General features: G+C 40.1%; 1 protein-coding gene across 1 annotated transcript; it reads left to right on the forward strand.

Moving 5' to 3' along the window:
- Window positions 1-309: 309 nt before the first annotated feature.
- PSKH2 (protein serine kinase H2) lies at window positions 310-25781 on the forward strand (the record flags this gene model as incomplete). Its single annotated transcript, XM_082601205.1, is given in 9 exon segments — window positions 310-440; window positions 5038-5374; window positions 5376-5534; window positions 5538-5597; window positions 5600-5707; window positions 25486-25519; window positions 25522-25622; window positions 25626-25700; window positions 25704-25781. Coding segments are annotated over 9 exon segments (1083 nt in total).
- Between the last annotated feature and the right edge of the window lie 46308 nt (window positions 25782-72089).

Below are 72089 nucleotides of genomic sequence, written 5' to 3' on the forward strand. Positions count from 1 at the left end.
GTCCTTTAGAAGGAAGATGTCCTTTATAAACTATATAACTTTATATGTTCACGTCCTCATTTCACAGATGAGAAACCTGAGCCCTTGAGAATTAAGCCCAGGCTCCTGACTTCTCGCCCACTTTGCTTTTACCACGTCAAGCTCTACTATGGATAAGTGGTCAGTGCGGATCAAGGCGGCTGGACTGTAGGCCGGACCTTCTTCCTAACGAGGGCCCCTTAGCGGGGGGCTCAGTTCTGCCGCCTCTGCTAGCCGGGGATAAGTGGGCTCCCGCACCGGGAGCCTCGGGCCCCGCTCCCCGCCGTGGCCATGGGTTGTGGCGCCAGCCGCCCGCGCCGGCCCGGGTCGAGCGGGAGAGTCATGACCAAGGCCACCCCGGAGTCTCAAAGGATGCAGGTGGCCCGCCTCCGCGCCAAGTTCGACCCCCGGGTCCTCCCCAGGTAAAGCTCGCCGTGAACCGCAGGCGGAGGGGCTGGGCTGAGCAAGGTGAACCGCGGACCGAGGCGCCCTTAAAGTTCCCCTCGACTTGACTGGACTTTACGCTTCTTTCTGATCAAAGGCCCCAGACCTCCCTAAGTCGTCTCTAACCTCTGAGATGTAAATCTTTTACAACCCAGGAATGTCTTTCTCAAGGACCTGGGCTTACCAGTCTCTGTGGGAGGGTAGGAATCTCACGTCCATGACACTCCTTCCTCCCCTAATGCCCTTTAGTAATTTCCTACAAGCTCACTCCAGCCTTACAACTCTCTTGCCTTGTGTTTCAACAGTTGAGTTCAGTGTCTCCCATCGCAGTAGTTTTGACCCCTCTTGCAATAGTCTGGAATAAAATCTTCCTTGATGTTTTTAGCAAGTGTCCAGTGCAATTTCTCTTTGAAAGAGGGGGGAAGGGCAGAAGATAGGGAAAGTTCAAGACTGAAGAAGTAGGGACTTCCCTGGTGACTCAGTGGTTAAGAATCGGCCTGCCAATGCCGGGGACATGGGTTCGAGCCCTCGTCCGGGAAGATCCCACATGCCGCGGAGCAACTAAGTCCATTCGCCACAACTACTGAGCCTGCGTTCTAGAACTCGTGAGCCACAACTGCTGAAGCCCCCGCCCCCAGAGCCCATGCTCTGCAACAAGAGAAGCCACTGCAATGAGAAGCCCGCGCACCGCAACAAAGAGTAGACCCCACTTGCTGAAACTAGAGAAAGCCCGCACACAGCAATGAAGACCCAATGCAGCCAAAAATAAAAATGCAGCCAAAAATAAATAAATTAATTTTTTAAAAAAGACTGAAGATGTAGAAGGAGCCGTAGGGAGGAGAGGGAGAGAATCCCTGACCTCAGAGCCCGGTGGGGGGGCGTCTTGCCATAGATACACTGGGGCTGGGGTGTGTGAAGGATCTTCTGTTACATTCTAGAAAAGGAGATCATAATTAGTGGAATAGAAACAGGGCTTTGAATCAACCAGACTTGAGATCCACTCCTGTCTTTTCTATTGTGTGTCATTGGGAATGTTCCTTAGCCTTTTTCCTTCCTCAATTTCCGCCTCTGTAAAATGGGAATAATAATAATAGCTGCCTCGTAAGAATGCTGTGAGGATGATTCAGTAATATATGTAAATGATGCTGCACAGTGCATGGTGCAGGTCCTCATGTAGATACTGTTATTGTCTTCATAAGATGACCATGTAAAAAATGAGCAAGGAAGGCTGGCCAGTTGGTTGGCCTGAGAAAGAATTTCCTCAGAGTGCCCCACGTTGGCCAGGTGGAGGAAGGACATCATGGAATCCCCTCCACTCTGCAGCGTTTGGTTGGACACAGTGGTAGGTGGCTTGACTGGATTCTCAGGGACACTTCTAGTCCTAGGATTATACGCTCACCTCATCACAGTGTTCTGACCAGAGTCTATGCAGAGCCATTTCCTGGCATCCTTGGGAAATTCTGGTACGAGGATAACTTGAGGATTAGTCTAGTATCTGCTAAGCTTAGAGAAGAACAAAGTTGGCTGATTCAACTGAACTTGAATCAGAGGGGATATGGGGTCTTGTCAAGATTGAATTGATTGGGTGGCATCTCTGGTCATCTGTGGCCAGGGTGTCTGGTCTAGTCTTTATCCACCCTCATAACTCCACCTCCGGGTTAGTCCCAGACCCTTAGATTATGACAAAGTCATAGAAGTAGAGGATGTCAATATTGGAAAGCTTTAGAGACTAATTAAAGGCTCTTCCTTAACCAATGAGGAATTGAGCCCCAAAAGATTAAGTGACTTATCCAAGTTGGTGACAGAAATGGGTCTAGAACACAGTTGGCTTTCCTCTCCATTGTGAACCCCAATGATAGATGATAGAATTTAAGTTTGACTATATTCACTTTCTTCTTGGGAGTTCATTACAATTGCTTCTGTCAAACCAGTTGCAATATGATTATTGTTTCCATGTTTCATTTTTTTTTATCATGTTCAGTTTGTGGCAGCTGAGGTCAAAGTAATAATTTTGTTTCTTATAATCTCTGGGATGATGTAAAATTGCATGACCTACAAACCTGACTTTGAGGCTGCTTTGTGAGAGGGTGGGAGTGGAGGGTGGAAATGGAGGAGGTGGATTGGCCTTGTAGATGCATCTTCCCATGCCTGATTCCATTCTTAATGTTTTAAAAATAAGGGGATAATTTGGAAATAATATCCATTCAGTGAGTGATTCTCTCATTCAACATTTATTGCTGTCCCCTCTGTGCCAGACACTACACAAGATATAGCCACCCAAGTCATAAAAATAGTCACCATTGTCATAAAAATTGTCACCATCCTCATAAAAATAGTCACCATCCATGGCCATCAAGGGCTCACAAGCAAGGCCACAGCTTCAGGCTTTTGTTGTGGGCCATTTGTTATCTGAAAGCATTTATTTGCACTATAAATTTTGGCTTAAACCTTACTGTTTCTTCCAATGCCAAATTACTGGCATTTTTTTAAACATTTGGTTTTTGAAGGCCTGTAACAGTGTTGAATAACACTCCTTTTATTTGAGTGAGAGTGTAGTTCCTCAGAAATGGTAATTCGTCTGATAGCTGATGATTAATCCCATGAGCAAATGAATTTTCCTGCAGTTTTGAGGGCATAGTGATAAATTAGTATTTGCAAAGTGCTTTCATCCACATTAGAGGTAATGGGTTGGTCTGCAAAGCAACAGAATTTGAAATGCCTGTGATTATCTTCAAAATCACACTGGGAGTGCATGTGAATAAAAAAAGCAGAGTTGGAAAGAGAAGAGGGGACAGAATCCATTTAAGTTTACTAAATTGCTATCTGTTTTGATAAGCTAATTGGCCAGAAAATTAAATGCACCGTATAGAACAAAGCTATTTTCTCTAAGCTGGTATAGCCAAATGCCATTTTTATTCAGTAAGCACGGGAATATAAAGAATAAGTAAGTAGACAAATGAAAAAAAAACTACAGGAAGAATAAACTCAGCAAAAAGAAGTAAGGCTGTTTAAAGTACAGATTGATATTTGCATTTGAATCTTTGGTATTCAGTATGTGACTTAAAGAATTACCTTCTCGGGCTTCCCTGGTGGCGCAGTGGTTGAGAGTCCACCTGCCGATGCAAGGGACACGGGTTCGTGCCCTGGTCTGGGAAGATCCCACATGCCGCGGAGCGGCTGGGCCCGTGAGCCATGGCCACTGAGCTTGCACGTCCGGAGCCTGTGCTCCGCAGTGGGAGAGGCCACAACAGTGAGAGGCCCGCGTACCGCAAAAAAACAAAAACAAAAAACCCAAAAAAACAGAATTACCTTCTCCCTGTGTCCTCCTTGAGTACATGCCATTCGCTGGCATTCTTACCTGGGAGAAGTTTTAGTAAATTGGGAAAAGCACCAAATTATGATGCAAGTAAGGAGACCTGGGTTCTAATCCTCACTCCACAAATTAAACAGCCAATCAGCTAACCTGATCTTCAAATGTCTTCATTTGTAAAATGAGGGGTTGGATTAAATCATTCTCTAATATTCTTTCCAGCTTAAAATCATGATTCTAAGTCAAGCACTTTCTCAACATTTCTTAAATAAAAATAGAAGGTTAAATGTTGATAGGATTCTTAAATTTACATAGACATTAACACAGGTAACTAAAGTTTAAGATCCCTAGCCTTTGAAATCCTAGCTGACTTTCTGGTCTTTCTGAGAGATGATTACTTTACACATTACTGACATACATCCCAGGTTAAAATTTTGTTGGCTGTGTAAAATTGCAAGTGCAGTGGCGTCAGGTAGGGGGAACTATGAGAGCTGCTGGCTGCAAGGGGGTCCTGACACCACTGCCACCCGTCTTCTGAAAGCTGCACTTATAATAGCGCAACCATGCTGACTTTCGCAATGGTACATCTACTGAGGAGCGATTTGGGGCGATACCTTGGGTGAGATACGAGTTATGCCTGGGACTGAGAGCTCACAGTCTAGTAACATGAGGAAGCCTACTCTTTGTAGCCTGTCTCCTGATATGGTTTCCTCCATCTTTGGAGAAGTTATAAATAGGACTAAGCTTCTTTTTTATTCTCTCCACCTGGTTTGGTGGTTGCTGTTGCCGAATGATAAAAACAAGAGTTGGATGGAGGGAGGAAAAGAAATTGGTAGATGGAGGTCCCAAAATTCTTCAAGGAAATTTTGGAGAAAGGCATTTGAAGGAATTGGATTTAAATCGCATCTATTGCAACTATCAATACAATCTGTGTGGCCTTGGGAAACCACTTAACTTTTTAATATCACCCAGCAGGAATTTTATAGGGTAGGATTTTAAAAAAATAAAATTCCTGGCACATAATAAATGGTAGCTATTGTTATTAAGATTATTTGTCTTTCTACCAACTAATTACTTTTATATCACTTGCCTCCATTTCAAAAGAGGATTTGGGGTAACTTTCAAATATAATGAACACAGTTATGCAAGGAAATTGGATGGGGGGAATATAAAGCTAGAAAGGATGATATAAAGCATCTAATTAAATAATTTTGAAAATCATCACTTCAGAGGGTAACAGATTTATTTGGTTTTTCTTCCAACAGATATGATATCAAGGCTCTTATCAGGACAGGCAGTTTCAACAAGTTTGTCAGAGTGGAGCAGAAGACCACCAAGAAACCTTTTGCAATAAAAGTGATGAAAACCAGAATGGGAGAAGGCAGAGAGGCGTGTGAGTCTGAGTTCTCCATCCTGTGGTGGGTTAGCTATCATTACATCGTCCAGCTCCTGGAGATCTTTGAGACCCAAGATCAAGTTTACATGGTGATGGAGTTGGCTACAGGAGGGGAATTCTTTGATGGACTCATCTCTCAGGGATACTTTACAGAGCAGGACGCTGTCAGAATCCTCCACGTGGTTGCTGATGGCATGAGGTATTTGCAACGCATTGAAAATAACTCACAGGGACCTAAAGCCCCCAAATCTCTTATGTTATCACCCAGATGCAGAGTCAAAATTTTTTATCACAGATTTTGGTTTGGTACACCCTGGGAACAAAAGTGGTGGCTGGACAGTGAGGATGCTCCGTGGGACCCCAGAGTAAATAGCTTCTGAGATTTTGCTAAGGAAACCCTACACCAGTGTAGTCGACATGTGGGCTTTTAAGGCCTAATCACGTATGTTTTACTTCATAGATTCCTGCCTTTTGATGGTGAAAGCCATATGAGACTTTACAGGAAGATTCTGAAAGGCAAATATAATTATAGAGAAGATGTAAGCCCTCACTTTCTTTCTATTGACTTGGTCTTGAATAGTTTCTCAACCTTAGCGCTATTGCCATTTAGGGTGGGATGATTCTTTATTGGGGGTGGGGTGGGAAGAGGTGACGGGATGGGACTGTCCTGTGCATTGTAAGATGTTTAGCAGTATCCCTGGCCTCTACCAACCAGGTATCAGTAGGTACAATACTAGCAGATACCAGTGGATACTGATTTCTAGTAGCTACACTAGATACACACCTTCCCCCAGTTGTGACAATCAAAATTGTCTCCAGACACTGTTTTTTTTTAAAGAACTATTTTTATTTTAATTGTATTTTTTGACTGCATTGGGTGTTTGTTGCTGCGCGTGGGCTTTTCTCTGGTTGCAGCAAGCGGGGGCTACTCTTTGTTGTGGTGCATGGGTTTCTCATCGCGGTGGCTTCTCTTGTTGCCGAGCATGGGCTCTAGGCACGCGGGCTTCAGTAATTGTGGCTCATGGGCTCTGGAGCACAGGGTCAGTAGTTGTGACGCACAGGCTTATTTGCTGGGATCTTCCTGGACAGGGCTCGAACCCGTGTCACCTGCATTGGCAGGTGGATTCTTCACCACTGCGCCACCAGGGAAGCCCTGTCTCCAGACATTGTTAAATGTCCCCAAGGGGGCAAAATCACTCCTGGCTGAGAGCCACTGGTCTCAAGGTGGCAAGAGCCTCGATTACTGAGTTGTCTGTGGTTAGCACATGACATTGACAATCAAGTAGATGAGTGAGTTTGCTGTTGTTTCTCCAATCATCATGCAGAGCCTGAGCCAGCTGAGTAGATTAATGTGTACTCAGAGGCTCAGCATGCTGCTTGGGTGTTTGATGAGAGATTTTCTGCCTTGATTCTAGATGGTCCACACCCTTTTTGAGATGTAGTGTTTCCTCATTGAAATGTTTAACTTCACAGTTTGTGTAAAATATTTATCCATTGTTTAAACTTGGAACTCCCAGTGTTTATGAATGTGTTAACTTTTTTGCTTTGTTTAAGGAAGGAAAGTTACCAATACTTCTCTGTGGGAAGACTGACAAAATAGGAAATTCACTTCATGTTAAGCAAATTTATTTTATGTTTAAGTATAAAAGGGCTTTTTTTCCCTCGTAAAGAAAAGTATGGATAGTTTGATTTTACCTACTTAAGGTGTAACATCTATATGTATAACATCTTAAGCAAAATTGAAAGCTAAATAACAAATTGAAAAATAATATTGTCTATATTCTGACATATTTAATATCTTACAGTACATGTACATGTTTTTTAAAAAAACTGATACAAATTGACAATTGAGAACTGAGACTTACCTAGGGAGATAGGAAAGGATGGGAAGAATTCACAGACAATGTAAACCACTGATTGTTAAAAGCTTGAAAAAAATGTCTAGCTTCACTAATGATCAAAGAAATGTAAATGAAGACAACAATATATTTTCTTTGTCTTTCAAACTGATAAAGATTAAAAAAAAAACAAAAGAAAACACTTAACTTAATTCTACTCATTGCTGCTAAGAGTACTAAGAGATTAGTCCTGTCATTCACTACTGGTAGAGGATGAATTGTTGTAGATTTCTTGGAAAGTAGTTTGAAAAGATACATCTAGAACTTTTTAAAGTTTACGTATTTTGATCTACTAATTCCACTTTTAAGAATCTAAGGAAATAATCTCAGATGCAGCAAAGATTTCAGTGTCAAGAGGCTCATCTGGGCTATACTACAAAAGTGGACAATTGAAAAGGCTAAGGGAATGTTTGAATAAATTATTGAACATTCATACAGTAGTCCCTAAATTATTCAAGTTTAAAAATTATAAGGGTATTGGAAAATATTCTGATATACTGCCAAGTTAAAAAGAAACAGAATACAAATTGTGTATACGGTATTAACACAAATCATGTGGGAAAATGTACGCTTAGGAAAAAGTCTTTGAGGAAATACAGTGTAATGCACTATAATGTTAAGAGAGCTTATCTCCCGGTTTACAGATTATGTACCATTTTGGTTTTCCTCTTTATAGTTTGAGTATATCTGTATTTCTGTTTTGGTTTTGTTTACAAAGAACATATACTTCTGTTTTGGTTATCTATTGCTGAATAACAAACCTTCCCTAAACCTAATGCCTTAAAATAATAACCATTTTATCATGACTCATGATTCTGTGGGTTGACAGGACTCAGCTTCGTGACACTTCTGCTCCACATGATGTTGCCGTCATCTGGTTCTTGGCTGGGATGGAATAGCCTTGATGAAGCCTCAAATGGCTGACCTCTTGGTGGGAAAGCTGGATTAACTAGGTCACTGGGACCACTCGGCCTTTTTCTCTCTCCTCTCTCTGTGCATCTCACAGCCCTTTTCTCTTCATGGGGCTTCTCCACATGGTCTCTTCAGCAGGGCAGTCAGATGTTTTACATGGTGGTTTAGGCTTTCCAAAAGGCAGTATTCCAAGAGGGAGACAAGAAGTCGCCAGTCCTCTTCAAGTCTGGGCTTGGAAATGGCACAACATCCCTTTTGCCTCATTCTATTGGCTACTGTGAGTGCTAGGCCAACCCAGATTCCACGTGCAAGGAGACCACATAAAGTGTGGCTCCAGGGGGCCTGGTCCATTGGGGCCACATTTGGACTAGATATCACAGTGCCTTTTTTAATGTGCAAAAATAATAAACAATTATTCTATTAAGAGGTCCTTTTGTCAGGTTTAAGTCAGAGGGTTTCTAACGTCAGTTTCCTCAGAAGGCAGCCCTGAGAAGAGGGTTCATGTACAAGAAATTTATTAAAGATAGACTCCCATGGACACAGGTGAGGGAGTGAGGGAACCAGGATGGGTAGGGGAGGAGGCCAAGGCCATGGAGGTGAGCCTCATCCCACAGCGTTGTTCCAGCCTGAGGCAGGTGAGCTGGGTCTTCACTCCCAACCCTCTCTGCTGACCCATGGGGTGGTGGTGATAAGAATGCTGTGGCAAATACTCACTGCTCTCTGGGATCAAGGCAGAATGACCGCTGAAGCCCAAGGGTGATGATGAAAAAGACCGAGGTGCTGCGTTTCAGATGCAAAACACTCCAAAAGAGAAGAGTATATGTACATACTGAAAAGAGGGGCTCAGTTGCAGGATGGAGCACTGATATCTCAATGATGTCATGCTCTGTTTCTTGAGGACATGCCTGTCTGTACCCCAGAGTACTGAAAGCACATACCACAGAGCAGAAGTGCAACTGCTTTTAATAACTTATTGGATTTATATCCCCTTGGCCTCCTTCCCCATGCTGGTCAGCCACACATGTCTACATATTAACATTTTCTTTTAATATTACCAAGTGTCTTAGTCATCTTGAGCTGCCATAACAAAATACTACAGACTGGGTGGCTTAAACAACAGAAATTTGTTTCTCACAGGTCTAGAGTCCAGGAAGTCCATGATCGAGATGCCAGCAAGGTAGGTTTCATTCTGAGGCCTCTTCTCTTGGCTCACAGGCAGCTGCCATCTCACTGTGTGCTCATTTGACCTCTTCTTTGTGTGCATGCAGAGGAAGAGAAAATTAACTCTCTGGTGTTTTTTTCTTATGAGGACACTAATCCTATCAGATCAGGGCCCCACCATAATGACCTCATTTAACCATAATTACTTCCTTAGAAATTTCATCTCCAAATACAGCCACACTAGTGGTTAGGACTTCTATATATGAATTTTGGAGGGACACAAACATCATTCATTCCATGACATTAAGGAAACATATGTTGATAGGCTCAGATAAGGGTATCATCATGTTTTCTCTGTCATAATATTATTGTCTATACCTATCAAGAAGTTTAGTAATTTCTAAATGCACCAATTTTATTTAAAAACCAGGGTGACCAACAAGTCTGGAAGCATAGGTGTGATAGACAGAAAATGCCGCCACCCACCCCCCCGCAAAGATGTCCACATATTAATGCCCAGAATCTGTGGCTATATTACTTTACAGGTCAAAAGGAAAATTGAAGACATGATTAAATTAAGGGTTTTGAGATGAGATTATCTTGAATTATCTGGGTGGGCCCAATGTGATCACAAACGTTTTTATACGTAACAGGGAGGAAGAAGGGTCAAAGTTAGAGGACATGTGAAGACAGAAAGATAGGTTGGATTAATGTGTTTTGAGGATGGAGGAAGGGGTCACAGCGAGCCAGGAAATGTGGGTGGTCTCTAGAAGCAGAAAAAGGCAGGAAACAGATTCTTCCCTAGAATCTCTGAAAGGAACACAGCTTTGCTGACACCTTGCTTTTAGTCCATCTCTAAGAGGAACACGGCTCTGCTGACACCTTGATTTTAGTCCCTAAGATCCATTTCAGACTTTTGACTTGCAAAACTGTAAGATGCTAGATTTGCGTTGTCTTTTTTTTTTTTTTTCCGGTCCACGGGCCTCTCACTGTTGTGGCCTCTGCCATTGTGGAGCACAGGCTCCAGACGCACAGGCTCAGCAGCCATGGCTCACGGGCCCAGCCGCTCTGCGGCGTGTGGGATCTTCCTGGACAGGAGCACGAACCCGTGTCCCCTGCATCGGCAGGCAGACTCTCAACTACTGTGCCACCAGGGAAGCCCTGCATTGTCTTTTTAAAATGTCCTGTTGTCTGTAACTGAAATTCCAGGTGTGACACATTGTGTGAATCACTTCTTTTCTCTAGAAGTCAGATGGAAGAGTGAAATAAATAGCATCAGAACATCCAGAGATCTCTTATGGTGAAGAAGAGAGACATGTTTAATATAAATAGCTGATATTTTACTAGACACCTGGCAGATCTGTACTCTAGTCTCAACCATGTCTAGACAAAAAATTAGCTATAATGTTAATGTTTAATTTTTCTTGATTTTGGTGTGAAATACGTTCTTTTTCATGAAGCTTTTATGACCATTCCACTGTTGTTCTTTCCTTTTCTGAATACTGTTTAGGATTACCATGAATTTCTTTTGTTTTGACATTTAATCTATGTGTCATGTTTCTAAGATATTGTAGGCTCCTTGAAGGCTGGGATTCTGTCATATTTTTCTACCCGTCTCCAATATGATATCACAAAGAGGTAAGCATAGACAGCGCATTTCTTAAAACTAAATTGCTTTTAAAAATTGAGATTCTGATTTATACCTACATGAGTAAATGGATCTCAACCATCACTGCATTGAGTATAGAATACAAATTTTAATTTACGGTATGATAGACTATTAGATAACTCATATTTTTAGTTGCTGAATTTATTAGATTCATTCTGGAATACTCGGGTGGTTTAAAGGCTACATTTATTTTACGGGGTTTTGCAGGATAGAGGTGGGGGTTCCCCATTCCAGGTGCTCCCGGCAATGCCTGAGGAGCAACCAGGGTAACAAGACACAGCACATAGTGGAAAAGAGGTGGAAGAGAGCAAAGAGTTCCTCCTCACTGTGTGAGGGAGACCTTTGCTTATCTACTTGGTCACCAATGCCATCACAATGGCTTTCAACATGCTGGCAGGGCTCCTGATGGAGTCTCATCCATAATTCTCCTGGAGACCATTTGATGCATGCTTGTGTGTCTCCACCCCTTCCTTCTTCCTGGTTAGGCTTTCTTCATGTCAGGAATCAAGCTCAGCTTGGGGGAATACCCACATGAAAAATGCTCAGTGTCCCTGCTCTTAGGGATCTAGTGCTTTTGTCTGACAGTCCACATATTACTATGTATCTCTTCAAATATGAAGGCTGTAATACACATAGGAAAAAAGGCTCAAAGTCCATGGAGCAAGGGAAGAGAGCCTCTCACTCTGTAGGAAAGCTGGGTCAGATTTCCTGGAGAAGGGGAGATTTGTGCTGTGACTTGGTGGAAGAGTGGAGTTTCTGAATGGGAGATGAGCACATTCTAAGTATACAGAACAACATATGCAAAAGCACAGGAAATGGAATAAGTTGACTAGTAAAAAGTAAGACTTTTAGAGCATTTGTGTGCATGGGAATGCATATTCATATGAGTCTCTTGTAAAGTAGTGTAGTGTAAATGTTAAGAGCACAGTCTGGAGCGATACTGGCTGCTCTTCACTCCCAGCTGTGCCATTTACTAACTGTGTAACTCTGGCCTTGCTTCTTAATTTCTCTGTATCTCAGTGTCTTCATTGGTAAAACAGAAATAATGATAGTGTCTGCCTAACAGCGTTGTTGTGAAGATCAAATGAGCTAATAGATGTAAAGTGCTTAGAATAGATTTACATGTTAGTACATATGTAGTCAGTGCTATATATGTGTTGGCTATTTCTGTTATTATTACTATTAATATGGGAAATATTGGGAATGAAAGTTTGAATTTTGCTTAAGCAGTATATATATATAGAGGGAGAGAGAGAGAATATATAGTTATCAAGTGTACCTGTCTCACCTTTTAAATGGAATAGTGAGAAACGTGTGGTGTTAGCTTTTTAATATTAATGATAAATCAATTACACATTCTTGCCAATGAGTTGAGCATCACATATTTTACCTCATTATCTCCACTATATCGCAGTAATCTTTTTTTGGTGTGAAGTAAATTGATAATAAAGTGAGTCATAACCATATTAGCTAACTGACAAGGATAAACACTGGTATTAAAAAGATATATATATATATATATATATATATATATATATAATTATTTTATTTATTTATTTGGTTTTGGCTGCGTTGGATCGTCGTTGCTGTGTGCGGGCTTTCTCTAGTTGTGGCGAATGGGGTCTACTATTCATTGTGGTGTGTGGGCTTCTCATTGCCGTGACTTCTTCTGTTGCGGAGTATGGGCTTCAGGCACATGGGCTTCAGTAGTTGTGGCTCGCGGGCTCTAGAGCACAGGCTCAGTAGTTGTGGTGCATGGGCTTAGCTACTCCGCGGCATGTGGGATCTTCCCGGACCAGGGCTCGAACCTGTGTTCTGTGAAATGGCAGGCAGATTCTTAACCACTGCACCACCAGGGAGGCCCTAAAAAGATATTTTAAAAATAACCCACATGGGCATTAATAGAAAGTGGTGCCCATCTGCTTAGATTCACCTATGATTGCTGTACTGTTAGGAAACAAAATTACTGATATGTTCCCTTGGAAGGAACAGATCTGATGGATTATGCTCACCAGCCATTACCCCAGTTTCTTTCTATTTCCTTATCTCCACTAGTTTCTCACATTTTTTCTTTACTATATTTCTCCTCTACTCAGGTTATTAAGTAGGAAACAAAGGAGAGGAGAGCAGAAGATTTGGTCCTTTAACTCCCATTCATTCCCTTTCCATCCTGACTAGAATGCCAATAATGAACGTTACACTGTATCTCAGGCCATAATTCTTGTAATTTGGTTCCTATTCCTGTGTTTTAGTTCCTAAGTACTTCTGCTCACAAAAAAGTGGTGCTTAATATTTCTTTAATGATATTTTTACTTAAAAAGTTGTTTTACAGAAAATAATTTAAAGATTATAAATCTTTCAAATTGGACTTCATTTTCTGCTTGTCACTTTCTTCATCTCTTCTCTGACTTACCTTAAATTGAATGTATGTATATCTTCTTTTAAACTCAATCACCAATAGTGAGTGTTTGTAAGAATTGAAACAGAGAAGCTTCAAGATGGCAGAAGAGTAAGCTGTGGAGATCAGCTTCCTCCCCACAAATACATCAGAAATAAATCTACATGTGGAACAACTCCTACAGAACACCTACTGAACGCTGGCAGAAGACTTAGACCTCCCCAAAGGCAAGAAACTCCCCACGTACCTGGGTAGGGCAAAAGGAAAAACAGAGACAAAAGAATAGGGACGGGACCTGCACCAGTGGGAGGGAGCCGTGAAGGAGGAAAGGTTTCCACACACAAGGAGCCCCTTCGTGTGCGGAGACTACGGGTGGCGGAGGGGGGAAGCTTCGGAGACACGAAGGAGAGCGTAGCAACAGGGGTGCGGAGGGCAAAGCGGAGAGATTCCCGCACAGAGGATCGGTGCCGACCGGCACTCACCAGCCCGAGAGGCTTGTCTGCTCACCTGCCGGGGTGGGCGGGGCTGGGAGCTGAGGCTCGGGCTTCGGTCGGAGCGCAGGGAGAGGACTGGGGCTGGTGGCGTGAACACAGCCTGAAGGGGTTGGTGCACCACGGCTAGCCGGGAGGGAGTCCGGGAAAAGGTCTGGACCTGCCGAAGAGACAAGAGACTTTTTCTTCCCTCTTTTGTTTCCTGGTGCATGAGGAGAGGGGATTAAGAGCGCCGTTTAAAGGAGCTCCAGAGATGCGTGCGAGCCACGGCTAACAGCGCGGACCCCAGAGACAGGCATGAGACGCTAAGGCTGCTGCTGCCGCCACCAAGAAGCCTGTGTGTGAGTGCAGGTCACTATCCACACCTCCCCTCCCGAGAGCCTGTGCAGCCCGCCACTGCCAGGGTCCCGTGATCCAGGGACAACTTCCCCGGGAGAATGCACAGCGCTCCTCAGGCTGGTGCAACGTCACGCTGGCCTCTGCTGCTGCAGGCTCACCCCGCATCCGTACCCCTCCCTCCCCCTGGCCTGAGTGAGCCGGAGCCCCCGAATCAGCGGCTCCCTAACTCCGTCCTGTCTGAGCGAAGAACAGACGCCCTCAGGCGATCTACATGAAGAGGCGGGTCCAAATCCAGAGCTGAAACCCGGGAGATAGGCGAACAAAGAAGAGAAAGGGAAATCTTTCCCAGCAGCCTCAGGAGCAGCGGATGAAATCTCCACAATCAACTTGATGTACGCTGCATCTGTGGAACACCTGAATAGTCAACGAATCATCCCAAATTTCGGAGGTGGACTTTGGGAACAACGATATATATACATTTTTTTCCATTTTTCTCTTTTTGTGAGTGTGTATGTGTATGCTTCTGTGTGTGATTTTGTCTGTATAGCTTTGCTTTTACCATTTCTCCTAGGGTTGTTTCTGTCCATTTTTTTTATTACTTAAAAAAATCTTTTTTTTCTTAATAATTATTTTTTATTTTAATAACTTTATTTTATTTTACCTTCTTGTTTCTTTCTTTCTTTTTTTTTTCCTCACTTCTATTCTGAGCCATGGGGAGGACAGGTCTTGGTGCTCTAGCCAGGCGTCAGGGCTGTGCCACTGAGGTGGAAAAGGCAAGTTCAGGACACTGGTCCACAAGAGACCTCCCAGCTCCATGAAAAACCTCCCAGAGTTCTCCATCTCAATGCCAAGACCCAGCTCCACTCAATGACCAGCAAGCTACAGTGCATGACACCCTATGCCAAAAACCTAGCAAGACAGGAACACCACCCCATCCATTAGCACAGAGGCTGCCTAAAATCATAATAAGGCCACAGACAACCCAAAACACACCACCAGACGTAGACCTGCCCACCAGAAAGACAAGATTCAGCTTCATCCACCAGAACACAGACACTAGTCCCCTCCACCAGGAAGCCTTCACAAACCACTGAACCAACTTAGCCACTGGGGACAGACACCAAAAACAACGGAAACTACAAACCTGCAGCCTGCAAAATGGAGACCCCAAACACAGTAAGTTAAGCAAAATGAGAAGACAGAGAAACACACAGCAGATGGAGGAGCAAGGCAAAGACCCACCAGACCTAACAAATGAAGAGGAAATAGCAGTCTACCTGATAAAGAATTCAGAATAATGATAGTAAAGATGATCTAAAATCTTGGAAATAGAATGGAGAAAATACAAGAAACTTTTAACACGGAGCTAGAAGAACTAAAGAGCACACAAACAATGATGAACAACACAATAAATAAAATTAAAAATTCTCTAGAAGGGATCAATAGCAGAATGACTGAGGCAGAAGAACGGATAAGTGACCTGGAAGATAAAAAAGTGGAAATAACTACTGCAGAGCAGAATAAAGAAAAAAGAATGAAAAGAATTGAGGACAGTCTCAGAGACTTCTGGGACCACAATAAATGCAGCAACATTCGAATTATAGGGTTCCCAGAAGAAGAAGAGAAAAAGAAAGGGGCTGAGAAAATATTTGAAGAGATTATAGTTGAAAACTTCCCTAATATGGGAAAGGAAATAGTTAATCAAGTCCAGGAAGCACAGAGAGTCCTATACAGGGTAAATCCAAGGAGAAACACCAAGACACATATTAATCAAACTATCAAAAATTAAATACAAAGAACAAATATTAAAAGCAGCAAGGGAAAAACAACAAGTAACACATAAGGGAATCCCCATAAGGTTAACAGCTGAACTTTCAGCAGAAATGCTGCAAGCCAGAAGGGAGTGGCAGGACATATTTAAAGTGATGACCTACAACCAAGATTACACTACACAGCAAGGATCTCATTCAGATTTGACAGAGAAATTAAAAGCTTTAGAGACAAGCAAAAGCTAAAAGAATTCAGCACCACCAAACCAGCTTTACAACAAATGCTAAATGACCTTCTCTAGGCAGGAAACACAAGACATGAAAAAGACCTACAATAATAAACCCAAAACAACTAAGAAAATGGTAATAGGAACATACATACTGATAATTACATTAAAAGTAAATGGATTAAATGCTCCAACCAAAGGGCATAGACTGGCTGAATGGATACAAAAACAAGACCTGTATATATGCTGTCTACAAGAGACCCACTTCAGACCTAGGGACACATACAGACTGAAAGTGAGGGGATGGAAAAAGATATTTCATGCAAATGGAAATCAAAAGAAATCTGGAGTAGTAATTCTCATATAAGACAAAATAGACTTTAAAACAGAGTATTACAAAGCACAAAGAAGGACACTACATAATGATCAAGGGATCAATCTAAGAAGAAGATATAACAATTGTAAATATTTAGGCACCCAACATAGGAGTACCTCAATACATAAGGCAAATTCTAACAGCCATAAATGGGGAAATCGACAGTAACACAATCATAGTAGGGGACTTTAACACCCCACGTTCACCAATGGACAGATCATCCAAAATGAAAAAGAGGAAACACAAGCTTTAAATGTTACTTTAAAAAAGATGGACTTAATTGATATTTATAGGACAGTCCATCCTAAAACAACAGAATACACATTCTTCTCAAGTGCTCATGGAACATTCTCCAGGATAGATCATATCTTGGGTCACAAATCAACCCTTGGTAAATTTAACAAAACTGAAATCTTATCAAGTATCTTTTCCGACCACAACACTATGAGACTAGGTGTCAATTACAGGAAAAAATCTGTAAGAAATACAAACACATGGAGCCTAAACAGCACACTACTTAATAACCAAGAGATCACTGATGAAATCAAAGAGGAAATCAAAAAATACCTAGAAACAAATGACAATGAAAGCACAATGACACAAAACCTATGGGATGCAGCAAAAGCAGTACTAAGAGGGAAGTTTACAGCTATACAAGGCTACCTTAAGAAACAAGAAACATCTCAAATAAACAACCTAACCATACACTAAAGCAATTAGAGAAAGAAGAACAAAAAACCCCCAAGTTTAGAAGGAAAGAAATCATAAAGATCATATCAGAAGTAAATGAAAAAATATGAAGGAAACAATAGCAAAGATCAATAAAACTAAAAGCTGGTTCTTTGAGAAGATAAATAAAATTGATAAACCATTAGTTAGACTTATCAAGAAAAAAAGGGAGAAGACTCAAATCAATAGAATTAGAAATCAAAAAGGTGAAGTAACAACTGACACTGCAGAAATACAAATGATCATGAGAGATTACTACAAGCAACTCTACGCCAATAAAATGGAAAACCTGGAAGAAATGGAAAAATTCTTAGAATGGCACAACCTTCCAAGACTGAAAGAGGAAATAGAAAATATGAACAGACTAATCACAAACACTGAAATTGAAACTGTGATTAAAAATCTTCCAACAAACAAAAGCCCAGGACCAGATGGCTTCACAGGTGAATTCTATCAAACATTTAGAGAAGAGCTAACACCTAGCATTCTCAAACTCTTCCAAAATATAGCAGAGGGAGGAACACTCCTAAACTCATTCTACGAGGCCACCATCACCCTGATACCAAAACCAGACACAGATGTCACAAAAAAAGAAAACTACAGGCCAATATCACTGATGAATATAGATGCAAAATCCTCAACAAAATACGAGCAAAAAGAATCCAACAGCACATTAAAAACATCATACACCATGATCAAGTGGGGTATATCACAGGAATATAAGGATTCTTCAATATACACAAATCAATCAATGTGATACACCATATTAACAAATTGAAGGAGAAAAACCATATGATCATCTCAGTAGATGCAGACAAAGCTTTTGACAAAATTCAACAGCCATTTGATAAAAACCCTCTAGAAAGTAGGCATAGAGGGAACTTTCCTCAACATAATAAAGGCCATATATGACAAACCCACAGCCAACATTGTCCTCAATTGTGACAAACTGAAACCATTTCCACTAGGATCAGGAATAAGACATATTTGACCTCTCACCACTATTGTTCAACATAGTTTTGGAAGTTTTAGCCACAGCAATCAGAGAAGAAAAAGAAAGAAAAGGAATTCAAATCAGAAAAGAAGAAGTAAAGCTGTCACTACTTGCAGATGACAGGATACTATACATAGAGAATCCTAAAGATGCTACCAGAAAACTACTAGAGCTAATCAATTAATTTGTTAAAGTAGCAGGATACATAATTAATGCAAAGAAATCTCTTGCATTCCTATACACTAATGATGAAATATCTGAAAGTGAAATTAAGAAAACCCTCCCATTTACCATTGCAACAAAAAGAATAAAATATCTAGGAATAAACCTACCTACGGAGACAAAAGACCTGTATGCAGAAAATTATAACACACTAATGAAAGAAATTAAAAATGATACAAATAGATGGAGAGACATACCATGTTCTTGGATTGGAAGAATCAACATTGTGAAAATGACTCTTCTACCCAAAGCAATCTACAGATTCAGTGCAATCCCTATCAAACTACCACTGGTATTTTTCACAGAACTAGAACAAAAAATTTCACAATTTGTATGGAAACACAAAAGACCCTGAATAGCCAAAGCAATCTTGAGAACGAAAAACGGAGCTGGAGGACTCAGGCTCCCTGACTTCAGACTATACTACAAAGCTACAGTAATAAAGACAGTATAGTACTGGCATGATAATAGAAATATAGGTCAATGGAACAGGATAGAAAGCCCAGAGATAAACCCACACATATATGGTCACCTTATCTTTGATACAGGAGGCAAGAATACAAAGTGGAGAAAAGAGAGCCACTTCAAGAAGTGGTGCTGGGAAAACTGGACAGCTACATGTAGAAGAATGAAATTAGAGCACTCCCTAATACCATACACAAAAATAAACTCAAAATGGATTAAAGACCTAAATGTAAGGCCAGACACCATCAAACTCTTAGAGGGAAACATAGGCAGATCTCTCTATGACATAAATCAGAGCAAGATCCTTTTTGACCCACCTCTTAGAGAAATGGAAATAAAAACAAAAATAAACAAATGGGACCTAATGAAACTTCAAAGCTTTTGCACAGCAAAGGAAACCATAAACAAGACGAAAAGACAACCCTCAGAATGGGAGAAAAATATTTGCAAATGAAGCAACTGACAAAGGATTAATCTCCAAAATTTACAAGCAGCTCAATAACAAAAAACGAAACAACCCAATCCAAAAATGGATTGGGATAAGACCTAAATAGACATTTCTCTGAAGAACATATACAGATTGCCAACAAATACATGAAAGGATGCTCAACATCATTAATCATTAGAAAATGGAAATCAAAACTACAATGAGGTATCATCTCACACCGGTCAGAATGGCCATCATCAAAAAATGTACAAACAATAAATGCTGGAGAGGGTGTGGAGAAAACGGCACCCTCTTGCAGTGTTGGTGGGAATGTAAATTGATACAGCCACTATGGAGAACAGTATGGAAGTTCTTTAAAGAACTAAAAGTAGAACTACCATACAACCCAGCAATCCCACTACTGGGCATATAACCTGAGAAAACCATAATTCAAAAAGGGTCATGTACCAAAATGTTCACTGCAGCTCTATTTACAATAGCCAGGACATGGAAGCAACCGAAGTGTCCATCAACAGATGAATGGATAAAGAAGATGTGGCACATATATACAATGGAATGTTACTCAGCCATATAAAGTAACAAAACTGAGTTATTTGTAGTGAGGTGGATGGACCTAGAGACTGTCATACAGAGTGAAGTAAGTCAGAAAGAGAAAAACAAATACTGTATGCTAACACTTATCTATGGAATATAAAAGAAAGAAAGAAAGAAAGAAAGAAAAATGGTCATAAGAACCTAGGGGAAAGATGGGAATAAAGATGCAGACCTACTGGAGAATGGACTTGAGGATATGGGGAGTGGGAAGGGTAAACTGGGACAAGGTGAGAGAGTGACATGGGCGTTTATACACTTCCAAACATAAAATAGCTAGCTAGTGGGAATCAGCCGCATAGCACAGGGAGATCAGCTCGGTGCTTTGTGACCACCTTGAGGGGTGGGATAGGGAGGGTGAGAGGGAGATGCAAGAGGGGAGAGATGTGGGGACATATGTATATGTATAACTGATTCACTTTGTTATAAAGCAGAAACTAACACACCATTGTAAAGCAATTATACTCCAACAAAGATGTTAAAAAAAAAAGAATTGAACCAGTGGTTCATCTCACTTTGACTGTGTGGATGTTAGCCTTGGCATAAGGGATAGTGATTAGAGTGGAAAATAGCTACTGGCTTCCTTGATTATGTTGCACTTCTTGACATTGATTTTATCAATGGAATTTATGGAGTCGAGAGGAAAAGAACTATTTGCATAAAGTTTTCATAAACTTAGATATATCTAGATTTAATATTATATTTATATTATTTATATTATGGTTTATGAGGCTTATAATATAGGAACTAGTTCTAAATGTATTTTATGTATGGAAGAATGGGGCAACCAATGATTTAGCATTCAAAGGTCAATTCAATTTTTTGTTATTTTTATTATCATCCTTTTTTGAGGATAATCTCTGCCGAATCCTTTTAAAGTTTCAGCACTTTCTTTATCAGTGAAGAGCTAAAACTATCCCTCACCCCATGTCAAGAGCCTCAAAATTATCCTCTTAACTTACAAAAATATCTTCCTTATGAGTCTCATGTAGGATTAATTGGCTCTTTCTCCATTTTTTATTAGATGTCACCTATAATAACTTGTGAATGTCTATTCACTTTTTCCAGGGTTTACAAATGTCCCAACAGATAGAGCATTGTGACATAATTAGTCAAATCTTGACTTTGAGCAGTTTCAGCTTTGGCAAATATAACACATAATTTGAAGTCTTGGGAGTCTGAATATTGGGAAGAGAAAAACCTTAAATATCTACGACATAAAGATGATGTACAGAATCTCTTGCTTTTTGAAATGAGGAACAATGATTTTGCCCAGTCTAGTGCTAACAAAGTTATGGAGAGTTGTCAGTACTTTGGGGGCACATTTACATAAAATTTAATCGCAAAGCTTAAGTGAAATCCTACCAAGGACATAAGGTTAAAGTTTAAAGAAGGAAGGGAAATGCTTGTCGGAGGGTTATCACCAGGAGAAATTTTAATAAAAACTACCATTTTTGAGGGGATTAATGTTACTTTGAATGCTCCTAGTCCGAGGCTTTGAATGATAGTTTAACCATCTACCTAGAAAAATAGATGTTTGTAGTTTTATGAAAACTTATGATTAAATCCACCAGTAATTACACTTTACATCTATAAGCTCTATATTTATCGTTTCAACATCAATTATAATTTTTAAATTTTTTTCTTCCAGTTTTATTGAGATATCATTGACATACCACACTGTATAAGTTTAAGGTGTACAGCATAATGGTCTGACTTATATACATCATGAAATGATTTTCACAATAAATTTAGTGAACATCCATCATCTAATAGAGATACAAAATAAAAGAAAAAGAAAAAAGTATTTTTCCTTGTGATGAGAACTCTTAGTATTTACTCTCTTAACAGCTTTCATGTATAACATACAGCAGTGCTAATTATTAAATCTTGTTGTATATTACAACCCTAATACTTATTTATCTTGTAACTGGAAGTTTCTACCTTTTAACTACCTTCATTCAATTCCTCTTTCCCCTTCCCTCCTGCCTCTGGTAGCCAAAAATCTGATCTCTTTTTCTATGAGTTTTGTTTGTTTTTGAAGTACAATTGTCCTACAACACTGTGTTAATTCCTAGTGCACAACATAGTGATTCAATATTTCTGTGCATTAAAAAATGATCACCATTACAATGTTTAAAATTTAAGACATTGCATCCAGAATTTTAGGGACTACATCTATAATGCATGTGCATGTGCTTGTGGTGTCTAGCTTTTAATAATGATTTTTAATAATGATTCTCTGTGGGAATGCCTCAGAGGAACCAAGAAATATGAAAGCTTTGACTGGTCATATGTGTATTATTCATTTTTTAAACTAGTTACATAGTCAGTTTTTGTATATTTGGTAACCTTCTGCACAAGCTATTACATTACCTTTATTAATCAGTGTTCATTAAAAGAAAATAATTAACATGGGAATCTGGAATGTAGGACTCTGTTGTCTCTTGCAGGGGGAGCTGGGGATCTCTATGGGGACTGCTGGGGCTCCTGGGGAGGAAAGTGAAGGAGACTATAGGATACAAAGCTGTGGGCAACACCTAGGTAAGAGCATCCTGAACAAATAATTTAATTTGGGAGCTGATCCATGAAATTAGAGATGAAAGTAGGGCCTGGTTGTCAGAACGAGGAAGAAGGGCAGGAAAGGATGGGGTGGAGGACAGAGCCAGTGAATGGAATACTGCAGAGAAGGCCAGGGAGCACCAGGTGAAGGGGAAGCTGAAAGACTCTGCTGAACAATAAGCCAGCAAGAGTCTCACTGGGGCAGGATCCAGAGAGCCAGACTCTTTCAAAGGCCCTGCACTTGGGTCACATTAAGAGAAAAGTATTCATCAACAAATTGGAAAGCAATAAACTACCATCATCCCCTACTTCTCTGTTTAGAGGCAAAGGAGTCAAGGCATCAATAGAATATGATACCATCCTTCTAAAATTCTTTAATTCCTCCAAAGCTAATAGTGCAATTGCTAGTATTGAATTTTACTTTTATACCCTTTTTTGTTGTTGTTTTGTACAGTTTAGCTAGTTTCTATTAGAGAGGACAGAGAAATAGGAAGAGATGAACAAAGGAAGAGAGAAGAAAGAGGAAAAATCCCCATATTGTCCACACATATTACATTGTACTTGTAACTAATTGGATGAGCTTGGGATAAAAGAAAGTGCTGTCTTTCTTTTTACATGGTTCATTACCGCTTCACACAGAACAATTTTTTTTTTAAGGACCCACATTTATCATGGTAATAATAAGTGGAATTAGTCTGAGAAGTTTTGGATAATTTGCATCTTCTGGTCCTCTAAATATTGTTAGTGAGGTGTCTATAGAAGTACTGAGGAGGAAGTTACATTGTGATTTAATAGTAACCATGACAAAAGCAACAACAATCTACCTAATATTTTATACTTTGAAAACCATTTTTCACATACTTTATTAATTTGGTCCTAATAGGAGATATGATGATCCCCATTTTTCTGATGAGGAAACCAAGACCTTGAGGTTTAGAGCTGAGTGTGGCCAGTCAACCTGTCTGGTCCAGACCCCCTTACCTCAATCCCCAGCTCTTTCTACATTAAGACGAGTTAACTGGCTGGCTGACAACAGTGTCTCCCTGAGACTGTGGAGAAAAGCCAAATGGGAATTTTCAAGTCAAAGAGTGGGAGTGGCCATGTCTAAGAAGAGAAATGGTGAGGAAAGCCTCATTGGACATAATGTGGATGTGAAAGCTGCTGACAGAACAGAATGATGTCATCAGGTGACAGTTGGTCCAGAGTAGGAATTTGATTCAACCTGTGGTGCCATAACTTGATTGTTTTGTGCCATATAACACTATTAGTTCAAAAATTTTGAGCATGCACACTCAGTTTTTATGCATTTCTAGAATATGTACATGTATGTATATTAATCTGTTTTATACTTTATAAAACATAGACAAAAATAAATTTTGGATTAAGAAGATAAAAATACAGTAGAAGTCCTAACATTTTTGTCCTTGTACTTGTTGTCTTCTAATATGTAACAAGAAATTGTCTTCTACATACTCTCTAGTTGTTCTTTGTGGCTCAGGAATTCTGTCATTTATAACCTGTGTTTGAATAATGAGCTTTGTCTGAAGAGTTTTTTTCCAGGACACTATTTACCTTATTTTCTGCAACTGCATTTTCAGTGTATATTCATTTAGTCATCTTAATGAGCTCTCCATAAATCTCATTGCACATATTTTATATTCTTTCCAGAAAGATTCAGTTGCTTGTCTTATAATGCTCCACTGGAGACATCTAATTTAACCTTCATTTAACTAGACATGAGCCCATATAAATATGTCTGGATCCAGGGCCAAATAAATGTCTAGTCAGAATCAGAGGACATGCCATCATGGGTGTCAGCTACTGACATGTTCTGTCTAGACTTGCAAGGTTTATGTTTTATTTTCCCTGTGTTTGGCAAGTGTGTTCATTTATTTCAGGAATTTTATTTTTGGGATAAACATTTCTTGTATCTCATTTATCTAAATAACCTGAAGGAAAAAAAGAAGAGTAATTCCTTTACTGATTTCTTTGATCTAGATTCTCAGAGTGCTAAGAGATTGGAGGCTGTGATGTTTATGTATGGAGTTTGATTTTTCCTTCCACAAGGACAAAGCAATAGCTTTTAAGGATTCCCTTATTTTTCTTGAGATACACATATCAACCAGAAATTGCTGTTTGTGATATAGCAAATATATGGTTAGTTTTCTCAATCTCTCACCTTTCTAGATAAGGAGGGATACAAATCCATAGTATTTTCCAGATATGTGCTACATGTTGATAGGTAACACAGAAAACAAGTTTGAGGAAAAGCAACAGCCCTCTTGTCCCCATCCTCACAGAAGTCACTATGAATTTCTGTCATTGTACTTAAATTATGTGCAAAAGCTGTAGGTTTTGCCAGAATACGTCCTTGAAACATCACATAGCTGGTTGAACATGTCATATTATCTCTGCTACGGGCTGAATCCCTGTTGTAGGCAACTGACTGGGAGTCATGAGGGCCCTGTGTGCCCAGAGGAAAGGCACTGTGAGGGATTCTTCCCCGAAGACCTCTTTTCTCTCCAGGCTGTGGAGAGGTAGGCATTGTAAGTCCAGAGTAAGTTTTCAAAGGGAGAGAAAAGTTGATGATTTCCCAGTCCATTCCACTTTCCATTCTAACTCATTCCTGGAGTCACAGGGGCTCTCTGACTTGATCACAATGGGGTAAATACTCACCTGATACTGGTGGAGTTCACCAACAACAGCTGCTTCGCCTTGTCCTGCTCACGTGAACAGGATGTGGAAACTTGCATTGCTGCTGGCAGCACCCTGGACAGATTTCTGGAAAAGAATTATCATTCGTTGGACAGAGAGTTTGGAAGAGAATTTTTGTGTTTGTTCTCTTCTTTTGCTAAAGAGAGATTTTTTTTTTTGTCTTTTCAAAAGTGGAATTTTAGGTTCATTACATGTTTAAAAACATAATCTCCAAATGGCTTATTTGAAGAAGTCATTTGGATTTAATAAGCATTGACCTTTATAATTAAGAACATGTTTCTATATGTGTGTTTGTGTGTGTTTTTATTTTATTTATTTTATTCTATTTTATTTATTTACTTTTCTTCTTAGCCTTGGCCAACTATTTCCCACTGGGCGAAGGACTTAACAAACTACTGATTTTGGAGGCTAAACATCAAGTGTCAGCTGGGCAGGCCCTGGACCAACCCTGGGTCCTCATGACTGCAGGGTCTTCCATGAAGAATATTTAGAGGTTCATTTCCCAGAACTTCATGCGGAGGGCATCTCCCCAACCACAGAGTCCCAGATCTGCACAATCTTCTAAGTGATGCTCTTATCATAAATCAAGTCATATGAGGAGCAAGAGAAACTTAAAAGTAGAAGAATCACCACTAGTTGCACTTTAGTGAGCAGATGAACTTTAAAATCACTTTATCAAATTTCAAGCCAGATACATTAACTTCATTAATAGCATTACGTCAGTAGGGACCATTTCATCATGATTAAGGCACCCTAAAGCTCCAGGGATCTGGGAGTATGTGGTTATTGTTGGATAATGGTGACTTTCACTTTTAACATTTTTTGATCTATAATTTGTCCCATATTTATATAGGAAATATGTAAATTCTCCAAAATTACTGCTGTAAACGATGACTAATATAGTAAATACTTAGTGCATTTATGTAATAGGAAAGAGTAGATGAAGAAAATCTCTTAATAATTGATGGATTAAATAAAATATGAGATTATAGGAATAAGGGATGAATATGTGAGGGAATGATGAATCAGAGACATGGCAGGCATTGTTAGATATGGGGAACAAATGTACTTATCCTGAAATTACTGATTTGCAGTTAAGACCAGTATATGGTGTTAATAACCAATGGGTAACACTCAGGATAGTTACAAGTGTCTGTTAATTTCATATTTAGTCTGCAAGTATTCATGGAAATTGTCAATTATGGGGCATATAAAAAAGCTTAGCAGGTAACAAAATAAAAATAAACCAGTGGGACTACCTCAAACTAAAAAGTTTCTGTATAACAAAGGAAACAACAAAACCAGAAGGCAACCCACAGAACGGGAAAGAATATTTGCAAACCATATATCTGATAAGAGGTTAATCTCCAATATATAAGGAACTTGTATAGCTCAATAGTAAAAAACAAACAAACAGAAAAACAAACTAATAAACCCAATTTTTAAAATGGGCTAAGAGCTTGAATAGACATTTCTCTGAAGACATATAGATGGCCATCAGGTACATATCAGGGAAATGCAAATCAAAACCACAATGAGATATCCTTCACACCTGTCATTAACAAAACAAAAGACAACAAGTGTTGGCAAGGATGTGAAGAAAAGGGAATCCTTGTACACTGTTGATGAGAATGTAAATTGGTACAGGCACTATGGAAAACAGTATGTAGGCTTCTCAAAAAATTAAAAATAGGGCTTCCCTGGTGGTTCAGTGGTTGAGAGTCCGCCTGCCGATGCAGGGGACACGGGTTCGTGCCCCGGTCCGGGAGGATCCCACATGCCGTGGAGCGGCTGGGTCTGTGAGCCATGGCTGCTGGGCCTGCACATCCGGAGCCTGTGCTCCGCAACGGGAGAGGCCACAACAGTGAGAGGCCCGCGTACAGCAAAAAACAAAACAAAAAATTAAAAATAGAACTACTGTATGATACAGCAATCTAACTTCTGCGTATTTATCCCAAAATACTGAAATCAGGATCTGGAAGAGAGCTAAACACTCCTATGTTCATTGTGCATTGTTTACAAAAGCCAAGATGTGGAAACAACCTAAATGCCCATCTGCAGATAAATGCATAAGAAAATGTGGTGTATACATACAATGGAATACTATTCAGCCTTAGAAAAGAAGGAAATTCTGCAGTACGTGACAACATGGATGAACCTTGAAGGCATTATGCTTAACTGAATAATCCAGTCACAGAAAAATAGATACCTCATGATTCCATTTATACGAGGTATCTAAAATATTCGAATTCATAGAATTGAAGAGTGGAATGGTTAGTTGTCAGGGCCTGAGGGGAGGAGGAAATGGGGAGTTAGTAATTAACCAGTGTAAAGTTTTAGTCAAGCAAGTTTCTAGAGATCAGCTGTACAACCTTGTATCTATAGTCAACAATACGTAATATACTGTAGACTTAACATTTGTTAAGAGGCTAGATCTCATCTTACCACAATAAAATTCAAAACCAAAAATGAATTTTAAGATTCTATAGCTATCCATAAGAAGCTTACAATCTAATTGGACCATTATTCACTGGAAAATGGGATTTTACAGAATCAGACAATAGTGATATTTTTCTACTGTTAGCATCCATCACCCACCAGAGTTTAAAAAGGAATATGTATGTGATCATCTTGCTTCATTCCTCTACTGTCAACACTTTTTTGGTTAGCCCGGGTTTCTTCTAGAATCATTTAATCAAATACCTTGATGGCTGTAAATACCCATCATGGAATAATTTTAAGTGGTGTATTAAAAGAAGTAAACTCCAAAACTCAGTTCTCCAGGCAAGGCGCATATGCTCTGATCCCTTGTACAGTAAATTTTTGCAAAGTGATACAAAGACTGAAATATTATTCAGTATATCACTTAATATCACTCTTTGAATGGATAAATATAGTAAATAGTGATTCATCAGTTGGCATCACTTTATTTTGTTAAGTACAATAATAAAACACTAGAGTGACATTTAGTATAACCATAAAATCAGTCTTAATTTTCTATTTTATTTTTCTCTTTTAGGTTATATATATGGAACAATTATATGTGATATATAAATGTGAATGTTAATTAGTGACAGAAATATTTCCAGTATAAATTGTAATGCTGTATCATATACGGAAAACAGTGGTTAATTCCTTTAGTATAGAAAAAATACAAATTCATTAAAAAAATAGAAAAAATGGGCAAATATCTTGACAGGTAGTTCATAAAAATACAAATGGCTAATAAGCATGTGAAAATGCTCAATTTCACTCATAATTTAAAAATGATAATTAAAACAACAAAGAGATAGGAATTTTTCACCTATCAGATGAATGCAGTTTGACACTTGGATAAAATGTCTAGTGGAGGTTGCAGGAAAGCAGACATTGTCATGCACCCTTGAGACAGAGGAGTGCAAGCTGTTTCCACTTCACCGGGGGAAAGTTTGGCAGCAATATCTATTCAAATTAAAAATGCAGTGGTCCTTTGACCTAATAGTGACATTTCTAAAAATTTTCCCTATCCTTGCCAAAGTGTGAAAAGATAATATGTGAAAAAGTGTATAAACATTGTTATTTATATAAACAAAAATCCCAAGAGAATGCCCATCAGTACAGGAACTCTTTAAATAAAGCATGGTGCATCTAAGCATAGGGCAATCCCACATTAAAAATGACGTGGTAGATCTGTATGTTATGTTATGTGATATGTTATTGTGTAAAGTGAAAAGGCAAGGTGCAGAGAACTATTACAGTATGGTCTCATTTGTGTGAAAAATGCATTTAGAAGCTTGAAAGTTGTAAGAATTTGATGAAGATAGTGATTATATCTGGGGGGGAAAAAGTAGGAGGTCTGGGGTGGAAGGGAAAGTTTTATTTTCATTTTATACCTATTTCTACCTTAAATTTTTTTAAACTGATGTATTTACTTTGTCTATAGTGAAAGAAAATCAAGTTGAAAATGCAAGTGGCAGAAGTGAAAAAATCAAAAAGGGAGAAGCTTGAATAAGCAATCCTAAAACATATATATATATATATATATATATATATATATATATATATATATATATGAATCACTTTTCTGTATACCTGAAACTAACACAACTTTGTGAATCAGCTATACTCGAATACAAAATTCTAATGCTAATACTTTCAGATTTCTTAAACGATTAGAAATAGCTTTAACATTCAGCCATGTTATTCTAACATTTATTGAACACAGTATTACTCTGTGCCAAGAACTATGCCCAACACCTTTAATATATATTATCTTGTTTACTCTTTACAACAAATTTATGATGCATGTATAATTCCTAATTTGATTTTACACATAGCTCAGAGATGTGCAGGGACTTATTCATGATCACACAGCAGGTAAATAGCTCTGGAATTAGAAACTCAGAACTCCGCCCACAATCTCCATGTTGGATTACTTCTAGGAGATTAGAATGAAAGAGGAAGGCTCTGAGGTCTTAGATTTTGTCCATATTGACACAAAGAAATAGTGGAATACAGTATTACCTGAAGTTATGGCATAATATCCATGGATAATTTACTTTCATGTCCTTTGCTTATGCAGGTTACCCAGATTTAAAGAGCCCAGTTGCAGGCATACTCTAATCCAGGGGTCCCCAACCCCTGGCTGTGGACCGGTACCGGTCAGAGACCTGTTACGAACCAGGCCACACAGCAGGAGGTGAGAGGTGGGCTAGCGAGCGAACCTTCACCCACCGCTTCCCATCGCTCGCATTAACGCCTGAACCATCTCCCCTGCCCAGTTTGTGGAAAAATTGTCTTCCACGAAACCGGTCCCTGATGCCAAAAAGATTGGGGACCGCAGCTCTAGTTCAGAGTCAGCACTGGGTTATTGTGGGGTCAACAGAGGGTGTTGAATGCAGGACACGGAGAAAGGTTTAAGAGAGGTAGGGCTGGCTAGGAAGATGGGTCGAGCCTCAGAGATGAGCAAAGGCAGGGAGCTTGGAAACCAGGGAGGCAGTCTGGGGCAGCAGGGATGAGACAAGAAGGAACAGGAACCCAGGCAGAGGGAGACAATAAGAACTCAGTGCCCCAGGAGAGGAGTCTGACACTGAGTCCAGGGTTCCTCAGGGTCAGAGCCCTTGTTTACATGGCAACGAGGTACCATTAGTGAGAGAACCTATAAGATGGAAGGACCGAGAAGCAGACAGTTGCTCATGGCGCCTACATTTTTAACTTCTCAAGGGCAGGGACCGGACCTTATTTATTTTTGAAACCCCAGAGCCTGGTAATGTGCACTTAGCAGGCACTCACTGTTTGAAAAGGAAATGTGGACAGTTCTCCCCCTGCCTTTGCCCTAAGGGTTCCCTGCTTAGCAGCCAAAGTTCCCATTGATCTAAACCTCTTAATCATTTGTAGAAGTTGGGTGGATGAGATGGGAAAGGCTCAAGATGTCTAGCGGGATGTACACTATGAATTTTCATGAGCAGAATAAAACACGCTTCTTTTTCCTGCTAGCTATTTGTGGACCCTCACTAAGAGTCCAGAACCCTTTAAAGGATTTTGAATGAAGGGCTGTGGGTTAGGTAATGTCCCCTTCGCTCCAGCTTTTGTAAAGTTCTTACAAATAAACTCACTTTGTTTTTAGTTGTCTCTCTGAAAAATTCATAGGTCTTTCACAGGCTCACTCTCGTTATGTTGATTTGATGTGACAAGGAACTTGTAGGTCATATTTAACACCCCAGGATGGAGTTCTTCCCACCCTCCTCTCTCCACCACAAAGAAACAGTCTAAGGAGCAAATCAACCACATTCCCAGCTGTATCATCTTCCAAAATTTTATTTTTGAATAAAAAGATTTTGACAGTTCTACAAATCACAGAATTTTGTAGTCAACTCCTGAGAGAAAAATATAAATTCGCATTTTTTTCATATGTGTCGACCCTCTTCTACCATCCTCTGGTGAAATTAGGTATTGCAAACCAATTTTAAAATATTTGGATACTCTTCACTTGAACATTGTTAATATGAACTGAGTGAAAAGAACACAGATTATTTTATAAAAGGTAAAGAAATCTCACATTTCCTTTTACATTTCTTTTTCTTACTTTTATGAAATCACTTCTCTCTTCCTCTAATAGAGAAAACAGGTTTATCCTGAATAATAATATCAACTTCCTCTTTCATCACTGTCTAATATCCATTTAGATTTTGTCTTGCATTATTATTTGTTCTTAATTTTCTTATCTTAGTATATTCTGTCTTACCCCTTCTCCCTGTCTCCTGGCGGTTATGTGATTATTTACTATTATCTTTGTTTGCATATTTAAAAAATGTTTGTCAAAAAGATCTACCTTCTGTGATATAAGGTTGATAACTATACTTTGAGGAGTTCTATGTTTGATTGACATAATCTGAATAATAGAAATCATGCGGGTTATGGTTCAAGATGGCAGAGTAGAAGGACATGCTCTCACTCCCTCCTGTGAGAACACAGGAATCATAATTAACTGCTGAACAATCATTGACAGGAAGACACTGGAACTGACCAAAAACGATACCCCACATCCAAAGACAAAGGAGAAGCCACAATGAGATGGTAGGAGGGACACAATCACAATAAAATCAAATGCCATAACTTCTGGGTGGGTGACTCACAAACTGGAGAACACTTATACCACAGAAGTCCACCCACTGGAGTGAAGGTTCTGAGCCCCATGTCAGGCTTCCCAACCTGGGGGTCCGGCAATGGGAGTCAGAATTCCTAGAGAATAAGACTTTGAAGGCTAGCAGGACTTCATTGCAGGACTTCAACAGGACTGGGGGAAACAGAGACTCCACTCTTGGAGGGCACACACAAAGTAATGTGCACATCAGGACCCAGGGGAAGGAGCAGTGACCCCATAGGAGACTGAAGCAGACCTACCTGCTAGCGTAGGAGGGTCTCCTGCAGAGGCAGGGGGTGGTTCTGTCTCACCGTGAGGACAAGGACACTGGCAGCAGAAATTCTGGGAAGTACTCTTAGGTTGAGCCCTCCCAGAGTCTGCAATTAGCCCCACCAAAGAGCCCAGGTAGGCTCCAGTGTTGGATTTCCTCAGGGCAAACAACCAACAGGTAGGGAACCCAGACCCACCCATCAGCAGTCAAGTAGATTAAAGTTTTACTGAGCTCTGCCCACCAGAGCAACAGCCAGCTCTACCCACCACCAGTCCCTGCAATCAGGAAACTTGCACAAGCCTCTTAGATAGCCTCATCCACCAGAGAGCGAACAGCAGAAGCAAGAAGAACTACAATCCTGCAGCCTGTGGAACAAAAACCACATTCACAGAAAGAGAAGATGAAAAGGCAGAGGGCTATATACCAGATGAAGAAGCAAGATAAAACCCCAGAAAAACAACTAAATGAAATGGAGATAGGCAACCTTCCAGAAAAAGTATTCAGAGTAAGAGTAATGATAGTGAAGATGATCAAGGACCTCGGAAAAGGAATGGAGGCAAAGATCGAGAAGATACAAGAAATGTTTAACAAAGACCTGGAAGAATTAAAGAACAAACAAACAGGGATGAACAATACAATAACTGAAATGAAAACTATACTAGAAGGAATCAATAGCAGAATAACTGAGGCAGAAGAACAGATAAGTGACCTAGAAGACAGAATGGTGGAATTCACTGCTGCAGAACAGAATAAAGAAAAATGAATGAAAAGAAATGAAGGCAGCCTAAGAGGTCTCTGGGACAATATTAAACACAACAACATTCATATTATAGGGGCCTCAGAAGGAGAAGAGAGAGAGAAAGAACCAGAGAAATTATTTGAAGAGATTATAGTCGAAAACTTGCCTGACATGGGAAAGGAAAGAGCCATCCAAGTTCAGGAAGTGCAGAGTCCCATACAGGATAAACCCAAGGAGAAACACATGGAGACACATAGTAATCAAACTGGCAAAAGTTAAAGACAAAGACAAATTATCGAAAGCAGCAAGGAAAAAATGAAAAATAACATACAAGGGAACTCCCATAAGGTTAACAGTTGATTTCTCAGCAGAAACTCTATGAGCCAGAAGGGAGTGGCACAATATACTTAAAGTGATGAAAGGGAAGAACCTACAACCAAGATTACTCTACTCAGCAAGGATCTCATTCAGATTTGATGGAGAAATCAAAAGCTTTACATACAAGCAAAAGCTAAGAGAATTCAGCACCACCAAACCAGCTCTACAGCAAATGCTAAAGGAACTTTTTTAAAGTGGGAAACACAAGAGAAGAAAAGGACCTACAAAAACAAACACAAAGCAATTAAGAAAATGGTCATAGGAACATACATATTGAAAATTACTTTAAATGTGAATGGATTACATGCTCTAACCAAAAGACACAGGCTTGCTGAATGGATACAAAAACAAGAACCATCTATATGTTGTCTATAAGAGACCCACTTCAGACCTAGGGACACATACAGACTGAAAGTGAGGGAATGGAAAAAGATATTCCATGCAAATGGAAATCAGAAGAAAGCTGGAGTAGCAATACTTATATCAGATAAAATAGACTTTAAAATAAAGAATGTTACAAGAGACAAGGAAGGACATTACATAATGATTAAGGGGTCAATCCAAGAAGAAGATATAACAAATATAAATATATATGCACCCAACATAGGAGCACCTCAATACATAATGCAACTGTTAACAGCTATAAAAGAGGAAATCGACAGTAACACAGTAATAGTGGGGGACTTTAACACCTCACTTACACCAATGGACACATCATCCAAACAGAAAATTAATAAGAAAACACAAGCTTTAAATGACACAATTGACCAGATAGATTTAATTGATATTTATAGGACATTCCAACCAAAAACAGCAGATTACACTTTCTTCTCAAGTGCACACAGAACATTCTCCAGGATAGATTACATCTTAGGTCAAAAACAACCCTCAGTAAATTTAAGAAAATTGAAATCATATCAAGCATCTTTTCTGACCACATTGCTATGAGATTAGAAATGAGTTACAGGGGGAAAAAAACGTAAAAAACACAAACACATGGGGGATAAACAATAGCTTATTAAATAACCAAGAAATCACTGAATAAAGCAAAGAGGAAATCAAAAACTACCTAGAGACAAATGACAATGAAAACACGATGATCCAAAACCTATGGGACGCAGCAAAAGCAGTTCTAAGAGGGAAATTTATAGCTATACAAGCCTACTTCAAGAAACAAGAAAAATCTCAAATAAACAATCTAACCGTACACCTGAAGGAACTAGAGAAAGAAGAACAAACAAAACACACAGTTAGCAGAAGGAAAGAAATCATAAAGATCAGAGCAGAAATAAATGAAATAGAAATGAAGAAAACAATAGCAAAGCTCAGTAAAACTAAAAGCTGGTTCTTTGAGAAGATAAACAATATTGATAACCCATTAACCATATTCATCAAGAAAAAGAGGGATAAGACTCAAATCAATAAAATTAGAAATGAAAAAGGAGAAGTTACAACGGACACCGCAGAAATACAAAGCATCATAAGAGACTACTACAAGCAACTCTATGCCAATAAAATGGACAACCTGGAAGAAATGGACAAATTTTTAGAAAGGTATAACCTTCCAAGACTGAACCAGGAAGAAATAGAAAATATGAACAGACCAATCACGAGTAATGAAATTGAAACTGTGATTAAAAATCTTCCAACAAACAAAGGTGCAGGACCAGATGGCTTCACAGGTGAAATCTATCAAACATTTAGAGTAGAGCCAAGACCCATCCTTCTCAAGTTCTTCCAAAAAATTTCAGAGTAAGGAACACTCCCAAACTCATCCTATGAGGACACCAGCACCCTGATACCAAAACCAGACAAAGACACTACAAAAAAGAAAATTACAGACCAATATCACTGATGAATATACATGCAAAAATCCTCAACAAAATACTAACAAACAGAATCCAACAACATATTAAAAGGATCATACACCTTGATCAAGTGGGATTTATCCCAGGGATGCAAGGATTCTTCAATATATGCAAATCAATCAATGTGATACACCATATTAACAAACTGAAGAAGAAAAACCATATGATCATCTCAATGCAGAAAAAGCTTTTGACAAAATTCAACACCCATTTATGATAAAAACTCTCCAGAAAGTGGGCATAGAGGGAACCTACCTCAATATAATAAAAGCCTTATACAGAAAACCCATAGCAAACATCATTCTCAGTGGTGAAAAACTGAAGGCATTTCCTCTAAGATCAGGAACAAGACAAGGATGTCCACTGTCACCACTATTATTCAGCATAGTTTTGGAAGTCCTAGCCATGGCAGTCAGAGAAGGAAAAGAAATAAAAGGAATACAAATTGGAAAAGAAGAAGTAAAACAGTCACTGTTTGCAGATGACATGATAGTATACATAGAGAATTCTAAAGATGCCACCAGAAATCTACTAGACCTAATCAATTAATTTGGTAAAGTTGCAGGATACAAAATTAATGCACAGAAATCTCTTGCATTCCTATATACTGATGATGAAATATCTGAAAGCAAAATTAAGGAAACACTCCCATTTACCATTGCAACAAAAAGAATAAAATACCTAGGAAGAAACCTACATAGGGAGATAAAGACCTGTATGCAGAAAACTATAAGACACTGATGAAAGAAATTAAAGATGATACCAACAGATGGAGAGATATACCATGTTCTTTGATTGGAAGAATCAATATTGTGAAAATGACTATACTACCCAAAGCAATCTACAGATTCAATGCAATCCCTATCAAATTACCAATGGCATTTTTTTTTACAGAGCTAAAACAAAAACTCTTAAAATTTGTATGGAGACACAAAAGTCCCCGAATAGCCAAAACAGTCTTGAGGGGAAAATAGCGGAGCTGGAGGAATCAGACTCCCTGACGTCAGGCTATACTACAAAGCTACAGTCATCAAGACAGTATGGTACTTGCACAAAAACAGAAATATAGATCAATGGAACAAGATAGAAAGCCCAGAGATAAACCCATGCACCTATGGTCAACTGGTCTATGACAAAGGAGGCAAAGATATACAATGGAAAAAAGACAGTCTCTTCAATAAGTGATGTTGGGAAAACTGGACAGCTACATGTAAAAGAATGAAATTAGAACACTCCCTAACACCATACACAGAAATAAACTAAAAATGGATTAAAGACCTAAATGTAAGACTGGATACTATCAAACTCTTAGAGGAAAACATAGTAAGAACACTCTTTGACATAAATCACAGCAAGATCTTTTTTGATCCACCTCCTAGAGTAATGGAAATAAAAACAAAAATAAACAAATGGGACCAAATGAAACTTTAAAGCTTTTGCACAGCAAAGGAAACCATAAGCAAGATGAAAAGAAAACCTTCAGAATGAGAGAAAATATTTGCAGAGGAATCAATGGACAAAGGATTAATCTCCAAAGTATATAAACAGCTCATGCAGCTCAACATTAAAAAAACAAACAACCCAATCAAAAAATGGGCAGAAGACCTCAATAGGCATTCCTCTGAAGAAGACATATAGATGGCCAAGAAGCACATGAAAAGCTGATCAACATCACTAATTATTAGAGAAATGCAAATCAAAACTACAATGAGGTATCACCTCACACCAGTTAGAATGGGAATCATCAGAAAATCTGCAAACAACACATGCTGGAGAGGGTGAGAAAAGGGAACCCTCTTGCACTGTTGGTGAGAAGGTAAGTTGATATAACCACTATGGAGAACAGTATAGAGGTTTCTTAAAAAAATAAAAATAGAACTACCATACTACCCAGCCATCCCACTACTGGGCAGATACCCAGAGAAAACCATAATTCCAAAAGACACATACACCCCAATGTTCATTGCAGCACTATTTACAAAAGACAGGTCATGGAGGCATCCTAATGTCCATTGACGACTGGATAAAGAAGATGCGGTACATATATACAATAGAATATTACTCAGCCATAAAAAGGAACGAAATTGGGTCATTTGTAGAGTTGTGGATGTATCTAGAGACTGTCAAACAGAATGAAGTAAGTCAGAAAGAGAAAAACAAATATCGTATATTAACGCATATATGAGGAACCTAGAAAAATGGTACAGAGGAACCGGTTTACAGGACAGAAATTGAGACACAGATGTAGAGAACAAACATATGGACACCAAGGGGGAAAAATCGTGGTGGGGGAGGGGTGGTGGTGTGCTGAATTGGGCGATTGGGATTGACATGTATACACTGATGTGTATAAAATGGATGACTAATAAGAACCCGGTGTATAAAAAATAAATAAAATAAAAGTCACAAAAAAAGGTTAAAATTAAAAAAGAAATAGAAACCATGCACATAAGAGCTGTATTTTTTCATTCTATTGAAAATCATACCATTGTTTATTAAAATACGTAATATAAAAATGTGATGGAGAATAGTCTTTAAGTGTACAAACTTCTGGAAAGTTAAAACATTTAGACCACAGTATAAACATCTTCAACTTAATATATCTTAATAAGTACTGATTTGTGTTTGAAATATTTTTTCAAGGTGAAGAAGCTTCACTTTCAAAAAGTCACTTTAATCAAGAGTTTAATTCATAAAGAAAGGTTCTGAAACCTAAAACATGGATTGGTGTGAATTTGAATCTGGAGACCTAAGATGGTGCATTAGTTTCCCAGGGCTGCTGGAACAAATGATCGCAAACTAGGTGGCTTAAAACAACAGAAATGTGTTCTGGAGACCAGAGTCTGAAATCAAGGTACCTGTGAGTTTGATTCCTTGTGGAGGCTCTGAGGGAGAATCTGCTCCATGCCTCTCTCCTGGCTTCTGGTGATCGCTGACAATGCTTGGCGCTCCTTGGCTCGTGGCTGCCCTCCAGTATCTGTATCAGTCTTCATATGGCTTTTCTCTGTGTCTCCTTCTCTGACTCTTATAAGGACACTTGTCATTGGATTTTCCACCTTAATTCAGGATGATCTCATCTCTAGATCCTTAACTATATTTTAAAAGACCCTTACTCCAAATAAAATTGCATTCTTAGGTTCTGCTTGGACATGTGTTTTAGGGTCACCATTCAACCCATTACAGATGGGAATTATCACCTATATTTGCAGCTCTGAGGTCACACTTGGCGTCCTCCTTTAGACCTGGTTTCCTAAACCATTGTCTGTTGCCTGTGGCCCTGGCCTTGGGGCTCCACTTCCAATCTTTCATGAAATGGTACTCATGATAGTGGATTTTTTTAAAACTATATTCCCTAGAATTGTTCCAATTCTATAATTCTATTCTATTTCCTAGTATGTCAGGAAAAGAGAACACTTTTATTTGCCTTTGATAAATAATTAAAGTACCAGATATTCCAGTCTTTATTTATTTGTTTCCCTGTTCCAAAGGTTTTAAGGTATCTTACATAAATAGATAAAAATGAGGTAAGAATCAATTTGAATTAAATAGAAGAGGAAAGCAGGAAACATGAAAATGAGAGTAGAAGGGATAGGAAGAAGCTAGAAGGTAAAATTATTACATAAAATTTATAAATAAAAATATTAAAACCCATAAATGGTAGAAGGTGATTTGCTAAAGGTAAACTTCAAATTTGACTCTCAGCCTTCTGGCAGTCCATTCAAAGAAGAAAGCAGGTATGTGTTTCAAAGTGTCCATAAAATTAAAGCAAATTAATTTTAATTAGGTGCTTGGAGGAAGTACATTCATTCCTGACCCTTAGAAAATTTCTTGTGGGATCTCCATGTGAGGATGTGCTATGTAAATAGCAAGTGCAATGCAATTAGCAGCATCTTTAAACACAGTGAGAAGTTTCAACAGGTTTCTTGTTTGTAATGTCCCTCAATATGAACCTTTGGGTAATTTGGTGAACATAGTTACAGGGAGCTCAAAAGCATTTGGTCCAGGTACAGAGCTCAGTGTTTGTCTGGATTGCTGGAGAGAGGGATTTTTAGAAAATCAAAAAGAAGGGATAGCTAACATGTCTTCCAAGTGATATTCCAAACATACTGTTTCTCAATACGATTTTGGCTTGTACGGCACAGCAGTTACATCAGGCTGTTCTAGTGAAAATAACCTGGAGCATGGCTCCCTGCCATGTCAGCTGTCATGTGCTCCAGCTGGCAGCCAGAGGGGCAGGCTGACGACCTATGCTGCACACATGCTAAAGAGAAGCTGCCCACCGTCCCCACGTGGAGGGAGGATGAGGGCACAGCCTTGGGGGCCACCAGGATTTTCTCCAGGAATTGGGGCCTGCTGCAGTGCCCTGAGGAAAGGGCAACCAAGGCCACCAAAACTCCACAGCAAATGGTGTAGATGTTTTTTATTTGAAAATTCTTTAAATGTCTATGGCAAAATATTTTCTTCTTATGTAAAAACATTTCAGTGAAGTTTCACAGAACCTTTCCTGTTAAATAGTGCTTCTTCTTGGTGTCACTTCTGAAATAAACTAGCATAAAAACCGATTTCTAGGGTAACAGTAAATTAACATGTTGTGTAGACTTAATAGCTTTATGCTAGTTAAAAGTTGGGAATCATCTGACAAAAATGATGGCTTTGATTCTAAAAGATCACTAGCCCTTCTTTCTAACAGATAACAGATAGGCTCACCCATCTATTGAAAGCATACCTAGTTTGTGGCACCAGAGCCTCTTATCCTGCATTTTTTTTTTTAAGATGTTGGGGTTAGGAGTTTATTAGTTAATTTATTTTTGCTGTGTTGGGTCTTCGTTTCTGTGTGAGGGCTTTCTCTAGTTGTGGCAAGCGGGGGCCACTCTTCATCGCGGTGCGCGGACCTCTCACTATCGCGGCCTCTCTTGTTGCAGAGCACAGGCTCCAGACGCGCAGGCTCAGTAGTTGTGGCTCACGGGCCTAGTTGCTCCGCGGCACGTGGGATCCTCCCAGACCAGGGCTTGAACCCGTGTCCTCTGCATTAGCAGGCAGACTCTCAACCACTGCGCCACCAGGGAGGCCCTTATCCTGCATTTTAAAAAGTGACTACCTATGATTCTATTTTATACAGGATTCCTTACAAATAATTAACACATTTTCTTAATAAAATAGGTGATCTAACTACAGATAGAAGATAATCTCCTCTCAGTGGTAAGGACCGGAGAAAAGGCAATTTGACTTGCTTGCCATCACTGCAGAGGTTTGGGATGGGTGAAAGGATTGTCACTTTTAGGCTGGGTCCTTGACCACACACACCTCCTGTCCCCTTAAACACCAGTACCTCCAGCATTCAAAAAATGGGGCAGAGAGCCTGGAGCAGGAGGGCGCAGATGCTGCTCCGTGTCTGTGGGGCTGTCCAGGGGATTAACTTGCGGGGTGCAGTTGGATAGTTTTCCTCTGGATACAGAGGCAGCGTTCTGCTTGTTCTTACAAATCATCTAAAGTTAGATTCATGCCCCAGGCAGTTCTTCTGGTACTAACTTGGTGCGGCGGCTCTGGCTACAGTTTAGAGCAACTTCAGAAGAGCCCTGCTCACTCTGTGCCAGGGCTGGCTTCGGGTTGAAAGTGATTACTGCAGCCCAGTGCTAGATGCCATGCATTAACAGCACTTCAGTGCTAAGAACATTTATGCCACGATAACTGCCATCTACTCAGTGTGGGTTAGGGACAAGCAGAATAGTGAGAAGGGGGTGGATGGTGTGGGAGAGAGCATTTCACAGCCTTTTAGAAGAGATTTGTGCTCAAAGAGAAACAGAAAACAAAAGGGAAGGGAGTCAAGGACAAGGTCGCTTCCTGGCATACACTCCAATGTTGTTGAAGAAACCAAGGGACTCTTCCTCCCCAGCCAGAGCGAATCTGAAGCAAAGCTGCCCTCTGGAGTGGAGAAGGTGACCCAGAAGGAGTTGTGAATCCCAGCTTGGGTTGAGGTTTTCACTAATCCAGGTTCCTGCCAAGACAGAGGACCTTGACTGGCACCTTTCCAAGGGATGACTGGTCTCCACTGGCATCCCTGACAAAGCAGGAGACACCAACAGCTGAGGGGCACATGCTCACTGCTGTCTGGTAGGAAAGCCAGGGAGGAAGGTGGTACTTTGGAAATGTGACTGTGCACAGAAGCCACTGTGAAGTGCCCCGTGAACAAAAGTCTTCTTAGTGGACAGTGCATTGCCCCCAGTGGGAATTATTCTCCATGAAAGACCAGTATTACAGGAGCAACTGTTTTCTATGTTCAGATATGGGTGTTTCTGAAAATAGGGCTTACTTTAAAGTCTTGAAAGAAAAAACACCAAAACAAACAAACAAAACCCTTGTAGCTACTGGATGGAAAAAGAGAGAAAAAAAAGGAGGCAAAAATCAGTCCAGAATTGGGTCCTCAAAATTCCTACCCATTCAAGCCTTCAAGAAGGAAGGAAACCTATGAACACAACTTTATCCAAAGCCTGTACATAAATGGTAGGTAGGTTGAAATATGTGTTGTAACTTAGAAAATGAAACATTTGATACATTGCTTGCATTGGAATGTACACATCTATGTGAGGACATTTCACAACTGTGACAGCCATTCAAAACAAGCAGAGAAATACATCTCATTTAGAAACAAACATCTAATTACAATGTTGCAAAACTTAGACAAGGTTTCCAACAATAATGAAGCATAATTAATTATATGATCTTATTAAATATATATTTTAATTAAAGTGAAATATATTTTATTAAAAAATGACATTTTATCATTAATACATTTAAATTAAAAAATATTATTTTACCTTTAGTTTGCCTTTTTTTTTTTGCGGTATGCAGGCCTCTCACTGTTGTGGCCTCTCCTGCTGCGGAGCACAGGTTCCGGACGCGCAGGCTCAGCGGCCATGGCTCACGGGCCCAGCCGCTCTGTGGCATATGGGATCCTCCCGGACCGGGGCACGAACCCGTGTCCCCTGCATTGGCAGGAGGAGTCTCAACCACTGCACCACCAGGGAAGCCCCTGCCATTTTGAAATCACTAGTTTGTGTATTTTCCCTAAAGTCTCTATTAATATAATAGTGTTTGCAAATAATTTTAAATATAAATATATAAATACATTTACTGATGAAAACTAGATAAGAAAGTTTGGGGATCATTTATCTAAGCTATCAAAAGAGTATTTCTAATGATCAGCACACTCAGATTTAAGTTATTGATATTATTGAATATTCTGAGCTCCACTTTGAATTCAGGAAGGTAACCTCGCTGAGTCAAATACAGAAGAAAGGCCAATAAAAGCAACAAATAATTTTGTTGTTCCTAGAAGATTTTTCCCCCCAAAGGGTTAAGAGTATACAATTGTTGGGGCTTCCCTGGTGGCGCAGTGGTTGAGAATCTGCCTGCTAATGCAGGGGACACAGGTTTGAGCCCTGGTCTGGGAGGATCCCATATGCCGCGGAGCAACTAGGCCCGTGAGCCACAACTACTGAGCCTGTGCGTCTGGAGTCTGTGCTCCGCAACAAGAGAGGCCGCGATAGTGAGAGGCCCGCACACCGCGATGAAGAGTGGCCCCCGCTTGCCACAACTAGAGAAAGCCCTCACACGGAAACAAAGACCCAACACAGCAAAAATAAATAAATAAATTAATAAACTCCTACTCCCAGCATCTTCTTTAAAAAAAAAAAAAAGAGTATACAATTGTGGTCTATAGCCCATCTATAATTAATTTGTCAAGAAGAAAAATGGGAAATGGCATTTCTTTGCAATGTCTAGTAAGTTAATAGTTTACAACTTAGGGAAAGAATTGCTCTTTTAAAAATGGGAAAGCCCACCTCTAGTTGCAGTGAGGAGGGATAAACTTGTAGATACTATAATCAAAGAGGCCAGGGTTGAAGCTCAAGGTTCGTAACAATCCTTAATTTGTTTTGAGGGCAGAATATCACCTTGTTAGTCAATCAGCATCACTTTTTTCAGACTTCTCTCTATATAAAGCACTATTATTTAAAACCTTTTTTTTGAAAAGTTTTGTTCTGCTAAAACCAACTTTAATCTTTAAGAATAATATAACCATATATTTACCAGGTTCTATTTTAAGTCTTCAATGGACTGTAGTAGCTTTTCCAAGTTAATGGTAAATATACTTTCAAAAGTATAATGCCAATTTTGAAATTTGTTCAGCCAATGAACATTACCAATGTAAGTAGATGAGAGAAATATGAGATGTGAGATGCAGCCTAGAGGGGTCAATGACCAGAAAATACACAGACACTTTGCCTGGAGGATTTGTTGCAGTTTCCACGAGGAGCCAGTGAGACGGACATATGACTCAAGTGTGGCTTCCCTGCTGGATGAGGAAAACCATCACATTCACCCACCAGCCCCCTTCTGTCTGGCCCAACTTGAGCCCCGACCCTGAGAGGTGACACGAGGCTCAGGGAAAAGCTGAGGATGTTGCTTCACACGTCACTTAATAGTAAAATCGTAACAGTAGGAGCAACAACAAAAAAAAAACCCTATAACTGTAATGAATTCTTTTTTTTTTTTTTGGTGGGAGGGTTAGGTCAAAATGTGTTTCTTTAATAAATATACCTACAGGGAACTCTGCTCAATATTATGTAACAACTTAAATGAGAAAAGAATTTGATAAAGGATAGATACATGTATATGCATAACTGAATCACTTTGCCGTACACCTGAAACTATCACAACACTGTTAATCAACTATACTCCAAAATAAAATTGAGTTAAAAAAAAAACTGTATTCTAAAACTAATATTTAAAAAATATCCAGTTTTAAGTTATACATATCATTGCTCTTCTGACCTTGTGCTTGACGCAGAGGTAGCTGGACATATAGTAATAAATTCCATTTATTGCTCCAAGGTTCGTAGGGGCTCTTTATGGCTATAAGAAGCTAAGAGCAGAGTGGCACACTGTCACGTGCTAAAGGGGACCAGATTTGTAGTTGTAGGATGTTTTCCACTCACATAAATTGTGATAATCAAAACTTCCAAAGTGCATGCTGGTTCCACCATCACGGCTGAGCAGTCACATAAATGTTTTCTCAGTCACTTTCTGATTCCACTGGATCACCACGCCCTGTTCTCTCCACCTCCACAATGCCTCTTTAATCTGTTTCCTTCTCACCACCATTTCTGTTGTTTTAGTCCTATTTCAGGCCTCTTATTTTTATTTTTTGTTTATAGTTCCCTGTGCTATAAGTAGGTCCTTGTTGTTTATCTATTTTATATATAGTAGTCTGTATCTACCAAATTCCAAATTTATCCCTCCCCACCCCTTTCCCCTTTGGTAACTATAAAGTTTGTTTTCTATGTCTGTGAGTCTATTTCTGTTTTGTAAATAAGTTGTTTTATATCAGTTATTAACATCCCACATATAAGTGATATCATATGATATTTGTCTTTCTCTGTCTGACTTACTTCACTTAGTATGATATTCTCTAGGTCCCTCCATGTTGCTGCAAATGGTATTTATTCTTTTTATATGACTGTGTAGTATTCCATTATATATATATACACCACATCTGCTTTATCCATTCATCTGTTGATGGACATTTAGTTGTTTCCATGTCTTGGCTATTGTAAATAGTGCTGCTATGAACATTGGGGTGTATATATCGTTTCAAATTAGACTTTTCTCCAGATATATGCCCAGGAGAGGGATTGCTGGATCGTTTGGCAGCTCTATTTTTTTTAAATTAATTAATTATTTTTTTGGCTGTGTTGGGTCTTTGTTTCTGCATGCAGGCTTTCTCTAGTTGCGGCGAGCGGCGGCTACTCTTCATTGTGGTGCGCGGGCTTCTCATTATGGTGGCTTCTCTTGTTGTGGAGCATGGGCCCTAAGCACTCGGGCTTCAGTAGTTGTGGTGCACGGGCTTCGTTGCTCCGCGGCATGTGGGATCTTCCCAGACTAGGGAACGAACCCGTGTCCCCTGCATTGGCAGGCGGATTCTTAACCACTGCGCCACCAGGGAAGTCTCTTGGCACCTATATTTTTAATTTTTTGAGAGCCTCCAGACTGCTCTCCATAGTGGCTGCACCAATGTACAATTTACAAGTTTTGATTATCACATTTACATCAGTGTAGGAGGGTTCCCTTTTCTCCATACCCTCTCCAACATTTGTAGACTTTTTGATAATGGCCATTTATTTGCCCTAAAATTTGCCCTACTGTAGTAGCTTCCTGACTGGCAAATCTGCCTCTGGTTTCTTTTCTCTCAATTCATCTTCCACATGACACACACATACATACACACGTTTCTAAAACACAGATGTTAATTGTGGTATAAGTGTGCTGAAAATGCTTGTAAAAATGTCCTGCCAACGACCTACTGAATATGTCTAAACTCCAAGTAGAATGCTTTCACACCATCTTTCAAAGGCATTTAAAGTCATCTTTCCAGTTTTCTCCCTGTTCCCTAACTGCACCATGAGCTGTGGTCACGCTGTAGCCTCCCAGTTACCGAAACACCGTGCACACTGCAGCTTCTCCCAACCACGACTGTGTAGTCTTGGCGCACCATGTGAGGCCCATTCTCACCATCTGACTCAGCATGAACCTTACACAGGCACATTGCCTAGCCTAGTCCTGCTGCAGGACATTAGGATAAGTTATTATGAAAATAAAAGCGGGAGGAATTTCATGTAATCCCATCACCTAGGTCCTAAACAGCAATGACACTTGGCTGGCCCCTGTTATATTTGCTGAGTTGCAGTTACAGAGTCATGATTATTTTGGAAGAACAAGGGATGTTTTTGTTTCTTCATTCAGGCTCATGACTCTATCCAACACATGACGCTTCTGCTTCTTAATTTTTTATAGACAACTTTTATTGTTTATTTTTCAGATTACAATGGGCATACATGCTCATTGTACAAATCCATAAACCACAAAGAGAAAATCAAATTACCCACAATAACAACACCCAAAGGTGTTGCCATACTTTATAAATATGCACACACTGTTTCATAGTATGTTTTTTCTCTATTTTTATATTGTGCAAACTTTCTCTTTATTCTTTCATACACTTTTTAAAATGACTACACAGTGCTTCATCATGTGGATAGATCATAATTTATTTAGCCTTTGTCCTATTTTTGAGTGTTTAGGTTGTTTCTAAAACTTTGTTATTGTAAATAAATGGTATAAGGAAAATCCATGTAACATGCTTCTTTCCACATTTGTTCTTGGGATAAATCTTCAGAATGGAATTGATGTGTCAAAGGGCATGCACTTTTTATTCTCTAGAAAGTTTATATAAGTTTATACCTCCTACATCCTTGCCAATATACTGGGTACTGGTAGTTTAAAAAGAATCTGGCCTACTCAAATAAGTAAAAAATGATATCTTGATTAACTTGGATTTTTTACTCTTCAGTTGTAAATGATTCCAAAGATGAACTAGAGGATAGAGAACAGAGCTAAACATACGTATGCAAGGATAGTGTGTTATGTAATTTTGGCAAGCTTTTAACATTCAGACACCTCCTCCCTCCTTTGTTTTACCTATCAGGAATAAAACAAACAAAATCCAGAGCAGAAATATCTTATTCTATAGTTTATTGACACATTATACAAAGTAGCTTATTTTAATGAGGTATTCTTGGTAATCCTCTTGCCCTGCCCTTTGCTGCCAACATCAGAGCCTAGAAAGGGCTGCCTGACTTCGTGGTCAGGGTTGAGACCTGTGTCAACACGACCTGAATGACCGTAGTGTGATCATGACCTTCAGTTTGAGGCAGGATCAGGGATAGACTTCATTTGCGCCTGCATTTCTGTGAGCTGAAATACTGGTAAAAGAAAGGACACCGACCTTATCGTTACTTTGAGTGCCTGTTCTCACTGAATTCTGTGGCTCTATTTGTTTATGCTTTCAGGGAAGCTGCAGTCAAGTGGATTTGCTCAAACTTGGGAAGTCGTGTCGCACAAGTATTTCCTTATCCAATAAGGGCAAAACGTAAAAGCACTTCTTACCAATATCTAACAACTTGTCACAAGCAATAACAATACAATTTTTTACTTTATTTTGTTGAAATATCTGAGACAATTCAATTTACAATTAAGAAACCAATTCCTACTTTTGAAAAACACACAAGCAAAAACACAAGCAAACAAACAGAATGGGTTATTCTTCACTGAGGCTTTGTGTACCATCCCCAAGGATACAGATCAAGAGAGCTGAGGCTGCCTGTGTTTCTGATCAGGCAGACGCTGTCATCACAAACCCCTAGCCTCAGCGCCTCTCTCTAGACTTCTACACACATGTGAGGTGTGCTCTGTGAGCAGGGCTATCAACACAGTCAGGCTATCAAAGCTCAAAATGCCAAAAGCCTCAACAAAAGCAACTTAGAGAAGAAATGATTGTATATAATTTTACCAGAGATTTTTGTTATTTTTTGTAAAGATACGACTTTATCTTGTAAGGAAATTATTTGGACCTTATTTTTTTTCCTTTTAAAACACAGTGTAATTCTACCACATTGTTTATGTTTCTATTCTCATCCATTGTTCCAGGTACTGCGAACAGCATGGTAGCCACAGAGAGGAATAAGAGTGGGTTCCTACCTGTCCAAGACACGGGAAAAGGTCATGTGTGGGAAAAAAAATCACATGGATTCAACGGGTAATAAGTATAGAGTTTAATGCTAACAGAGACAAAGGACTGGCCCCTTCCAAATAATGGCTCATGAAATCGCTATATAGTAGGGATTCTTTAGTCCTAGAAAAGCAGATTGCATTAATAACTCTTTGACACTAGATGGTGCCATAAAGCATTCATGTGTTAGTATTTCGGCGGTCTGGAGTGAGACTAGTTCAAACTAAAGTTTGAGGTTGAAAAAATGTATTAAGGAAAAGGCACAGTTTCTAAAGTCTACACTTTTTCACCGTTATAATATCTTCAAACTCTAATGGATTATAGACATACATTTTATATGGTTAGAAAATATATTTTTCATTTAAAAATGATATGTAGATATTATTACCAAATGGCAAAATGTTCCATTTTTCATATTTTTAGGCCTAACCTTTATTAAACACTTGCTGTCTTTTTGTTTTAGACTGAAGTATAATTGACATACTACATTATGTTGGTTTCAGGTGTACAACATAATGATTCGACACAAACACATCAAAATGATCATCATAATGTCTAGTTACTATCTGTCACTATTTTTAAAACTTTCTCCTCAAAGCTAAATTAGGAATGCTTATTAAGCAATTTTCTTGTGCTGAGAACTTTTATTTATTCCCTTAGCAACTTTAAAATATTCAGTACGATATTACGGACAATAGTCACTATGCTGTATGTTACATCCCCATGGCTTATTTATTTATCTGGAACTTTTTACCTCTTGACCCTCTTCACCCATTTTGCCCCCCTACCCTCTGGAAACCACCAATCTGTTCTCTGTATTATGAGGGGTTTTTTTTTGTTTTTTGTTTTTGGCGGTACGCGGGCCTCTCACTGTTGGGGCCCCTCCCGTTGTGGAGCACAGGCTCAGCGGCCATGGCTCATGGGCCCAGCCGCTGTGCGGCACGTGGGATCTTCCCGGACCGGGGCACGAGCCCGTGTCCCCTGCATCGGCAGGCGGACTCTCAACCACTGCGCCACCAGGAAAGCCCTGTTCTGTTTTTTAGATTCCACGCATGAGTGAATTCATACAGTATTTGTCTTTGAAAGCACTCACTGTGTTCTATATCAAGATAGTATAAAAGTCAAGTTAATAGTACTTGTAACAATGAAGATGCATTCCATGAATCTCTTCATTTTCAGAAAACTTTGACAAAAGAAGAGATAACACTGGTAAGGAAATAGATCAGAAAAATAGAATTACAGTATAAAAATATTTGCTTAAATAAATTTTGATTTAATAAATAAATAATTATTGAGTGCCCCTGTGTATTAGGACCTGGGCTAAGTGTTTTCCAAACATAAATAAAGAAAAACTTTGAAATCGTTTTCATGACTCCCATTTTATGGTAGGGAAAACTAAGTCTCAGAGATGTTAAGTAATTTGTAATAGATAGTGTTGTTAATAAATGCCAGGATGCCATTTTTTTTTTTTTTTTTAGTGAAAGACCTTTATCTTCCCCTTATATTTGCTTTATATCTTGCTTTACAAAGTTAGGAAGTTTACAGCTTTATACCAAAATGTAAGAAGGCTAAGCTATTTGCTTATAAACACGTTTGCAGTCAAGTGTCATCTGATTTCATTCTTCTAACCCATATTCAATTAAAAAAAATCAGACATCAAGGGTGCTGGCACAGCTCTAGGGCACATATTTCTCTTGAGTAGGAGAAAGATCTTCAACAGCCTTTCCTCCTTGACTCCCTTCTCCCCCAGTTCAATTGGGCTGCTACCTTGAATTTAGAGGAAATCTGGGAAACGTTAGTCACCATGTGACCCAGCAAGGCCACATACTTGGGGGTTGGAGGTGAGGTTAGAGGTTATTGTCTGGTAAGTAGTAGGTTTGCTTTAATCAGGATTTCACATCCACTTGTATATGGAACTCAGTCTAACCCAAATCATCTCTACCACAGTTTCTAAGTCTAACCATTAAGCAGCTTCTCTGAAATCTTGAGGTATCTGATGGTTTGGGGCAGGGATAAAATCACTGTTTTAACAATGTGGCAGTCATGGCCTTCTTAACAGATTTAGGAGTTCTTTAGGTAACAGGAACAAAATTTATAAGACAGCGTATGTAAATTGAAAACCAGAGGGTACATGCTGTTTAAATCCCACTTCACAATATACTTTAATTTTCCCTCCAATGAATTCTCTTCCATAAAATATACCATCCCACTCTGCTAAGATTTGTACACTTACTCGCACCAAATCATCCACATACCTAGTCACTAAAGTTGTACACTGTATAATCTACCAAAAAGAAAAAAACCAAAACACTCTTTGTTAGGCAAATAATCACTTAAATAGCAGTAATGTTGCCTATAAGTTATAGGTAGGTCAGGAGCTAAACACTCAACTGCTAACTCTTCTGAGGCAGAAGGAAATTCTCCACAAAACAGGAGTGTAGTAGCAATGACATTCTCTCAAATAGATGCCAAAATAGTGTCAGATTGTCAAAGACCTATTGTACTTTGATGTGAATTTTAATATTTAACTCTGAAAATTTCTTCTTTTGCCCTCCCTGACCATCTAGATTCACTATTTCTGCTACTTCTAGTGAATAAGCATTGGAACTCCTTCATTTATCTTCCAAATATTTTATTTTTTTCTCTTTATCACTCCATATCATATTCTGGGTAATTTCCCCTAATTTAACTTCCAATTCTAGTTCTTTCAATTCTGTCCAATCTACTCTTTAAGCTTTTGTTCCAGTAATTATACTTCTTATTTTTAAAAATGCGTTTGCTCTTTTTCACTACCTCTTGCTGTAGAGAGCTTATTGGGAAAGAAATTTAGTGCAGAGGTTAAAGAAAGATGGAGTTTCCGGAGTCAGACTGCCTGGATTGCATTCTGACATCTTTGGTTCCGAGCTGTGTGATCTCAGGCAGGTTACTTAACCTCTCTGTACCTCAGTCTCCTCATTTATAAAACATGATAGTAATACCTACTCATAGGAAACGGAAGTCCATTTTTACCATTCGAAAAGGAACCCTGCCTTGAGAAAGATAAGTTAGAAGGAGGGGAAGCAAGTAATAGTTGTTCTCGGGTGATGTGAATTGGGTACCCAGGGCCTCCCCTGCCTGACCCATCACAAACAGAAGGCTATCAGCTGTGAGGGGTGGCTCTGACAGCTCCTTTGTTCTTTTCTTTTCTTCCAGGTGAAGCAATCAGGAAATCTCCCTGGAATTCTCACCCTGTCTGTGGATCCACGTTGGCAGAAAGTGCAGGATTTGTGCCTCTCTCAGGCAGTCTCCTCCCATGATTCTGCCTCCCATCTCTGGTGATATGACCGCTCAGTTTGGGCAACACCCACTTTGTGAGCCCTGGAATGTGACCCTTGCAGCTGCCAGGCTTGTAAGAGGCTGATACAGAAGGTGTTCCAGATGGTGCCAACACATTCTCCATTATTTTTATTTACTTTTATAAATTATTATTATTTTTTGCAGTACGCGGGCCTCTCACTGCTGTGGCCTCTCCCGTTGTGAAGCACAGGCTCCGGACGCGCAGGCTCAGCGGCCATGGCTCATGGGCCCAGCCGGCATGCGGGATCTTCCCGGACCGGGTCACGAACCCGTGTCCCCTGCATCGGCAGGCGGACCCCCAACCACTGCGTCACCAGGGAAGCCCCACATTCTCCATTTTTGCCACCCACTCTCTTTTCAATAGTCTCTCCTTCCCTCTGCCCCAGTCCCCATTTCCCACCTCCCCACGTCCTGACCTCCAAAAGTTATGAATCTAAGACAGAAATTGTTTTGGGGGAAAAAAAAAGTGAGTGAGAGGGAGGAAAATTTTAGAGGTCATGGTTATGTTTTATGGTGATGGTTTCACAGGTGTATATTATCTTCAAACTCATCAAGATGTATACATTAAACATGGACAGCTTTTTTTTTTTTTTTTTTTTTTTTTTGCGGTACGCGGGCCTCTCACTGTTGTGGCCTCTCCCATTGCGGAGCACAGGCTCCGGACGCGCAGGCTCAGCGGCCATGGCTCAAGGGCCCAGCCGCTCCGCAGCATGTGGGATCTTCCCGGACCGGGGCACGAACCCGTGTCCCCTGCATCGGCAGGCGGACTCTCAACCACTGCGTCACCAGGGAAGCCCGTGGACAGCTTTATTGCATGTTAATTATACCTCAGTAAAAAAAAGAGTTGTATTATTTGGGAATTTACTAATAGGGAATCATTGTAATGAAGATATCTTTCATCCAAAGACATTTAAAAATTAACCCTTAGAAACATTCCTCCCCCTCCCAGTTCATGTAGACAGTCTACAGGAGGTTACAGGCCACATCATGTTCACGAACGCAATGAAGCCGCTGAGTGCAGGTACCGCCAGTGACTCTGGTGTGGAGTCATCCTGCTCATATGTGCTGGATCTGATTTTATATTAACCTTGCTCTTCTTCCTGCTTTTTTAATGGCGTCACCGTCCTCCCAGTTTTTAAAGCTAGAAACTTCAGAGCTATCCTCAGCATATTTTCTTCATTGTCCCCTATGTTTAAGTATTCACCGAAGCATGTCAACTCTAACTCCAAAATGCCTCTCAAATGTATCCCCCTGTTGTATTTGCTCTTCCTTACTTAGGGTCACACTTTATCAGTCTCACCTGGATTGCTTAGTACCTTCTAACTAGTGTCCTTGGCTTCAGGTTTGTCCCCCTCAAATCCATTTTCATACCTATTCGAGGCAGCTTTCTAAAACACAGACCTGACCCCAGTCCTCCCCTGTGGTGATGGTGGTCCCAAACCCAAAGGCTCAAGGCAACTCCTTTACAGGTGATGATAAGGCCCTTCACAGTCATATAATGGGCCTGTCTGTGCACTTCCCTGCTGGCCAGTCCTGTGGGTCCTATCAGGATGTTATTCCAGGGAGTGGACAGTGCCCAGGCTTGTGGGTTTTCTCACTTCAGCTCAGCAGCGATGCGTGGAGCCCAAGGGCAGTTATTAGGAACAGCATCTAAAGATGTGCCGGGGCAGAACCCACAGACCAAAGTTGGGTCCTCAGTCCACGGGGACAAGAAGAAACAGGCAAGGTGTAGACCAGAAGAAATGGACACCGACAGGAAGTGAGAAGCAAGGAACTTGGGTGGAGAGAGTATGAATAAGCCCCTCACAGGTCTGTGGGAAGCGAGCTGGATGGATCTCCTAGAGGTGTGCCTGGAGGGTTATTTTTATTTTGCGTGGGGAGTATTTAAAAGGCCTAAGAGGAGCCAATATCCTTTATGAAGCTTCCTTCCACTCTGATTGCTGCTCCTCTAACACACTGGGCATCTCGGCTGTATATGTGCTTTCTGCATTCTGATTATTAAGTTATAAATGAACTGTTCAAACATAGGAGATTGGTAATGAACTTGAAGTCGGAAGGTCATAGATTGGTTGCACCCAAGATAGGGAAAAAAGGCATCTGTTATCTTGTGGATATGAGACTTCATGTTTCTGGAGCATAAAGAATAGAGAGACACATGCTGGCCGAGGGAAACTGACACACAGAGCATAGCAACTGAGATCACCGTTCTCTGCTGCAGGACTTACAATAGTGTCAATACTGACAAGCTTTTGGGACAAGAGGCAACTGAACAGATAGTTATAAGAGAGCAAATAAGAGCAATACCTGTGATATCAATAGAAATGCATGATAGTACAGAGGAGTGATTAATTCCATTTTGGAGCATCTATAGGAAGCCTGGATGGAGGAAGAGACTACAAACGAGGTCCTGAAAGATGAGTAGAGGTTTGCAACCTGGAAAAAGAAGGAAGGGAATTCCAGGAAGAAGAAATGTGCACATAACAGCACGAAGGTATCGGGGATCACAGCTAATCTGAAGATCAGAGTGACACTGAGTGGAAACGGGCTGGAGACAGGTGGTGTGTAGTGAGGAGACCTTGGCCAGAAGACCAGGCTGTGGTTGGGCTGTGAGGAACCCTCTACACCATACCGAGAAATGTTTGAGTTATCTTTCAGGGATGGCAATGGGAAAACAGTTTACTTCGTCCATTTAAAAATAGCACAACGGGGCTTCCCTGGTGGCGCAGTGGTTGAGAGTCCGCCTGCCGATGCAGGGGACACGGGTTCATGCCCCGATCCCGGAAGATCCCACATGCCGTGAAGCGGCTGGGCCCGCGAGCCATGGCCGCGGAGCCTGTGCGTCCGGAGCCTGTTCTCCGCAACGGGAGAGGCCACAGCAGTGAGAGGCCCGCATACAGAAAAAAAAAATAAAATAATAAAAAAAATAAAAATAGCACAACGATGAACAACTTCCTGGGAGATACACTTTTTGTCTGGCATATCTCTGGTGGAATCTTCCTTTCTGTGATTCTCACACTAGAAAATACAGTAAGAGGATTCTTCAGCACAAACGCGACTGCCTTTATTACTTTGGCAATTAAGAGGGTTTCAAATGCAAGTAGAGATTTTCTCACTCCTCAGTGGAGTTCTTCTAGAAGGAGACAGAAAGCAGTATAGTACAGTGGTTCAGAGCAAAAAGTTTGGCTTCAGGTTGTCTGGGTTTGGATCCTGGCTCTACCTTGAGTAAACTAGTAAGCCCTTAAAACCTCAGTCTCCTCAGCTGTGAAACGATATGAAAATAATGCTACTCACCTCATAGGGCTGCATAAGGTTGGAGATCATGCTTGTAAAGCATTTAGCTCAGTACCTCTGGCACAGGGAAACACTGCATAAATATTAGCTGACAAAAGGTCCAACTGTTATCCGAGATGTATTTAGTGCACATCAGAAGCCAGTCTCCTGTCCGTGGAGCCTGAATCAGTCATTGTTCAACTCGAGAGCTGCCTCATTAGAAATTCACTGAAGTTAGAAATGAGTCTTGTTTTCTGGGACCTTATTAAATATTCCTTCCCAGGCTCTATATGATGAAATCCCAGTGACTGATGAACAACAGCTATCTGCACATCTGTCACCCTGAGACCCTGAAGTCATTAAGGCCACAATCTGAATACAAGTAGTTTTGCCTTAATTATTTTTGTGACAATTAAGAACTTTGCAAATCACATTTTTGGTTACTAGGAGGCAGAAAGATTGGAGTAACTTTGGAGCAGTCATTACTCTTGTCATCATAGTGAAAGAAGGAAATGAGCTAAAACATGCAAGTTAATGGAGAGTTATGTGTAAATTCTTATACAACGTGGCTTAGAAAATTCAAAGAAAAGTTGTAGTTAGGCAAGTGGAAGGCCATGGATGAGAAAGGCCATAATAGAAGAGCTTTAAAAGAAATGGCTGGTAGGAACAGATATTAATCTCTGTCTCTCCTCCTCTTGGCAGGAGTGGAGGGTGAGATGCAGTGGCGAGGGACTGGCTGAGAGGCTGGGTTAGCACAGCCAAGACAACAATAACTTCCAAAGTCCAGTCCTAGACATTGTGAATGTTTAAAAAAGAAAACACAACAAAATATGCAGAAAAGATTTTCGGTAACAAAATTTTGGTAATTTTTTTCTCCTTCACATTTTATCATGAAGGGAAAGATCTTTTTCATTTAACCCATATTTGCTTGCCACCGGGGGGACCACAGAAGGTGGGAGGGAGGCAATTATGTGCAGAATCCACAAAGACTTGAGAAATTCCAAGAAAAAAAAATGACATTAACTTAGAAAATCACCTCAAACCAGAATGTTGATATGACTCTCGGGATTGTGCATCTGAATTCTTCTCATATGTGATGATTATATGGAGAACCTAGCAGGCTTGTACTTAATATTCCTTACGTCTGCTGAGGATTTCATTGCCCCAATACACGTTCTTTCTGTCTCTCTTTTTCAGCCCCCCTCTCTCTTTCAATCCCTTTGTTGAATCACTTCAGTAATATTTCAAGTGGAAAAACATTAGAAACAAAACCAATGAATGACTAAATTAACATGCATAGATTTTAACTTTTAACTACTAGATTTTAAAGTCCTTAAGAGCAAGAAATGTCATGGTGTTCCCACAACAGCCTATATCTACTTGTAATGTGACTTTGGGTAAGCATCTAAGCTGTCTGTGTCATGCTTTTACTAGCCGTAAAATACGAATAATAGTAGTTCCTACCTCGTTTGGTTATTGTGATAATATAATGAAATGACACAAGTGAAGTGGTGCCTGACACGTGTCCTTTGTTTATTAATATAGTGCCCCATATTTGTAGATGCACCATGACACCTTTCACTCAGGGTGTTGTATTTTTAAAAAATGTTATCATCTTACTTCTTTTTTTTTTTTTTTTGCCTGTGCCTGCAGCATGCGGGATCTTAGCCCCCAGAACCAGGGATCGAACCCGTGCCCCTTGTGGTGGAAGCACAGAGTGTTAAACACTGGACCGCCAAGGTAGTCCCTTATCTTATTTCTAAGTACCACAAATTGGGTGGCTTAAAACAGAAATTTATCGTCTCACAGTTCTAGAGGCTAAAGATCCAAGATCAAGATGTTGGCAGGGTTACACTCCCCTGGAAATCTGTAGGAGAGACTCCTCCCTTGCCTCTCCCTGGCTTCCGGTGGTTTCCTGTCAGTCCTTGCCTTGTAGCTGCAGCCTTCAGTCTCTGCCTCTATCATCGCATGCTGTTCTCCTTGTGAGTCTGTCTCTCCTTTTTCTATAAGGACACCAGTCACTGTGGGCTAAGGGCCCACTGTATTCCAGTATCACCTCAACCTAACTAATTACACCTCCAGCTAATTACATCCTATTTATAAGGTCACATTGTGAGATACTGGGAGTTAGGACTTCAACATATCTTTTGGGTGACACAACCTATAACATTATGTCATTTTATGTTCGTTAAAACTATGGCTACATATGATCATCAAACATTAGTTCACAATCAAATAAACAGAGAAAAGGGAGGTTGTTTAAATTGCCCAGGATTATGGCAGACTAGAAATCAAATTCTCTGCTTCACAGCTCTTTCCCTAATACAAAATCCTACCTGCAGTTATATGACTGTAGATTAATGAATAGCAAATGGAATATCAGCATTTTGGTTTATATATATTTACACATATCATGTTGATTTTAATCTTGAATCAGTTATGATTGTATTTTCTTTTTGTTGTTGTTTTGTTTTGTTTGTTTGTTTTTGGCCATGCTGTGTAGCTTATGGGATCTTAGTTCTCCAACCAGGGATTGAACCCAGGACCTTGGCGATGAAAGCACAGAGTCCTAACCCCTGGATCGTCAGGGAATTCCCATGATTGTGTTCTCATTCCAGGCTCTGTTGTAGCATTACCAAATACAATCACAAAGCAAACAATCTCGGAACAGAGCAAATGGTAGTAGGAACACACCTTGCTACAGATGAGGGGACAAAGATGAAGTTGAAGGCCTTGGCTGTTTCATTTGTGTTTTTTTATCTGTTTGTTCCATCAAAAAAGAAAGATATTTTTCCAAGAAAAACACTACAGAGGAGATTCAACAGGAAGAGAACTTTTTGAGATTTTTTTTTGGATACAGGTATAGATTTATTTTAAGAAGCTGGCTCATGCAATTGTGAGGGCTGGAAAGTACTAAATCTGTAGGGCAAGCCATAGGTGAGAAGTGATTTGCAGTCTTTTCTTTTTTTTAAAAAAAATAAATTTATTTATTTTTAAAATTTTTATTTATTTTTGGCTGTGTTGGGTCTTTGTGGCTGCATGTGGACTTTCTATAGTTGTGGCGAGCGGGGACCACTCTTTGTTGTAGTGTGTGGGTTCTCACTGTGGTGGCTTCTCTTGCTGTGGAGCATGGCTCTAGGTGCACAGGCTTCAGTAGTTGTGGCTCACAGGCTCTAGAGCGCAGGCTCAGTAGTTGTGGCGCACGGGCTTAGTTGCTCTATCACATGTGGGATCTTCCTGGACCAGGGCTCGAACCCATGGCCCCTGCATTGGCAGGTGGATTCTTAACCACTGTGCCACCAGGGAAGCCCTGATTTGCAGTCTTGAATGTGGGGTGTGTAGGGCTGGCCAACAGGCTGGAAACTCAGGAAGGATTCCTCTGTTACAGTCTTGAGGCAGAACTCCATCTCTGAGAAATTGCAGATTTTGCCCTAAAGCCTTCAGCTGATTGGATGAGGTCCACCCACATTAGCAAGGTCAATCTCTCTCTCTCTTTTTTTTTTTTGCGGTACGCAGGCCTCTCACTGTTGTGGCCTCTCCCGCTGTGGAGCACAGGCTCCAGACACACAGGCTCAGCGGCCATGGCTCACGGGGCCAGACACTCCGTGGCATGTGGGATCTTCCCGGACCAGGGCACGAACCCGTGTCCCCTGCATCGGCAGGCGGACTCTCAACCACCAGGGAAGCCCTCAATCTCTCTCTTTTTTACTCTGTGGGATCTCGATGAAGTCAGAACTAAGTTGTAATGTTGTCCAGACTTGAAGGAGCACATGTTGAGAAGAGCAGTATAAATGTTTGACTGGCAAATGACTGAGCAGTACAAACGACTAAAAGGATAAGGGAGACAGAAGTGCAGGAATTGACTCTCCTGCAGTTACTGGATGGGGCATGGCTAGAAAGCTGGACTCCAGACCCCTTGCCCAATTCAGTGTCTGGTAAGCTTCTAGTTCTGACCCCTGCAGCAGTCTCCTGCCTGGGCCTCCTGCCTCTGTTCCCAACCTCACAAAGTGGCTCAGATCCAAGGCTACATGAGGGCCTCTTTAATCCCACCTCCTCAGAGAGAATGTCATTGGTCAACAATTATTCTCACCACTTCACCTTTGTTTTATGTTTTCATTGTTTTTATTGAAGGGTATCTAATTTTGATAGGCTCTATTTTCAAGGAATGAACCCAATTATTTGAAATTCAGTTCAAAAATCTGCGTAACAGCAAGAAAAACTATGGAACATCGATTGAGCAATGTTTACATACCAGTCATTGACCTCACTCATCACTGTTCCTGAGAACTCCCAGAAACAAAGGTGTTATTACTCCCTGTTCAGAGGTTAGAAAACAGAGACAGTGAGGTTTGTGCTTTGTCCCCGGCCTCTCAGAAGGAAACAATTCAGTCTAAAGTGATCTTAGGATCATCTTTGTACTTTTTTTCTTTTTTTTTTTTTAAAGTATACTTGTCTTAAGCTTACAGATCAGTCAACTTTTTTTTTTTTAATGATGCAATTTCTTTTTTTTATTAATTAATTAATTAATTTATTTATTTATTTTTGCTGTGTTGGGTCTTCGTTTCTGTGCTAGGGCTTTCTCTAGTTGTGGCAAGCGGGGGCCACTCTTCATCACAGTGCGCGGGCCTCTCACTATCGCGGCCTCTCTTGTTGCGGAGCACAGGCTCCAGACGCGCAGGCTCAGTCGTTGTGGCTCACAGGCCTAGCTGCTCTGCAGCATGTGGGATCCTCCCAGCCCAGGGCTTGAACCCGTGTCCCCTGCATTAGCAGGCAGACTCTCAACCACTGCGCCACCAGGGAAGCCCCCTTTTTTTCTTTTTTATGAAGGTGTAGTTGATTTACAATATTATGTAAGTTTCAGGTGTACAAGGGATCATCTTGGTTCTTAAATGTCTCTATTCCCTTCTGGAAGCTGGCTAGGCCTAAAGCTCATGTTAATCATGCTTCTTGTATGTTGAAGCCTATCGCACGGCCACCACTCTGCAACGCATCTTAGCTAAAATCATCTAAAACGTGTCTGAGGTGCAGTGAAAGTGCTGCTGGCTCTCAGAGTCACATCTCATGGGGCTGGGAAGCTCTTCCCGAGGAAGCTCACATCTGCAGACATCAGCTCCACCGTGCACCATGCTGGCTTTTCTACGTCTCCGCATTCTAGAGCTGCTTACATACAGAAATGTGCCAGGAAAATGTACACAGGGTGTTTTGGAAAAGCAAACATTTGTGCAAAAATGATGCTTTTCAGTTTTTTCTGTGTGTCTGGTTGCTTTCTTTGGAAGGTAATTTTTACACTGAGTATGGTTAGCACAGAACATCAAGGCTCTCACAATCTCAGTTAATCCCTCAGTCAGCATTTCTACTGAGTTATAAATATCACATGCACATTCCCAAACCATTTTTGTCTTTCTGGAATTTTCCTGAAAGAGTAAGTTCCATTGCTCATTTCAATCATCTGTCTCTTTGACCTATTGTCATTCAGATCTTCCTTTATATGGAAAGATGAGCAGTCCCTCCTGTGATGAGCTGGTCACAGCTATTTCTGAGATGGAAGGAAGACGATAGCATGTAGGGATTATGTGTGTGAGCTCGGGGACCAGACGGAAGCTCAGAATCCCATCTTTGTTTCTTATTGAAAACCGTACCTAGTTCTTAGGGTTTTAGTTGAGATTAAAGGCGATCATGTACTCACATTGCTTAGCACAATGCCTGGCACATAGTAAATCTAGAATAAATATTAGCTAAAATTATTTTCCCAGTCGTTCCTATCAATTCAGAAGCCAGAGTACTTGCATACATACAGACGTCTTGGGAAATCTTAAATCAGTTTTATGAATTAATGTCTAGTCCAATTCAGTGAACACTTGGTGACCGTTCCTAGGACACCAGGCACTCAGCTGGGTGCTGAGAGTATGGGTTGTGTCATTATACCCTGTTTTCAGGAAGCTCACAGCCCATAAGCAAGGCAGTTATAGACACACCTGATTACACAGTGCATGTACAATGACACAGGGATAGAGGGATGCAATGGTTGCAGCAGGAGCACAGGTGCGGCACCAGGTAGCTCTGAGCGGGCCCCAAGGAGAGAACACACAGGGTCAGGGCACCCAGGCAGCATGCAGACTCCTCCTTCCACCCCTTGTTCAGGGCATCATCAGTTCCTACCCAGTTAACCTTTACATGTTTCTTGCCGCTCTGTACCACTGCAGTGTCCCAGTTCGGATGCCCATCAACTCTGGCCTGGCCTATTGCAGTGCCCCCCCATGTGGTCTCCAGCTTGTTCATGCCCAATCTGTTGAAAAATAAAAAACAAGTCTTGACTTAGTAAGGAGAGACTTTGTTCCAAAGGATAATTGTTAAGCGAGGAGTGTGAAATGGACTATAGCAATAGGAAGAATGCTCTGACCATGAGATCTGCAAGGGTATTTCTTTTGCAGGGAGGAGTAAACAAGGCTGCAGAGAATCAGGTGTGGGCTCGTGGGTTGAATAGGAGTGGCCTATTGGACCGTGTGGCAGAGAATGTTCTGAGGGTTCAGTCTGCTTTCAGGAGGGGTTTAAGGAGGGGCTGCTTGCTGACTCAGGCTGATGGGGCCAAAGCTCACCTTATCCAAAATTTGATTAACAAACCCTGTGTTCTGATTGAGCAGTGGGGACAAAACAGTTCAGCTAATTATTTATGAGGCAAAAATGGGGATTTGGAGGGTCTCTGTCTGGCCTTGCCAGAGGTAAATGCAGGGTGTCCACGAGTCTTATCTAAGTCACATGGGGACTTCTTTGCATTAAGTAAGTGTTTCCAGAACACAAAGGAATTTCTAAGTTTCCCATTTTCCAGGAACACAGGGATTGGGTCAAGTTCAGCATTGTCACCATCCTCTATCAGCTACAAGAACTTTTTCTCTGAATGATGCATGTGATCAGGTGGCCCTTTGTGTAGCACAGCTCAGTGGCTCTCATCAGATGACCACTGCTTACCTCTCCTGCCGAATCTCTGGTTTCCAGCTCCAGCAATACCAAACTGCTCATGATTTCAGGTCTACACCACGTGGCTTCCAACCTCTGTGTCTTTGTTCATACTGTCCTTTGTGCCTGCAATGTCATCTCCCCCTTTACTTGATGACACCTAAACTCCTAATTATCCTCAAAGTCTCAGATGAGGCAACTTCTTCAGGAGATCTCCCCCAGCCCTGCACTGGTTTGGGTACTTTTTGGTGTTCCTGTAACATTCTGAACTTATAGCTTTTGGTGTAATGCTTGCTTTTGTGTCTTTAGTGTCGGGGACTATATTATAAACCTTATGAGTGAACATTTGTTTAGTGTGTGCCTGGTTCTCTGACCAGTGCTATAAACTCACTTATTTGTTAATCTCTGTCTTTCAGACAAGAATACTGAGATTAGGACGATAAGCAACTTGCCAGCTATCATACAGAGACTTTGAATTGAATAGGATGGATATGCCAACATGAAGATTATCCTAGAATCCTCTCTCTAGAGTTCTCTTACAGTTTGCCTGGTAGTGACAGAACATTTGAGCTCAGCGGGATTGTGGTGTTCATCCAGGTCACTGTCACCAATGTACAGGTATTTAACCTTTGGGACGTAGAAGACACAGAGCTCTTTGTGCTTGAACAATATTGTTTTTTCTAGGTCCGGTTGAGGTTTTGCAACAGTGAGTTTATCATCTTCAGTAGTGTAGCACTCAACTAGTATGTGCAGTCAACATGGCCCCAGAAAGCTGATACCTTTATTCAGAATTCTGAGTAATATGTTAAGAAGCTGCTTAGCTTTCACTCCCAGAGAAAGTTTCCTGGTGTTTCAGAGGCTCCTCCCTTGTCTCATTCTTGATCCTCTAATAGTGGCAAAAGGAGCGCTCTTTGGCCTTAAGAATGGCAAAGACCTACTGAGAAATCCAGCAGTCGTTCATTTATCCAGTCATGCAATCAATTATTGACTCATTCATTTGGTATCTCAACCAATATTTATTAAACACTTAATTTGTGCCAGGTACTATCAGAGGCTCTGGGGGTAAAGAGAAAAATAAGAAGTGATTCCTATTTTCAAGGAATTTATAAGCTTCTAGATGAATCAGTCAGGTAAACAAGGAAGCAATAAAATGATGTTAGTGCTAAGTTAGAAATAATGCTGGGGCAAAAGAAAGGAAAAATGGACTGTAATTCCTCAAAACATTATTTACGGTAATTATCGTCTCCCTGACTATTCCAGGTCTCATGTCACTCAGTAATTATAAGGCTTGAAGCCAAATCACCAATCAGATTCTACCGAGAGGCAATGCAATTCAATAAAAGCGCTCTTATAATTTTGCAGATTTGAGTCTGTCAACTGAAAAAAAAGCACAACCTAAGAGTTGCAGATTATGTCTTAATCAGCAAATTTACTGAGTACTGAAGCCCAGGATACAGCCTCTCAGATAGCTCGGAGGAACTGTTCTGAAGAGGTAAGGGAGGAGCCAGGATACAGAGGAGTTTTACAAAAAACACCTCAAAACCACTAGGTACTCAGAACATCAGAAGATTGCTGCTAATTAAAGAGAACCAGACATGTTAAGTTAATGAATTTAACGCTCTTCTATGGGAAGATCTAAGTGTCTGGGCTTATTGCAATTATCCTTTGATATGCACCTTACCTATCTAGGGTCAGTATCCTGTTTTCTTCCATCCTGAATTTCCCTCAGGATATACCATCAGGGGCCACTGCAATGGCTGATACTTGATGGCCTCAACATCCTTTGTTTACTGAAATGGCAGGCAACATTTTTTGTCCACAAGTCTGCATGTATAGATTGCACATACAACAAAAAATTATAGGAGTATACTTTGACTCATTAATAAAACTTGAGACTCTGGGTTGAACAGAGAACATGAGTGTTGATTGCTGAGTCTGAAAAATAGTAAACGTCAGAGTATCAGCAATGAAATTGTCAGCCACAGAGTCTTGATAAAAATACCAACATAGAAATCAGAGGGCTTTGTTTTGCTTCCCTGTCTACTGCAGGTGGTTGACAGGATGTAACTCTGAAAAGCTTTCTTAGGAAATTTTTGCTTCTCTTGTTTGTTTGTTTTTCTCTTCCTGTGCCTCCACACAGGGCTCTGTGACCTGGTGCCACCTGACTCATATCCAAGAGCCCACAGAAAGGCTGCTCTTTTTTGGTAGAAGGCTTCTGGGGCATATTGAATTACAAAGAAAATAGCTTGTGAAACAAAAGTGCATGCAAGTCCAGGAAATGTCTTTTTTCTCATCTAATTTTTATTCAAATGAGAACAAAATATGGTAACTTATTCCAACTGCCAGTGTTGTTTGCAAGATGGCCATATCTTTGCTGAGCTAGTGAATCTCTTCAGGACTCCACCAGGGACCTGGTGAGGTCCCAGCACCACTTACTGGGGCCTCTCTCTCTTCTCACCCAGTGAGGACAGTAGTAGTTTTCTTCCCCTGGGAAGATAAGTTTATATTTGTGAAGTTCAGCAAAACTATAAATGATCCAATTTGGGGAAAATGAAAAAAAATGATAATATAGTATACTATCTAATGTTATGTAATTAACTCACAAACCCTGTAAGTTAATTCTTTACTTTTCTTATCAGAAAGGCACCACAGTGGAGGTGGATGGTGTCTGGAAGCCAGATAGACCTGGCATTGATAGCTCTTATACTTACTAGCCAAGGGACTTAGATTAATTTCTTTTAAAAATTATTTATTTATTTATTTGTTTGTTTGTTTGGTTTTGGCTGCATTGGGTCTTTGTTGCTGCGTGTGGGCTTTCTCTAGCTGAAGTGAGCAGGGGCTACTCTTCATTGTGGTGCGCGGGATTCTCATTGCAGTGACTTCTCTTGTTGTGAAGCATGGACTCTAGGCACGTGGGTTTCAGTAGTTGTGGCACGTGGGCTCAATAGTTGTGGCACATGGGCTTAGTTGCTCTGCAGCATGTGGGATCTTCCCAGACCAGGGCTTGAACCCGTGTCCCCTGCATTGGCAGGGGAATTATTAACCACTGTGCCACTAGGGCAGCCCTGGTTTAATTTCTTAACCTCATTTTCATCCTACTTGAAATAACACCTTTAACAGTTGTAGGATTAATTGTGGTTAGAGATCAAGGATGCTGCTAAACATCACTAGATGCCGGTAGCATACCTCCCTCCCTGATTATGACAATCAAAAATGTCCCCAGATGTTGCTGGGGGTTCAAAATCATCCTTGACTGAGAACAGTGACTATAGAAAAAGATGCCCTGGACTCAGAAGGGGAAGGATGGCTACTTCTGGCTAGTTTACCTACTAATTCTAAATTTTGCTTTTCTCACCTTTAAAACGTAGGGGTTAAGCAAGATTATCTGTAAGGTGCTTTCTAGCTCTAGCAAGATGAGATTCTATGGAAGGAAGAAAAAAAGATGATGAAGATTTAGGAAGACATGCAGTGAAGGCCAGGGAAATTGGCTAAGATAGGAAGAGGTCAGGTAAATTCTGTACTTCTGAGCAAAGTTGAGAGTACACACCACCAATTAGACAAAATTGCTAACCTAAGCTAACTAACTAGGGAATAAAGGGTCAGAAATCCAGACCAGGAATCGGGACTCCTACAGATGATGGAGATGACAATGATGATGATGATGGTGGTGGTGGTGATGGAAATGACACAGCAGCTAACATTTATTGAGCACTAACTATGGACCATGCTCTCAGGCCAGAATATGGGTGACAGAAGGTTGGCATATAGACTCGATTGGGATATGATGGTAAGAATCATAAGGAGAAGCTGCAAGAACCAGACTGCTCTCAGATCTGGGGTAAGTCAGAGCCAAGGGAGATGTGCTCTGGAGATGTGCACACGTTTTACATAGTTCTTTGTGAAGCCACTTCAGTTTCTCTTGGGTGTCTGGTGCTGAGCAAATGAATCCCATTCTTAACTTTTTCCTTCATCAGATCCTCTTCATTTGGCTTTTAAGAAGATCAGTATGTTAGGCTGGAGTTGTGACCAAGGAGGAAATTTTGAGTCTCCAAATTCTCTGTACACCACAACTTGTGCTTTGGATAATGACCTGTTCTCTGCATCCCTAACCCAATAGTTTATTTTTATTTATATTTATTTATTTTTTTTATTTATTTTTTTTTGCGGTATGCGGGCCTCTCACTGTTGTGGCCTCTCCCGTTGCGTAGCACAGGCTCCAGACACGCAGGTTCAGCAGCCATGGCTCACGGGCCCAGCCGCTCCGTGGCATGTGGGATCTTCCCAGACTGGGGCATGAACCTGTGTCCCCTGCATCGGCAGGTGGACTCTCAACCACTGCACCACCAGGGAAGCCCTAACCCAATAGTTTAAGTAGAATAGTAGACTAGTCTAAGTAAGTAATGGGGGGCTGGGAATAAAAATTCAACACAATGAGGTAAGAGTGATTTTCTTTTTCTATAGTAAGAGAGGAATTGAAATATTTCCAATGGTAATGCAGTAGCACAGTTGAAATACTAATATTGTCTGGATAGGTGGGGCATCGGGAATTAGTTTTGGAAAATAATTAAAGTGAGTCAATAACAATAATGTCTAAAGTAGTTTTTGGCCTTTTCCTGAGAAGGATATTAGTGATTTCTAGTATCACATTTCCCTCATATTCCCTTATTCTATATTATCAGATTAATAGAGAGGATACACAATTCTTAAGGGTGAGTGTGGCAGAGGTCATGGGGAGGATAGTAAGTTTCTGGACATACTGATCTATATATAATCCAGAAAAAAAAATCTATGTTTGTATGTATGCACATATGCATGTATGCATCTATTTCTAAAATAACTACAGATCTTATTCCCACTTTTTAATAATGGTAATTTATTGTTATGAATTAAGAATTTTGAAAACAATTTCATTCTCAGAATTAAGAATAATCTTTGGATAAAATTTTTCCATGAAGCGTCATATCCCCATAATCCCATCCAGGTTGAGAGCTCACCTGAGTAGAAGCTCACCTGATGCATTTATAATTCTTCCAGTCAGTGTGCAGTAACCCATCCAGAAGAGTTTTACTATGAATCTTATGCTATATGTGCTTATAAATGCTAACCCATCAGAATTCCTTTCAGAAGGAAATAATAATGAATTAGTTTTGCAAGCAGTGAAGAAAAGAAACTATGACTGTGAAGGGTGTAATCCAAACACAAACAAATAGGAAATATGTACTTTCCTCCTACTCACTTTTTAAAAAAATGTCTTAAAAACCAAGTATATTAATTAAAAGCACCTAAGTGTGCATCTTGATTTGACAGTGTGATCAGAGGAGAAACACACTAAATGTATAGATTTAGAACTAATATAGTTTTAAATACATTTCAATCAGCTCAACATTTCCCCTATGACTCACTAATCAGACTGAGAAATAGATACAGAAATAGTTGGAACTCTCATAGGAATACTAAGTTTGTGGCATGGTCTATACTAGCCTTATACTATACTAGAAAATAATATTAAAGTTTTACTATCAATATTTATGAAGTGCCTCCTATCTTTAAGATAATTCACTATATGAATACTTTCACTTGTCACCTACCAGCAACAAAAGTCATTTCAAATCAAAAGATGAACAGAATATTTGATTGGGCCTGGTTGAACTCTGAGACCTGAAAATTAAGTTTTTCAGTGTCATCTTATTGTATAACAATAAAGCCTGTCATTCACCTCTTTCCATGCTTTGTTCCAGACCTATCTTTTTGACCTGCTACTTCTCCAGAAATGGCCTCCAATTATATATTTTTGGTTCTATCTTCAATTCTCTCTTCATGCCCATCATATTCTAGCCAAGCTGAGAATTTTTTTCCTCTACTCTTTGCCAGTATATTCTCTCTTGCTTAGAAGTTCCATTCCTTCATCTCCAACTGTGAAATCCTTTGCATACATGACGCCCTCATTCAACATTACATCTTTTTTGAGGTCTCTCATGATCCCTCCTGTTGCGCATGTTTTCCCCTCTTTTCTAAGCAAGTGAGGCTGGTATCATATCTTGCACCTTGCCTAGCCCAGAATGCTGTACAAGGTATGAGCGCATTAAACACTGATTGAATGGGCTGTATGTGGAATGATTGTAGAAGAGGCCAACAGACTTGTGTTTGCATCTCTTGTGGGAAAATGTGGGAGGAGAAGGAATAAATCAGTCTCAGCTCAGTCAGGGTTAAGGCTAAGCTGCTGAAGAAAAAGACCCAAATAAACAATATGCAGTGGCCTGCAACACACTACAGCTTGACAACATGAGGCTGTGGGGTGGCTCTCTTCTATATAGTCATTCAGGGACATGGTTTGCTTCCATCATTTTCCTCCTTTTCCCAGGGCAGTGGCTTATCTGGAAGGCTGAAGCTGCATCTCAGGCATTGCTGTGTTCAATTAGCACAAAGGGGTAACACAGCAAGTCAAGGGAAAAATAGCTTCCTACTAACAAAGTGCAGCAGCAGAGTTTGCATGCATCACTTCTGCTTGCACTCCACTGGTGAGAAATTTAGTCATATATGGCCACCCTTAGCTGCAAGTGTGTGTGGCTATAACCTTTAGTTTCTGCACTGTGCCCAGGGAAAAGAGGAGGATGCATTTGGTGAGGTGGGTAGCTGTGAGGTTACTTCCTTCAGGAACTAGGTGTCGAGCCCAGGGAGGATCTGATTGCACTTATGTAGGTCCATGCTCTCTCAGGGCCTGGACTCCCTGTGAATCAGAAATCCTGGAGAGGAAAGAGAAAATGCCAAAATGTAATGTTTGCATTTAGCTTCGAAGGGAGCAAACATTAAAAAAAAATAATAACATCAAGGACTTCCCTGGTGGTGCTGCAGTTGGGGCCCCACTTCCACTGCAGTGGGCGTGGGTTCAATCACTGGTCAGGGAACTAGGATCCTGCATGCCACGTGGTGTGGCCAAAAAAAAAAGACCCAAACCGAAACAACAAACAAACAAACAAACAAACAAAAAATCAGAAATGTGTAATGACACAAAGTTAAACAACATAATGGTGTTGGTGTTCACATTTGGGGATGAGAATAGAGAAAGGCAGTGAAAGAGAAAGAGCAATGAGGACCAAATGCATTTCTTTTCCCTCCCTGTGCTACGAGGAGCAACTTGGTGGAAGCAGAGGGTTGATTTCAGTCCCTCTTTATTGTATTCCCGACCTCATTGATCGAAGCCTAACACTAATCCATGAAAACTGCTGAGAAGACTTGTTCATATTTTTCTGAGGAGCCATAAAAAATTTAAAAGTATTAACATTCTGAAGACTCACACAGATCGTTGCAATAACAGAGATAAAGGAAAATTTTAAGCATTGTGAAGGAGCTAGAGAATCGAAAGTAACCAGTGACAACTCAATTGGAAGTGTCACTTCCACTGCGTACATTAGGACCTGCCATGAAGCCAACAGCAGTTTCCCATGGACATTTCTGGCCTGTGGTGGAGATGAGAGCATTTGTAGGGTGCCATTTAATAAACTTTTTATAAATTACAGGAGCAATGCTAGACAATGTTAAGAGCTTTATTTATTTCTACAGAATATAATAAAATCTATAATATCTTTGCCTGAAATTGTGTCAGCTCAGAGAACAGAGCAAGCTTCTATTATTGTGTGTGCAGGAAACCAAGTGAGGAACAGGTGTCCACAGATGGAATTTGGAAGAAAAGCCATGTTTTCAGAATAAAAAATGTTTTTATCTCTCTTGAAAGAGAGACTACATAACAAGTAAAATACTTTAAAATCATAAATATTTCCTCAACCTAAAAATGACCTCAGACACAGAACAGAAATTCTAAGAGACGAGAAGGGTCAGTAAAGTGCATATTTAAAAACAATAAAAACTCAAGGCTCAAGGAACTGAGATTTTATTTTTGATATGAAAGAGAAATTACTTTAACGGGAGACTGGAGAGGTTAAGAATGGAAAATGACATGGAAAAATGACAGTTTTCAGGAAATCAGTGTTCTCATTTCACTGACACATTTGTGCACATTTTCTGACCTGAACTCAAAGTGTAAGAGGTAGCAGATTTATGAAGCAGAAACCTTGAAGAACATAATGGTTTCTGGACTATGTGCTTCTAGTTTCTGAATCTTCTCTACACTGTTTCTGTCTTCTGAAATGTTCCTTTCACATCCTTTCCAAGTCTCATTCTATTCTTTCTTCTATCCTCTATACATTCATCACAACTTTAACAACAGAGATTTTGAACTCATAACATTTACTAACCGTAACATCCACTCAGTGGTTATGATTTGCTTCATTGCATTGTTAGTTTTAGAAGTGCTTATCCAATCTCCCCTCATTTATGGTACCTCACCCCCACCCTCATGAAGTCAGGAGCCAGACAAGAATCAGTTTCAGTGATGCATGTGGGAAATCATGAGAGTTAGATAAAACAGTGAGTGTGAGGAAGGAGAAACATGATGGATTTAAGACACTGAGCCTGTCCACTAAGTATAGGTATCTATTTTATTGAACAAACACTGATGTTGAGATTACTATGTGCCAGGCTCTGTTCTAAACACTTGACAAACAATAACTCATTTAATACTCATGGTGAGCCAAGAAATAGACACAGTACTTCTGAATAGACACTATCCTCTCCAAGTCCTATTCCTGGAAATGATTTAGTGTTATTATCTCCCAACTGGCAAAAGAACTTGGGGGTGTCTTTCCTCCCATCTTCAAACTCCTAGCTTTCTTGAGACAAAACTGTATGTACTCAGACTAAATTTCGTATACCCAGGAAACTCTTGTGCCTCTTCATTGGCCCTGCCAAGCCAACATCTGTCTCCAAGGAGGAAAAGAAACAGAACTATTATTTTCTCTGCTGAAACTCTCCAGATATGCCTATATCACCAGTTCCCTCCAATGCTGAAGGAATGGGTAGTGGGGGACTTAATTCTTATCATAATCAAGTTCTCTTGTGCTGGGCAGAGAATACTTTTCTGACTCACTGGATCTTCTTTTTCCAGATTCATGGGCTTTGGAAATGAACGGTTGGGTTCAAATTCCAGCTTGACCACTTAATAACTGTTTAACATTCATCTGTAAAATGTGAATTATTACTACCACTCCATTGGTTGTTATAAGTATTAAGTGAATACTTACACATCAAGAGTTTAGGACAGAGCCTCATCCACCAGAGGACAGACAGCAGAAGCAAGAAGAACTACAATCCTGCAGCCTGTGGAATAAAAACCACATTCACAGAAAGATAGACAAGATGAAAAGGCAGAGGGCTATATACCAGATGAAGGAATAAGATAAAACCCCAGAAAAACAACTAAATGAAGTTGAGATAGGCAATCTTCCAGGAAGAGAATTCAGAATAATGATACTGAAGATGATCCAGGACCTCAGAAAAAGAATGGAGGCAAAGATCGAGAAGATACAAGAAATGTTTAATAAAGACCTGGAAGAATTAAAGAACAAACAAACAGGGATGAACAATACAATACCTGAAATGAAAACTACACTAGAAGGAATCAATAGCAGAATAACTGAGGCAGAAGAACGGATAAGTAACCTGGAAGACAGAATGGTGGAATTAACTGATGCAGAACAGAATAAAGAAAAAAGAATGAAAAGAAATGAAGACAGCCTAAGAGACCTCTGGGACAACATTAAATGCAACAACATTCGCATTATAGGGGTCCCAGAAGGAGAAGAGAGACAGAAAGGACCAGAGAAAATATTTGAAGAGATTATAGTCGAAAACTTCCTTAACATGGGAAAGGAAATAGGAACCCAAGTCCAGGAAGTGCAGCAAGTCCCATACAGGATAAACCCAAGGAGAAACACGCCGACACACATAGTAATCAAATTGGTAAAAATTAAACACAAAGAAAAATTATTGAAAGCAGAAAGGGAAAAACGAAAAATAACATACAAGGGAACTCCCATAAGGTTAACAGCTGATTTCTCAGCAGAAACACTATGAGCCAGAAAGGAGTGGCATGATATACTTAAAGTGATGAAAGGGAAGAATGTATAACCAAGATTACTCTACCTGGCAAGGATCTCATTCAGATTTGATGGAGAAATCAAAAGCTTTACATACAAGCAAAAGCTAAGAGAATTCAGCACCACCAAACCAGCTCTACAACAAATGCTAAAAGAACTTCTCTAAGTGGGAAACACAAGAGAAGAAAAGGACCTACAAAAACAAACCCAAAACAATTAAGAAAATGATCATAGGAGCATACATATTGATAATTACCTTAAACGTGAATGGATTAAATACTCCAACCAAAAGACACAGGCTTGCTGAATAGATACAAAAACAAGACCCATATATATGCTGTCTACAAGAGACACATTTCATACCTAGTGAAACATACAGACTGAAAGTGAGGGGATGGAAAAATATATTCTATGTAAATGGAAATCAAAAGAAAGCTGGAGTAGCTATACTCATATCAGAACAAATAGACTTTAAAATAAAGAATGTTACAAGAGACAAGGAAGGACACTACATAATGATCAAGGGATCAATGCAAGAAGAAGATATAACAATTATAAATATATATGTACCCAACATAGGAGCACCTCAATACATAAGGCAACTGCTAACAGCTATAAAAGAGGAAAGTGACAGTAACACAATAATAGTAGGGGACTTTAACACCTCACACCAATGGAAAGATCATCCAAACAGAAAATGAAAAAGGAAACAGAAGCTTTAAATGACACAATAGACCACATAGATTTAATTGATATTTATAAGACATTCCATCCAAAAACAGCAGATTACACTTTCTTCTCAAGTGCACATGGAACATTCTCCAGGATAGATCACATCTTGGGTCACAAATCAAGCCTCAGTAAATTTAAGAAAATTGAAGTCACATCAAGCATCTTTTC

The sequence above is a fragment of the Mesoplodon mirus genome, assembly GCF_964341445.2.
Source record: "Mesoplodon mirus genome assembly, chromosome: 16".
NCBI classification, from domain to species: Eukaryota; Metazoa; Chordata; class Mammalia; order Artiodactyla; family Ziphiidae; genus Mesoplodon; species Mesoplodon mirus.